Below are 72089 nucleotides of genomic sequence, written 5' to 3'. Positions count from 1 at the left end.
TATTGTCATACGCACATCATGACACTTCAATTGATATATTGAAGGGAGGGTTCAAATGTCTAAATTTGTTAATTTTTTAATAACAATAATTATAAAATTTATATATTAAAATAAAGTCGTTAGATGTGATCTATATTGTTTTTTTGATATGCATATAATAAAATTATCACTTTTAAATTTTGTTTTTATGTGAATTAAATTAATACGATGAAAAAATAATGTTTAGAAATTATCCGCATTAATGTATTTTAACAAACTCTTGATAACAAGCAAAATAAAATTGAAGTATAATAATTTTTTACATATGCATATAAAAAATAATTTAAATCATATCTAACGGTTTTATTTTAATTTCAAATTTCAAATTTTGAGTTATTAAAATTTAAAAATAAAAACATAATAGATGCAAAAAAAAAATGTATTTGAACCCTAGTCAACATTATTTATCATGTTTGAAACATATATTCCGAGATTTTTTGCGCCACTAAAATTCAAAGCGGGCCCAGGACCCAGGTCTTAATTGCTGCACAAAATAAGTGTGCATTCAATGGACAGACTTGAAGTAATCAATAGCATGTACAGTCAGTCAAGGTAAATTGTCGTCATTAACAAAATCAATTTTGCAATAGGAAACGTGATCTTAGCCTTTTTTTTCTTCTAATTGATGGATATCTTTTCTTTTGTCTGATTGTTTGATGCTTAGCTTGTTTTGCTAACCGTCACAATAAAAGTCCAAATGCAATAAACTTACATAATTATGTGTGGGTTATATTTGTACAGGTTACTTTGTCTAAGGCAATGAATCATAGCAAGCTTTAATTGCTGATAGAGTGATAGGGAATCTTAATCTTATACCTGCATAGTTGGATTCTTATTTCCTTGCTAAAAGTAAACTATACTACTTTTGACAATTGGTGCTAAAATTGATTGACAGATCTGCTCCCACCAAGGAACAATCCTTTAGACTAGTCTAAATTGGTCTAAATTAACCCCCTCTCTAGATAGTTTCATTTTGTTTGGATATGAAATCTAACTTATCATTATTTTTATTATTTTCAATCACTTTTAAAAAAAAGGTAAAATAAGTAATTAATTGTATTTTCATTTAAGCATTGGAGAATAATAATACCAATTAACATCATTTCATTGAACAATAAAATATAAATAAAATATATATCACAAGAAAAAATATTAATTTATTGTTTTTGAACATGAACCCAAATTATTATTATTATTATTATTATTTTAGAAAAGAGGTGTTTTTTCTGTTAAACAAGCTATGCGAGGCAGGGGCGGAACTTGGTACAGCAAAGGGGGGCCAGGTACCCCCCAATGCGGTTGTTCTTTTGTCTTTCGGCGACTCCCCCCCCATATTCAAATCCTGATTCCACCCCTCATGCGAGGCATCATTAAATTGTGCAAACAATTTTCTTTTACAAATAATACAAGTTATTCGTTTTAATACCTCTTTGATCCAAGCTAATTATTTTGTCATTATTCTTAATCCAATGTAATGGTGGTGGTTTAACTAATGTAGGGTGAAACTTATAACTTTATCAATTATAAGAATCAACAACTTAAAATGACCTAACTTTGTAAATTAACCAAATATGCAATCTACAAAATTATTAAATAAAATATTTTTTTGGAATTGTACTATGAATAAATAATTTATTTGTTCAACAATCCAACATATTTCTGACAAAATAAATTTATATACACATAAGTTTAATTAAACAAAATTTATTAAATGTAATGTGCATCTCTAAGATATAGAATTAATTTGTACATAACTCATTTTTTTGTGCAATATATTTCAATCAAAATGAATAAAAAGTACGAAGAATAATTTTATTATTGATATTACAAATTTCATAAGACAAAATAATTTGTAATATCAAATCATGACTTAAGACATCAAATTCTTATCAAATAAGAAATAACCTGAGTCAAGGTATAACTTTAAACATCAATCAAACATGAATAATTTAGATCGGTCTAATTTGAATCCACAACCAAATACGACCTATAAGGATAAGAGGTATGTCACAACACTTGTAACATAACATCTATACTCGTCAATATCCTATTCAATAAAATTGTATCATATTTTTGTATGAATAGGATACTGACGAGTATAGATGTTATGTTATAAGCGTTGTGACGCATCATGTTATTAGTAATTAATATAAGCTAGTTGTGACTTGCAACGGGTGGGTGCAGTTGTCTTTAATTACATGTACAAACAAAGGAGCAGTCCCAAGAGATGAGGAATGAGTATCCTCTGACATTAACTCAAAAGGAAATATTTTGAGTTAATGAATTTTAATTGTCTAATTTTAAACGGAGTCAATCCAATTCTTGCTTATAATTTAGAGGCTCTTTAATATTAGTGTGGATCTAATATGTACAAATCTTAAATCAGATCAAATGGTTGAAATTCATTAACTCAAAAGATTTCCTTTTGAGTTAATGCATAGTGAATTCAGAGATGAGGAGATGAGGTAAGTCAGACAGTAGTGCCTATATGCAAGCTTGAGTTTGGAAAAGAAATCAATGGAGCCAGCCTTTTTTTCTTTTTCAATTTAGGATAATTTACTTGGTTTTTGTTTGTTTGTTTTTTATGGTTGGAAGCTCTTGAGCTCCAACAGATTGATGGACAAATGAAAGAGTTTTACAAGATCCTAGCTAAAAGGTTGGAGAATTTACTTAGTTGTTGTATTGTTGATGTTTTCATGAATTCTCCCTGGGTTGTTATAAATAATAAAATTTGACGTTGACACAATTTTATTATGAAAATAAAGAAAAAATGGTTCGAAACGGTTCAGATTTAAAATTTAAAATTTAAAATATACATAAAATACGATATTGTGATATTTTCTGGCATAAGAATTTTGTGGCATTGAAACCTTATCTTGTTTTGTTTGAATTGTTAGATTTGCTTTAGAACGAGAGGATGGTGAAAGCTTCTAGAGGCATGGTTTAAGCAAATACTTATCCTGAACATTGAAAATTTGAGTCCGTACTCAATAGACTGGTCTCTGGTAAAAGTATCTGTTCGCTTTTTCTCAGTCCAACATCCGGGGACCAGCACCACTGGTAGGAATTCGTATCTTCTGCATTAACTCAAAAGAGAATCTTTTGGTTAATGTATTACAATCATTCGATCTGTTTTAAAATTCGTGCATACTAGATCTACACTAATATTAAAGGACTCCTATGTTATATGTCAGAATCGAATTTGCTCCGTTTAAAATTAGACGGTTGAGATTCATTAGCTCAAAAAATTCCCTTTTGAGTTAACGTTGAGGATACGCATTCGGCTGGCAGCCTGGTAGGCCATTTCTGATGGAGACGGAATAATATTTTACGAAGACTTGCTTGACTTCAATTTAGGCCATGAAAATTTATACTACACGTGAATCATCGCACTGGCCCACGCGGTTCTACCAAATTTTTTTTAATTAACACCTCAATTATAATCAAAATTAAACAAACACTATCCAAAACTCTAAATTTCAATTTTATCACTCATGCTTCTTCATAAAACGCGCATCAAATTTTTTGATGCGCGTCCTAAAAAGCGCACCAAATTGATTTTTTTTATTGTTTTTTATTTTTAGGTGCGCACTCTCAGAAAGCGCACCAATTTTTTTCTTTTAATTATGTTCTAAATTGTTTGAAATTTTTTGACTAATCTTTTTTTTTTTCTGTTATATTCTATTTTGTTTTGTGGTATTTATAATTATATATACACATCAAATTTGACGGTAAAATTGTAGAAAATAAAACGCACTTGTTTAACAAATAAAATTTTGAACTAAATTTGAACTAAAAATTACTACAATAAATTATACGCACAATCTGAGCAGCGTTTTGTACTAAGTAAGTTGGTGCACAAATTGCTACAAATTATACGCACAATTTGATCAACAAATTATACACATAACAAAAGCAAAATTTATTCCAAAAATTTCAAACAATTCAGAACAAAACTAAAAAAAAAATTGATGCTCTTCCTGAGAGTGACCATCAAAAAATAAAAAAAACCAAAAAATAATAATACAAAAATCAATTTGGTGCGCATCCCCAGAATGCACACCAAAAAAATTTGATATGCGCCCTAAGGAAGCGTGGGTGTAAAATTATTATTATTTTTTTTTTTGGCAACCAAAGCCCGTAGGCATATCATTTTATTGATAAACAAGTATCTAAACTGGATATCAGTTACAGTGTAATATAATTGCTCAGGGTACATGATAAAGCAAAAACAAGATTAGGAACTAGCTTCTAAGAAAACAGGGTATGTGTGACCTGGATAATCCCAACCTTCAATTCTACCTTTTTTTTTTGATAAAATTTGAAATTTAGAGTTTTGAGTAGTATTTGTTTAATTTCAAATTATTGGAGTGCTAACTAAAAAATTTTCGGGAGATTCTATAACTTTTTGTTCAATTTTAAAGTGTGCTGTCAATATCTTAATTCTTCCAATTTAAAATAATTCAAATGGACCAAGGGGATATATAGTCTTGATAATTATCTCGCTCTATTTTGAACGCTTTTTTTAATATACACAGTACGTTCATGCTTATGCAATTCTTCAAGTTTATACAGTCCAAATATTGCATTATTGACTGCATATTGTGAGCTCTATTGAGAAGTTCGGATTGACTATTTGAACTTTGAAATTAAAGATATGAGCTCAAATTAAAACACCAATTTTAATTTGCAAAGCATAGTAGCCTTACTCACAAAATAATATAATATTCTCTCTTTTATTAAATTATTATGATATCAAAACATGAATAATAATGGAATAATGTAAATGTCTATTTCTGACATTATGCCTCCAATCTACTTTCTCTATCAACTCTTTTGATAAAAAAAAAAAAAATGTTTTTCAACGGTAAAAAAAAAAATATAATTCTTGTTTTAAAATTGACCCTTTAATTACGATCTCTTAAGGATAGGCGGTGAACACAATCAGGCCTGTAATTTTGCTTTGAAGGATCATTATAGCTTCAGAAATCCGAACTTGTCAAAGGTAAGCTGATATTATTTAGGGTGTGTTTGGATGAAGACTTAGGATAGTGAGAATAGTGAGCTAATTTAAATTTGAGAAAGTGAACTAATTCAACTTTTAATTTAGTAGAATAACATGCTAACCCACAAAAGACAAACAAAAAATAGTCTATTTTTGCTAACTCGAACACATCTAAACGTAAAATAGTAGTTTAGAATAGTAACTAACACGGATTAGCACTATTATTTGCCTCATCCAAATGCACCCTTGATAAAAAAAATATTCTGTTTTGTAACTAATTAAAAAGAATGAAGGTTTAGTGGTTCGCAGCTGGTTTAAAGGAACAAAAGATTGCCTATGTAAAACAGTACCTACCGTTAAACATGCACAGCCACATTTCAAATGCCACCGTCGATTTAGATTTGAAGTTTTCTTGCGTTGAATTGACTAGTTGAACGCTCTTGTCCTGCTCGACCTGATTTTGCTAATAAAGCAATCCCCATTGGATTATTATGTGTAGTAGGAGAGACGGGAACAGGGTAGAAGAGATCAGAATGAATAATATTATCTCATTGTCACTGTTCAGAATACATAAAACCTAACAGTTCTATTAATTAGCAATACTCTATTTTGAAGCACTATGTCAAGTTCTTAAATTTAATTGCAATTATGTTTTAGGAGCTCTTTTCTGGTCCTGACTTGTTGATATCTTCATCTTTTCTTTATCTCTGTTTTTCTTAAAACAGGGCATATAAAATTGCTAAGTCCTATTTGTTGCAACAAAGGCTTGGCCACCAGCGCGTTTGTGATCGGAAAAACAATTGCTTACTAGATATTGAATTCACAATCCCTAAACCCTAAACTTGTGTGAAGTTTGAAAAACTCTATGAGGATTCTTAATTACACTTGTGGTGTACCGGATCCACTCCACAATCGTGGCTCACACACCAGATCCGAAACATTCATATAAAAATATGTGGTACACTGGAGATAACTCTTATTTCAAAATCTCTCTCATTTTACTTCATGATGTCAAGGACCTCTCAGACCAACTCTTGGCAGAGGAGGAGGCAGTCTCCAGCTCATTACACTGTCAGAGATGGAGGGAGGGATTCCATAGGATGTTGCTGCCACCCAGGTCCCTGTCGAAACAGAAGACCCAGCCATTCCTATGTCTGGAGATGACTTCATAAATTGGAGTGATTTTGATTAAATTTAGGTTTTGTGCAGAAAACAATTAGTTGTTTTTGGTTCTTGTTATGTTTAAGTTGTTCTTATATACAGTTTATTTTTGTGATGAACAGTTGTAAACCTTTTGTGAGACTTGTTTCAGGTTTCCATTTTGGGTACTTCTGAACAAGTGTTCTTTATAATTTCTAAGAAATCGATATTATTCACTACTTTTCAAAAAAAATAAAAATATATGTGATACACTGTATGAATGCTATATTTCTTCTTCTTCAAAATCTTTATTCCTAAACAAGTTGGAATAGGCTAGAAATGAAACCCAATCGAAATCAGCAACACTAGGACTTCTCAGGAGGTCACCTATCCTAGCACTACTCCTACCCAATTCGTGAGGATTTCATTTCCATAAAGAGACTGTTTTTTACCGCTGGCTCGCCAAGCCTATCACGAATCCTCCTCCTTTTTCTTGACTTGAGACAGGCTGTGTAGAAACTACACAGGCGAAGTTATGAATACTATATTTCTATGTTTGTAAATCTAAAGGTTCAGATCAAATTAGGAGCAGGAATATACCGGAAGTAGGTGATGTAAGTTGGTCAACCAACTTAGCTATCTCATGAATTATATTATATGAAAAATTAATTTAACTCATCATATTGTTATCTATATACGAAATTTTTATTAATATCCAAAATAAATAAATTAATTTCAAAAATTACCTTCTAATTAATTTGCTGGATTTCGAAATCTGTTCAAACCAAAAATATTTTTACCAGTTTCAAGCGAACTTTCCAATAATAAAAATCCCGATATCTAAACTTGGTGATAATTTTACCTTTCTAAAACCGGTAATAAAAACACCGTGTCGTCTGAAAGAAAACAAAAAAAAAGTCTGAAAGCAGTGCACGTGTCATTTGAAAGCAAAGTAATGATGTAAAATATATATATATATATTCCTTCGTATTCCTCCAAAATAAATCTGCGACGATCCTAAGAAGACTGTAGGGTCCTGTTAATCTAAATCCAACCTTTTATTTGTTTTGAGATTCACGTATAAAATATAACTTTTATAGGAATTTGTACAACTCAAAAAATAAAGGTTGAATTTAGAATAACACGATCCTACAATTTCCTTAGAATCGTAGCATATTTATGAAATAAATCTGCTGTGATTCTCAAAAGAATCACATGACCCTACTTTTTCAAATCCATCCGTCTATTTTTTTTAAATGCACAAATCTCAAAATCTGTTGTTTTATATGCACAAATTTCAAAACAAATGAATGGGTAGATTTAAAAAAGCAGGTTCCTGTAATTCTCAAGAATCACAGCAGATTTGTTTCCATAGGTTTGCAGTACACGTGTACTTCATATTTCTTCAATTCTGCTTCTCTTGAAAGTAAAGTAATGATGTGTAAATTATCACCGGTGTTTTTATTACCGATTATAGAAACCGGTAAAATTATCACTGGTTTTGAATGGTTTGAAATCGAAATTTTTATTATCGGAAAATTAACTTGAAACCGATAAAAATATTACTAGTTTGGATAGATTTTGAAATCTAGCTAATTGGGAAAGAGGAGGGTTCAAATGCCTCCATTTTTTGTGCCTCCATCATGCCTCCATTTTTAAAAACTTTAATAACTCAAAATTTAAATCTTAAAATTCAAAATAAAACCGTTGGATATAAACTATATCATTTTATTTATGCACATGTAAAAAATTATGGCATTTCAACTTTGTTTTGATTGTCATCTTGAGCTTGTAAAAATGTATACAAATGTGGATAATTTCTAGACGTTGATTTTTCAACTTATTGATTCATATAAAAGCAAAATCAAAATGTGATAATTTTTTATGAACACATAGAGAAAATAACATAGATTACATCTAACGGTTTTATTTTGACGTTTAAGTTTTAAACTTTGAGTTATTTATGTTTTTAAAAATAGAGGCATGATGGAGGCACAAAAAATGGAGGCATTTGAACCCTCCTCATTGGGAAATAGTTTTTGAAATTAAGTAATTTTTTGGATATTAATAAAAATTTCGGTATCTTTATAGTGACTGAACTAAATCTTTAAATGTAACAAGTACAATTGACATCCATTTCTCTTAGACATCTTTTAGTTTACCAAACAAATATATATCGTGGGATGTTTTCTTTTCATTAATTATATATGCACATTTTTTTTTTAAGGTTGGTGATCAAACTACCAAATTATTTAATATCTATAAACGAGTCTCTCATCTATATTTCGAACTTATAATCTCCCATACAAAAAACATTACATTTGCCACTAAATTAAAGACTGATTCTCTATAAGTACAAACTTTAAATATTTCTTTACCAGAAAATAATTTTGCACGATTTTGGAGCAGTATTACACAGATAATGCAAGTTGAGTGGTAAAAAAAATTGCAAGCAAAATACAGTTTCATTAAGAATACATAATTGCAGTTTCATTTAAACAAACACACCACATTTAACATGCTTATGCAATTTTTCAAGTTTATACAGTCCAAATATTGCATTATGGACTGCTTATTGTGAGTTAGTTAACATTAAATACATTCATTGAAATTAAACCAATTATTAGTTTACAAATAATGTGTTTTCAACAACGGCGTGATAAAGATATTAGTGGGTGTACATTATAAGAGATAATTAATTAAAGATATTAGTGGTGGTTTAACTAATGTACGGTGAAACTTATAACTTTATTAATTATAAGAATCAACATTCTTTTTAAATAGCATTACTAAATGTAATGTGCATTTGTGAGATATAGAATTAATTTGTACATAACTCATTTTCTTGTACAATTTCTTTCAATCAAAATGAATAAAAATGAAGAATAATTTTATTGTTGATATTACAAATTTTGTAAGACAATAATTGTAATATCAAATCATACCTTAAGACATTAAATTCTTATCAAATAAGGAATAACTTAAGTCAAGGTATAACTTTAGGCAGAAACCAAACATAAATAATTTAGATCAGCCTAAGTTAGAATAACCAAATTAGATCTGGTTTTAATCCACAACCAAATACCACCTATAAGAGTGCGTATCCTCTGAGATATCTCAACTTTTGTGTGACCAGTGGTGTAGCCAGGATTTGAATCAGGGGTGGGCAGAAATCGAATTCAGTTATTTTTTTTAACGGGTTTAGATTTGAATCACCTCAATAATTCTCTTTCCATTCCCACCCGCCTACCAAATTACATCTTTGCCTATTGAATTGGTTGTAATTTTTAATAAATTACTAATTGATACCAAAACTACTAAAACAATTACTTGTAATTTCTAAAACAATTGATATTAATTGAGCGGAGGGAAATCACTACTACGAATTGAATCAAGATTTAAAAATATCTTTCTTTCCTAATAGATTAAACGACTCACAAACCATCTCTGAAGTCTGAACTGACAATTACTATTCCGAATTGAATTCAGAGGTAGACATAATCAAATCCAGGGATAGGTAGCTGCCTACCCCTGGGACACTGTGGCTACGCCACTGTGTGTAACGGACGTGTATGTTGCTCAGGATAGCGCATGGGCCAGTATTATTTGTTTTTTGAGATTCGTGCCAAACGTACTTGAATGGTTGAGATTTTAGAAAAAAAAAAAATTATATCTCAGAGGATATGGATTCGTGCTATAATGTACCTACGTACCGATCAACCGTACAAACTACTATTGTCACGGATAATACAAAACTGAACAACGAGTATTTCTTTTCAGGAAACTAAGAAAAAATAATTCAATAAAATTGCGTCATATTTTTGTACGAATAGGATATTGACGAGTATAGATGTTATGTTATAAGCGTTGTGACGTATCATGTTATTAGTAATTAATAGAAGCTAGTTATGCCTTGCAACGGGTACAGTTGGTCTTTAGTTACATGTACAAACAAAGCAGTCCCAGAGAGATGAGGAGACAGACAGCATCAAAGGCGGATCTACACTATGCTCATAAAGTGCTAAATCATCGTATAATTTTGAAACTTTTAATTAAGCATGTTGAAATTTAATTATATTTTTTATCTTTTTGAGGTTTTTATATAATTCAGTCTCTTTTATAAAATGTTAGATGTGTATTTGTAGTATAGTAGTTAAGACTTTATTTTATGCAAGCTTGAGTTTGGAAGAGAAATCAATGGAGCCAGATTTTTTTTTTCAATTTAGGAGAATTTACTTAGTTGTTGTGTTGTTTGATGTTTTCATGAATTCTTCTGAGTTGTTATGTTGTTGATATTTTATGAACCGAAATTTGTTTACTTAGTATCTCAAAAAATCGTAATTAAATGATTACCACCCTAATCAATATATTTCAAACATACCACCTACGCCAACTGAAGTCCGCGCACCAAATTGGATTGGTGCGCCGACTGGGGATGCGCACTGATTTGGTGTGCATACTGAGTTGGTGCACTAAATTGGCTACTGCTGCCCAGTATGCGCATAAAAAGCACCAATTTGGTGCACCAACTCAGTATGCGCACCAAATCGTTGTGCATCCCCAGTCTGCGCACCAGTCCAATTTGATGCACGGATTGAATTGGCGTGAGTGGTATGTTTTGAAATATGTTGATTAGGGTAATTACAATTTATTAGGGTGCTAAGTAAAAATATTTCGGTTTTTATAAATCCAGCCTTTTTTCTTGAATGTTTACTGTTTTAGTACTGCAAAATGTAACAAAATTTTAGTAACATGAATTGAAATTTAGAAATAATAAAATTTTACGTTGACACATTTTTATTGTGAAAATAAAGAAGAAACGGTTCAGATTTAAAATTTAAAATATAAATAAAATACGATATTGTGATATTTTCTGACATAAGAATTTTGTGGTCGAACCCAGAATTTTTGTCAAAGGAGGCAAAAAAATATCAAATCGAGTTTAAATAGCTTATAATTTATGATGCTTTAACTTATAATTCTAATTACCAATTATAATTCAAGAAATTTATTTTGATTTTAACACTAAATTTAATCCGAATTATAAATCAAACATCCAGAGAAAGACAACATTTTTTTCAAAGAGGAGCAAAGTCGATCGACACTGATAGATCACCACAAAAACTCGAAATCTAGGAAGAGGCGGCTCCCCCTGGTCTACTCTAGGTCCGCCCTGTTTGTGGCATTGACACCTTATCTTGTTTGAATTGTTAGATTTGCTTTAGAATGAGAGGATGGTGAAGCTTCTAGAGACATAGTTTAAGCAATAATTATCATGAACATTGAAAAAATGAGTACTCAATAGACTAGTGTCTGGTAAAAAAAATCAGTCCAACATCCTGGGACTAGTCTATTGAGTACTCATTTTTTCAATGTTAATGACAAGTATTGCTTAAACTGGTAGCCTGGTAGTGGTAGACTGGTAGGCCATCTTTTAATGGAGATGGAATAATATTTTACGAAGACCTTGACTTCAATTTAGGCCATGGAAATTTATACCACGTAACATCATCGCACTGGCCGACGCGGTTCTATAACTTTTTGTTCAATTTTACGGTGTGGTGTCAATATCTTAATTCTTTCAAATTAGAATTAATTTAAATGGATCAAGATTCAAAGGGATATATAGTCGATCTTGATAATTATCTCGCTCTGTTTTGAACGCTTTTTTAATATACACAGTACGTTCATGCTTCTGCAATTCTTCAAGTTTATACAGTCCAAATATTGCATTATTGACTGCATATTGTGAGCTCTGTTGAGAAATTCGGATTGACTATTTGAACTTTGAAACTAAAGATATGAGCACAAATTAAAACACCAATTTTAATTTGCAAAGTATAGTAGCCTTACTCAAAAAATAATATAATATTCTCTCTTTTATTAAATTATTATGATATCAGAACATGAATAATAATGGAATAATGTATATGTCTATTTCAGACATTTTGCCTCCAATTTACTTTCTTGATGTATCAACTCTTTTGATAAAAAATAAAAATAAAAGTAATGTTGTTCAACGGTATAAAATATAATTCTTGTTTTAAAATTGATCCTTTAATTACGATCTCTTAAGGCTAGATGGTGAACACAATATATCTGTTTTGTAACTAATTAAAAAAAAAATGAAACTTTCGTGGTTCGCAGCTGGTTTAAAGGAACAAAAGATTGCAATTTTGAAGCCGTCACAGTACCAAGTATGCACCTACCTACGTAACACAATACCTACCGTTAAACATGGATTGCCACATTTCAACTGCAACCGGGATTTAGATTCGAAGTTTTCTTTCGTTGAATTGACTAGTTGAACACTCTTGTCCTGCTCGACCTGATTATGATAATAAAACAATCCCCATTGGATTTTTTTTTTATGTGCAGTAGGAAAGACAGGAACAGGGTAGAAGAGATCAGAATGAATGATCTTATCTCATTGTCACTGTTCGGAATACATAAAACCTAACAGCTCTATTAATTAGCAAAACTATATTTTGAATTTAAATTTTGCAATTATGTTTTAGGAGCTCTTTTCTGGTCGAGTTGTTGATATCTTCATCTTATCTCTGTTTTTCTTAAAACAGGGCATAGAAAATTGCTAAGTTCTATTTGTTGCAACAAAGGCTTGGCCACCGGCGCGCATTTGTGATCAGAAAAACAATTGCTTACTGGATATTGAATTTACCTGTACCTGTGTGAAGTTTGAAAGACTCTATGAGAATTCTTAATTACAGTTGCGGTGTACAGGATTCGCTCCACAATTGCGGCTCACACATTGGATCCGAAACATTCGAATAAAAATATGTGGTACATTGTATGAATGCTATATTTCTATGTTTGTAAATCTAAAGATTCGGATCAAATTAGGAACAGAGAATATACCGGAAGTAGGTGATGTAAGTGGTCAATCAACCTAGCTCATGAATTATATTATATGAAAAATAAACTCATCATGTTGTTATCTTTATAGTGACTGAACCAAATCTTTAAATGTAACAAATACAATTGACATCCGTTTTTCTTAGACGTCTTTCAGTTTACCAAACAAATATATATCGTAGAATATTTTCTTTTCATTAGTTTTATACGCACAATTTTTTTTTTTAGGGTCAAACCACCCAACTATTTAATATCTGTAAACAAGTCCCCATTTGGATTTCGAACCTGTAATCTCTCACACAGAGGGCATTGCATTTGCCACTAAACTAAAGATTGGTTCTCTATGAGCACAAACTTTAAATATTTCTTTACCAGAGAATAGTTTTGCACAGTTATGGAGCAGTATTATACAGATAATGCAAGTTGAGTGTTAAAATAAAAACAAAAATTGCAAGCAAAATACAGTTTCATTAAGAATACATTATTACAGTTTCATTTAAACAAACACACCACATTCACACACGTTAACGGCTAGTGCGATGGATGGTAGACTATTTGTAGTACGCCATAACAGAAAACAGAGTTTGAAAAAAAGTTAAGAGCAAAAGCACAATAGCGGCAATAAACGATATAATTGACCACGGGTTGCTGAAATAATCTCGGTGCAACTTTGCTCTGTGCTTCTTCCATGGAGAGTCGCAATAGTTCTTCACTTTTTTGAAGAGCTCTGCCAGGTGGTGCTTGTCATAATCAAGGTAAGAGCAATACCTGAGCTGGTTGAAAAATTCAGCGGCTGCCTTTTCATTCGCCAACTTATTCTCTATTATTCCATTCTGTTGTAGTATCAACACATCCCTTGGCGTGTTCACGATGCAATCCATGAACACCGCGTAGCTCGTCAGCGGCTTGTGCTGCTTGCCATTGCATTGCTCGAAAGCTATGAGGTTCATTATCTGTGGCCTTCTCGCATCCTCGATCGAACAGTAAGGGATCCTGAGCACACCATGAGAGAAGTGTACACTGAAGATGCTCTCCAATTCAGCCTTCTTGAAAGTTATCCCTGCCTCTTGAAGTTCGGTTGCGCAGGGAATCATTCGCGGTTTACGCTTCGTAATCATGGGAAGACGCTTGCTCATTGTTAATTTTTTAAAAGAGGAAATTAGGGGGAACACCTTTATTTTTGGCTTGAGAATTTCAAATGGAGTGAGGAATTTCTTCCTTGGTGTCGTGGGGATTCCTTGTGTGCGCATGTAGCACTGGTAGTAGAAATCGAGCAAATGGTCATAAGTGTTGTCTCCTTCTGGTACCAAGAAGGTCTCGGTCCCGTGCTTTAGGAAATCAACTAAGCAATCAAACAGAGATGCTTTCTCAGGCTCACTATCTTCACTCAAAGATTCCATATCGAACTCGGTACCTGCAGTCATGGAATCATCACTGGAAGGAGAAATCAAGTTAGAGGTATCGTTGTCTCTGCTCGAGTAAAGTTCGAACACACGCTGCAACACAAAGAAAGGGATCTGGTTCTCAAGCATCAAGAGGTCGCTCTTTATGAGAGGAATATTCCAACTGATACCGAAAAGAATATCAGAATCTGGAAAACTCCAATTCACAATCAGTTGAATTATAAAACATGCATCATACAGGAGCATCTCGACAAACTCATTAGAGTCCATCTTCTCGACGCTCTCATAGTAGCATCTTCGTGCTGCCGGTTCCCACTTTCTTAACACCTCCACATAATTGTCCAGGGTCACGTCAGAATTTTCACAGAGCATTTTCCGTACATACCACAATTTTTCGTGTTCCATACATTTTAGGTCTTCATGCCCCCTATGGTATGGACCGATTGAGACCATCCGTGGCTCATAGAAGTTCTTGCTCCTCTCTCTAATGTGAGAAGGCATGCGAAAAATCGTGATCTGTTCCCTTGTTGTTGTTGATTGATAAGGTACTTTCTCAAGTTTTCTCTTGATAGATAAAGCCAAAGGATCATCGGATATTATTTGGATAGCTATGTACTGATGTTGTGCCATCTCTGAATCTTCCTAAACCCTAAACCCTGTAGGGTATTTTGTTTGTTATGCTTCCCTTTATTAACAAAGTTATTTTATATCTAATCGCCCCGCTAATTCGAAAATCATCGTAAATGTGCGAAAGCAACTCTTTCCTGAAAAAAAAAATGAGCAAAAAGGAACTCAGTACTTCTATTTTAGATTATTGTAACTATAATTACTGTTTTTTTGCATCTCTGTGCATGCTTTGATCGTAGTATCAAAGAAATTAATTCTACATGATAACAGTTCAAGGAAAATTTATTTGTTTTTAATTCCACCACTACCAAGCTACTAAGACTTTGTTCATTCTATGTTTGAATTACAGCATGCAAAAGGTAGCTTTTCTGCACTGTCAAGAAGACAAGAAGCCACTTCTTTCTAATTTGGAAAAAAGAAAAAAAAGAGTTATGGCCCCAATCACTGATGCTACACAATAACACTAATAATATTTAGGCATGAAATTACACCAGAATTCCTGGCGGTTTCTACAGTGTTTTAGGCAAAGAGGAAGTGAAAAACCTAACATGAAAAAAAATCTGAACTTCAAATCCAGTAATTATTTATAGAGAAGGGTTCAAATGCCTCCATATTTTTGTGCCTCTATCATACCTCCATCTCTCTCCATTATTTTCAAAGTTCAAACAGTCGATCCGAACCGCTCAACCTAACCTCCATACTAAAATATGTTTGGAGACCAAATTTTATATTTTTAGGAATTTTTTTACTATTTTCTTAGATAGGTACAAAATCAGTAAATCTGAACCATCTAAAAACAGTATTTTTTTTACCTATCTAAAAAAATAGTAAAAAAATTCCTAAAAATATAAAATTTGGTCTCCAAACATATTTTAGTATGGAGGTTAGGTTAAGCGGTTCGGATCGACTGTTTGAACTTTGAAAATGATGGAGAGGGATGGAGGCATGATGGAGACACAAAAACATGGAGGCATTTGAACCCTCTTATTTATATGGACATCACTTTTTTTTAACACTGTAGCAACTGTTGAGAATTTTGGTAGTTCTCTTGCTACAATAGTCAGAAATTCTGGCGGTTGAGACATGTTTAAAAAAAAAAAAAAATTCAGGGCATTTGTGTAATTATTTTTATTGAGGATACTAATAAAAATTTCGGTTTATTTTATGTTAATTTAGTTGAAGGCAGAAAGTAGAACTCTTATTTAGAAAAAAAAAAATGTACATATCACGTTTACAAGACAAAAGTGTTGGATTTAATTTATCCTTTCTTAATTTGTTTTTTATGATTTAACTTGTTACTATATAAAATAATATTTTCATGAAATATGAAAAAATGGAACAATTAAATTCATATTTATTAATTTAAAATTAAATTTTTATAATTAAAAAAAATCAAAGCATAACTTGCTGAAAAGTTCTCAAACAAATAAAACAATATTTCTCATCTCTTGGTCTTATGTGTAATTAATCATGTTGAAGAGAAGGTAGGATTTTATCATTTTCCAAACTTGAGAGGATGATTTCCAAATAACATAAAAAATTTAGGAGTTGTGTGTGTAGTCCGGATCCTCTGAGGTAACTCAAATTCTGAGTTTAGATCCAGGCTGTCCGATCAAAATCCGGACCCATGCAATCCGAGGTGGAATGCACGGGGCGCCTTTAATATTCGTGTCAAAGCAGATCCAACGGTCTGGATTGAAACTCGAAATTTGAGTTAGCTAGGTGATAGAAACTCCCCAGAGCTTGGATCTGATCTTGCTGTTGCATTCATTTTTGCAAGGAGCCTCTTGAATCAGTTAAACAACGGTCCATTCCAATAGTGGTTAAAGGAAAAAAAATTAAGGGAGAAATTGAAAAAGTAGTTTCTAGAAACAGGGGGGTGTACAGACTCTAGAGTGGAAAAGAATTCAGTTCTATTTTTGCGATTTATAACAGAATCTCAACCAACATCTAATTCAAGATAGCAAGTACTTCACTGAAAACTAGAAGAAACAGGAAACTAGAAACAGAAGCAAGCAAATTATAACTTAGGAAATAATATATAGTAGGGAACCTGTACTTTAGGATTTAGAGTTTGAACTCGCCCGGGGAAATCTTGGGCGCTCGATTCTTTCTCCTCATCTCCTCTCTCTCTCTCTCTCTTTATTTTCTAAAAAAAAACATCGCGTGGAATAATTGAACTCTCCAACTTTGAGTACAACCGTCCTAGGATTTTTTTCTTAGCTATCTCCCCTTTCTCTTCTCTCTCTCTCTCTCTTTTCTTTGAAAAAATTGACAGTGGCTGCCAAAAAATCTCTCTCCCTCTCTCAGTCTCACTAACGCTCGCTCTATTTGAATAGTCAAAGACTCAAAAGCTCAATAATAGTTATGTGCGGTAAAGTGACCTTTGTGCACAGCACTAGAGAACTGCCGTAATTAATTTAATTGCAAATCATTATTATATCGGAGTCTTATGTGGCGTGGGTCTTACAGTAGACTATTATCATTTGTACAATTTGCAAATTAAAACACTGAAAAGGGCCCAGAATAAGCGCGTGCATTCGTTCTGCATGTGAACTGAATGGTCTTAACTATCTGTTTTGTTTAAATTAATGGTTAGGTAACTTAGGTTTACAAGTGCACTCTGAAAATCAATGGTCTTAACTATCTGTTTTGTTTAATTGATGGGACCGCATGTTAGCGTGCTAATAGATAATTATACTGTAAAGCAGTTCGGCCTGGACGGGATCATGGGCTGAGCCGATATAATAATGATTTAATTGAGTACGTGTAGGTATACTTTTTATTTAAAAGGGTGCTGGTTTGGATTTTCCGAGCTGGACGGGATCATGGGCTGAGCCGAGTCAAGTGTTCAAATAAACCGAGCCCATCCGAACTGTTTTTTTCTTTTCTTTTCTTTTAAAACCCAGCCGAGCCTGAATCTGAGCTGCTATGAATTTCTCATTGAGTTGAGCCGGGCCAAGCCCATTAGCAGGAGTGGGGCATGTCTGGACTCTGGACACTGGTTTGGTGCTTGTCATGTGTATGCCATGTTTTTTGCTGTCTTGACAAATGAACACTAAACTATATGCTTAACGCAAAAGATCCATTGAGAAGATATTAAAACAAGATTTATTTTATTTTATTTTATTTTTGAACCATGCAACAAAAGCTCCCTGTTATTAATAGACTAATAGTGGCAAGGGAATTTTGCAAGGTCTGATTTTCATTTTTTTTTTTTGCCAAATTAAAGAGTGTTAACCTATCATTATCATTTTTTTATTGAGAATCATTAGGTGATCCTGAGATGAACTCATATAGGGATAGCGGGTGGTTTTATCCATTGACTAGTCACTGTGTATAGTCTGGAGATGTATTGATGTACCCTGTAACAATGTTTTTTCTTTAATCGGTAAATATAAACAACCGGCAGCCACTGCCTAGTTTTTGATTAAAAAAAAAAAGAGATGAACTCATATAGGTCACTGCACCTTTTTTTTATCTCTGTCCTTTTTGCTTATATGCCCTTTTATTTATTTTATTTGCAAAGAACAATATTTTTTACTAGAAGCGAGGGAGTTTGTTCTGCTATTTTAACTGGAGAGGAGGAACCAAATCATATTTTCCGAGCATTTGAGAACTAGGACCCCTCTACCTGATTTTGGTCCATTAAATCTGATTCCGTCCAATGATCAAACAATTCTGAAACGCCAGATCTTAATCACGCAGTTTATAAACATGCTACGGTCGGGGTCGAAATCAGAATTTTGATCAGTAGGCACAAAATATAGATAAGAGCATTTTTTTTTCCTAACAAATCAGAGCATAACCAGATACGTCCCGGCATGATATGATTCTGCCACAAAACATGTGACGGTTACGTGATGTGACTCGCGTGTCCTGTGTTGACTATCTTTCGAAAATTTGGTACGAATGACACATCACGCAAAAGATTTGGTCACGACACGGCACATGCGGTCACGTGTAATTAGAACTATTAGATCTCGATCAAATGGTGAATCATGAATAAAATAGTTAAATATGACCACATATGACCAGTCACGTTTGAACATTCATGTGTGGTCACAGTGTAATTAACATATTCGAGCATTCACGTGCTGTGGCCATCTTTCCAAATTTAATCACAGTATGGCACGATACGTGATCCAACTCACGATATATATTTATATCCTTAGTAGTTGACATTTCTTTTCTCTTGATAAACCAACGATTCTTCTAATTCTAAGTAGAGTAATGAATCAGACTGCATTTTTTTTCTTTAACGCGAATTAGTCTGGACTGAATTCAGAAATAGACACAAGTATCAAATACCATTGAGTTGAAAAAAAAAAATTGAATTGAAAGATAAGCAAAACATCTGATACCATTTGAATCCGATGACTACGGCCACCGTTTATTCCATATACAATGGTAGAATCTACGAACAGGTGTAAATATATGACGCGGATCTATTTTCTGGATTCTTTGTTACGATTGTTGTATAATCTTCCGTGTACGAATTATATAGAACTGCTTTTAAGTATAGTGACAAATGAAAAATTCGGGTTTAATTTGGCGGGTTCAAAAATTCGTAATTCGAATATAATTCGGGTATAATTCGGAAATGATTCGGTATTTTTTGAATTTTTTTAATAAAATTTGGAGGAAATTTTTTTTTTGAGAAAGTGCTCAAATATTTAGAATTATATATATAATATTATTTTTCTTCCTTTGACATTCAAAATTCTGAAATAAAAAAAAATTGATTCAAAGTGGTTTGGGACTTTGGGCCTTGAAATGGAAGTATATTCTCTCCTGTAGTCCTATACCACGTGGTGGAGTCCACATTTTATTCAAAATTCAAAAAGCTTTTAGTCTCAGTCTCACCCACATGGCCACGTGGTGCCTCAGTCTCATCTCAAAAGCACGGACTACAGAGCACGATATTATAACGTGCAACGAGTTTTTCGAATAAAATGCAATTAATTAGTAAAAAACATATTATTCGCGTTTTAATTGCGAATAAATCGGTAAAAGTACGGTCAAGTGTTTTATACGCCGTTCGGTTCAGTTACCTCTTAAAAACGTTTTATTCGTGAATAAAACGCGAATCATGTTAATAATGCTTTTAAGTTTTTTTTTTTGAGGATAAGCCCTTAAGTTTTTTTTTAAGTAAAGAGCAACTATCTCAATTCTGAGGTAGTGCAGTGGCACCCATGATCGACAGCTAACAAAGGGCCCAAAAGGACCAAGGATTGGGGATTAAATTGAAAAAAGAGGCTAACTCAGTAATTAAATTAAGGCCACACAAACAGCAGCAGAGAGTCAGAGACTACGGACCGAAACGGTACAAACGGAGCGACCAGAATTGGATTCTAGCGGGCAGCGGGCTAACAACCCGAGACCGGAGGTTTTGATTTCTAATAAACAAAAAATGTCATGCATGTTCTGACAACACAATTAGAATTAAATTTTAATCCACACTAAGAAATTAATATTTAATTTTTTTTAATTTTTGAATGAAAGCTAAAGAAGCTAAAAAAATAGTAGAGGTGCCTTAAGTACAGAGAATTAAGATTCGGACAAAAAAAACTAAAGAAGGTGATCTTAATCTACTCTAATAAATCGGTGTTTGACATAATTAAACGGCTAAAGAAGCTAAAGGAAGCTAAATGAAGCTTTTTTTAGTTAAGGTTGGAGATCAAACTACTCAACTATTCAATATCCATAAGGAATTGCTCCTTTTGGATTTCAAACTTACGATCTTTCACACGGACGGAAAACATTGTCTTTTCTTTCTTACCAAACAACACCCATCTACTTTAGGGTTTTTTTCATAAACCATAATTAATAAAACATTTTTTACGGAACCAATATGATTGATTTTTTTTTTTTCAAAAACCATAAGGACCGTGGGGTTCCCACGGTCTCAACTTCTTCTTTTTTTTTTTTTTTTTTTAAATAGATTTTTTTCCCAGACCGTGGGGTTCCCACGGTCTCATTTTTTTTTTTTATAAAACATAATTTTTTTAAATTTTTAAATTTTTTGTATTAAAATATTAGAAATGTTGAATATATTTCTTTGAAAATAGATGAAATATAATATAATTTGATTTATTAGAAAGACTGCAATAAATAACCCGGATCAATATTTTTCAGGTCGGATTTTTCGCGGCTGTAAGAAAAATTAATATATTTCTTTATGTGTTATTAGAAAAAAAATAAAAATGTTTAGATTCTGAGTTATTGATCCCGGTTCAAAAGTCACTTCTAGGTAATCCAAAAAATATTGTGATCCTTCTAGGACATTTAATTTATAAAAAGTTATATCTATTTTGAGAATTCTTTTTGAATAACAATCATTAAATAACTTAAAAGTTTTTGTTTTTTTCAAAAATAGATACAACTTTTCATAAATTAAATGTACTAGAAGGATCACAATATTTTCTGGATTACCTAGAAGTGACTTTTGAACCGGGATCAATAACTCAGAATCTAAACATTTTTATTTTTTTCTAATAACACATAAAGAAATATATTAATTTTTCTTACAGCCGCGAAAAATCCGACCTGAAAAATATTGATCCAGGTTATTTATTGCAGTCTTTCTAATAAATTAAATTATATTATATTTCATCTATTTTCAAAGAAATATATTCAACATTTCTAATATTTTAATACAAAAAATTTAAAAATTAAAAAAAATTCTGTTTTATAAAAAAAAAAAAAAATGAGACCGTGGGAACCCCACGGTCCTTATGGTTTTTGAAAAAAAAAAATCAATCATATTGGTTCCATAAAAAACGTTTTATTAATTATGATTTATGAAAAAAACCCTCTACTTTAAGTCCGGGAGTGGCGACAATTTGAAATGTTTGATAGATATCAAATCAAATTCAATCCGATATTTAATTAGAATTGTTTGATTCTTACCAAAATTTACAGCCACTTAATCTGTACAAATTTTAAAGTCATTCCTGTTAAACAATACCAATTAAATATCTGATCAAAATTAATCTGATGCTCACTGGACCGCACCAATTCCTGCAAGTTTGGAACGGAAAAATTATTTAAAAACAAAAAACATAAAACTTCTTCTGGACTTTTAGTCCGCCTTCTATTTTTCTTTTGTCCCTGTCGAAAAAAATAAGTGGAACAAAATTAATGCGTTAGAATGTATAATTTTAATGTTCTAAATAGCGATTATCGAATTATCATGAATTTTTTTTTGAAAAAAAAAGCTATCGCGTATAACATAGTTATAGCTAAAACTATTGTATATAGATTATTTTTTCTTTTCCAAAATTGTATTATATATTTTATTATTTCTACTAATTATTAACATTGAAAAATTGAGGTAACAATCAAATAATAACTAATCTAAATTTATATTTTTTTCAATCATGCAAATAAGAAAAAAAAATCTACAAGGTAATATTTTTTAATAATTCATACTTCATATTATTACAGATTATAATAAATGAAAAACAATTAACGAAATAAGTGAAATGAAGTAAGTACCTATTTGATCATTTTACATATTATAATAATCAAAATCAGCTTTCAATTAAAACAAATGATAATAATTTTACAAGTGAATACTAGACGAAGAGCAAACAAAATGAAGAATTAATATTAAAATATTTTCCTGTATAGAAGGATAGACTAAATCACAAATAGGAATAACACGGTGTTCGGTTTAAAATATCTAATATAGCGAATCATGTAGCATCACAAATAGGAACAAAAACACATGTAAATTGCAAAAAAATAAATAAAAAGAAGCATAGCGGTATGCAATAGTGCGTAGCTGTAATAGCCGTCCACTATTATAGCTATGGAGATCGTAACTGAATTAACAAGCTTTTATCCCATAGATTAATTAGTTATTATGGTCAAAAAAAACTATAAATAGCTATTTAGGAGCTAGAACCCTTATAGTCTTTTTTATTATTTAAATATGTTTTGTAACTTAAAAAAAAGTTAAATTTTGAAACAAAATATTATTAAGTAAAAGATTTTAGCATTACCACGCATGAAATTAATATTCAAATTTCACAAAAGTTTTTATTTCTAGTAATATAATCTTTTAGTAATTTTCTTCTAGTGAACTCCGGGTGTTATTTATCTAATTTTGCTTTGTAAAATTTTCTTAATACGCTAATCCAATGCAATCATTTCATACATCATTTGAAATGGACGCAAGAAATACTTGACTTTTAGTTTGTTTTTATAACCTCCCCTTAATTAAATTGCGTACATAAATAAATATCTGCCATTCTTATGTCAGTATATATCTTATTATTTGTAAGATATATATGGTTGTTTAGAAGATAATCGCATTTACTTTTTATGCTTTACTGTAATAAAATAATTTTCATTTCAAACCATTTCCAATGATGGTATCGAGATTTGTGAATTATTCGTTTTCATATCTTCCTAGATGATTTCGACGAATTAAACAGATTTTCAAAAAAAAATTCCCTAGTTTTTCTGAATTATTCATTAATTTAATAAATTTTATGAATTATTCTCCAATTCTTAAAAATTTAGTGTTTTGATTTATTTATACACGTTATGAAAAAAAATGAACTATTTCCAAATTATATCCATATTATATCTTAATCACAAATCTTAGAGCTCCTCAATTTTTTTCTAAATCTCAAATTTAGGATTTGATTTTAGAAATTTAAAAATCAAATTTTTGAAAAACTGATTGATTTTATTTTACTTTTAAAAAATAGATGGAACTCCGCCAATAGTGTGGTCCTAATAGTTTTTGTACAAATTTGCAATCAAGATGGAGTCTAACGTCTGAAAAATAACATAACAACTCCCACTAGTGTGTGGTCCCAGAAACTTGCATTATTAGTGCGATTCCAAAAACCTACACCTGATGGAATTGGAACCGAACCAGTAGTTCCATCTATTTTTTTTTTATAAAATAGCACAATTCTATCTATTTAAAAAAGAAAGAAAAGAACAATCATTCTCTTTTCTAAAGAATTATATTTTTAATTTCTAAAAAAAATCCAAATTTAGCATTGTCCTTCCAACTGCTAATATGAACCTGTGAATTGTATTTGATGCTATGTAGCAAAGACAGATATTCACAAACAGAGATGATGCAGTTATACTCCAAACTTTTGTGACAAACAGTTCCTAGTTCCTAGTTTATTTTTCGTAGGATGTTCAATTTCTAGCCGTATGAGCAACGCCACATAACATTCTTGACCATCCGTCATAAGTTTTTCTACCACCCGTCAATTCTTGACCATCTGTCATAGGTTTTTCTATGAGCAACGCCACATAACATTCTTTACCATCCGTCATAAGTTTTTCTACCACATGTCAATTCTTACAAATTTTCAAACTCTTTCCTCGGTTGGAAATTGAAAAGATGTTCAAAGTATTCTCACAAATTTTCAAACTTTTCTCCCCTGTTGGAAATTGAAAAGAGGTTCAAGTATTCTTACATTTGGGAGTGTTGAGATGTGTCCGACACTCATCATACTCGGATACGGCTGATTTATAAACGTGTCCTTGCCAGAGTTTATTTCTGATATCCTTTTAGTTTTTTTTTTTTTTTTTTAAGTTAGTGGCTTTAAATACCTACTAACAATTTCATTGATAAAAAAAAAAAAATTACAATGAGTCAAATGACTCTCATTCTTAGATCTAAACTCATTTATTCTCATGAAATCTCGTAAATTGCTCTAACCACTTAATCCTACATATCTACTCGTAAACACTCTATTACCTCTTTCTCCATCTTTTTCCACGACCGGATCCGCTTTCATCCGATTGCCGTCGTGCTCTGACGGCCGAATTTGTTCACCGCTGTGCTTCAATTGAGATGGAGGTACCGCGCTCTCGGCTCCGGTCAGCTCCGCTCGGCTTCCTCCCCTCTCCCTCATTCTTCTTTCCGTTCAAGGTAATAAAGACAAGAGAGAGGGGAATGTATCACTATATCGAAGGTGGGAACTAGAAGAAGTGAAAGAGACGAGATGAAGAGGTGTAAAAGAGTGAAGGGGAACAATGGCGACGGCTAGGATTTTTTTCCTCCTCTTTTTGTCGCTTGGGAGGAGATTAGAACCTTTCAAAGGTGTATATATGTTTGAAATTCCTCATCTTTGATTTTCTTTTAGTTGCCATCAGTGTTCTTGATAGCACTATAACAGCACAATAGCGACGCTATAGTGTTTTTGAACCTTAAAAACTAAGTTATAGAATAAAAATATGCTAATTTAGCTACAACTACTAAAGTGGTAATAGCAGTCAATCAGTAATAGCGTGTAGCGCAAATAGCGGACGTTATGCCTTGTAGGCTTTTATTTGAAGGTCCAAACTGAAAGTTTCTTTAATGTACCAAATTTTTTTAAGGTTCAGATTATTTTTCATTTTAAACAGAAAAAGTTAGATATTTTATGTCATGCTTAAATTAATTTGATTAAAAAATAGATGATTTATGTCATGATACTTAAGTTATTTAGAATTATAAAAAAAAAGAGTTTATGATATTGTTAAGAATATTTTGAATAACAATTCAGACTTTGTATTGATTCAATATAAATATTATAATTTTTTAATTAATTTAATATTACTTATTGTTCCATAAAAATTTAAATAATATTGATAATTAGTAAAAATATTAAATTTATTTTTTTTGAAAAAAATATAAAATAATTTTTATTATAACTACGCAATTTGAAATAGTTATTAGTTTTTCCGTGATAACACAACAATCGTAGAACCTTACTGCAGTACATGTGGATAAGCTACGGTCTGAGTATGGATACCCGCGGTATTAATACGATTCCGCGACTCACTGCTGTAGTTTTGCTTGCGCGATCACACCGAGTTAATAATTATGTGATAGCGAATCGAGACCGATGCCTGAATGGACTGGGTCAAAAAGGGCTCCTTTGTTTTTAAACTTTTGCTTTGAAGCCCACCGGAAACGGCATTCAGAAGTGGACTACGAGTAACTATGGAAATATCGTTTACTTTTGCACATTAATATTTTATTAAGCTAGAAACCACGCTTATTATTTTTTCTTTTTGTCTTTTGCTGGTTTTAATAGTTTGCTGCTTGTAAGCATGTTGGCAGAGGATAGGATCATAGGATAGGATCATAGGATAGGATTTTTGAACAAATTACTTGGATAAATTATTTTATAATGACAAATATAATATTTTTTATGTGACATGTCACATGTTCAAATCTCGGTTAGAGAAATCTGTGTGACTACTAAATAATTGGATAGCTTAATCTTTAATTTTTATTCTAAACAATTATATTCAGAAGTGCAAATATTTGTAAGTTTAGATTTACATAACCATTTAAATTTATCAAATTATAAACTTCTGTGATTGGGTTTCTGATTAACATAACCATTTTATGATTGTGATTGAATTTTATTTCTAGTCTATCTCAATTTGTTTGGGACTAAAAACTTTGTTATTGTTGTTGTTGTTATAAATTTTTGTTTGCACGTATTTGGATGAAGATTTTACTTTAGATAAAATTTGTTAAAACCCTTTAAAAAAATCGAATTCCGTTGGCAGAAATAACACGTAGTTTTTATTTCCTCCTTTGAATGAATGAAATTCAATTTGGGTTCCCCCTATAAACAGTCCCTATCCTTCACATATACACCCAAGCAAAATAACATCACAAATGAATATTTACGCTTGCTCACAATCCACAACCGTGGATGATCTTCCTTCTGATGTAATCCTGAACATATTTGAGCGACTGCCGGATTCGGCTGATCTAGCTAACTGTCGCGTCACCTCACACAGATTCCTTTCCCTGTCGTACCGAACCTCATCAATCTCTCTCAAACCTCACCAGAAGCACTATCCAATCCCCTTTAAAACCCGAGTGATAAACCTCATCTCGCTACTCGCTGCATCTCTGATGTCCATTTCCATCTCAGGCAAAGGCTCGGGAGTCGTTGACACGGATGAAGTGGATGATCTCACTGACGCCAGCTTCCTCTCTGCTTGGCTTCCCCTGGTTGGTAGACAGCTTGGCACACTCAGCATTGTTAATGCTCCGAACAAGTCCCCTGTTGGGTTTTCGTGCGCACTTGCCGTCATCTCTGATACATGTCAGTTCTCATCTTTTATACATGTCTCTCTGTTTTAGATGTCCATAAACAATTTGTTCATCACCCCTGAATGTTCCTTCCCCTATTCTATAAAGAATTTATGCTGTTTTAGTTCGTACTTATTAGATTTGATGCTAAATTATGGGTTGTCCTTTTCAAATTGTTAAATTTCTTAAAAAATATTAATTAAACTTCTCTACTAACTAGAACTTTAATTATATGCACAGGCAAGAACCTCGACAGTTTGGTCATAAGAAACGCATGGCTATCTATCAATGGTATAGAGGTAATGTCAAAACTTACAAATCTAACCCTTAAATTTGTGAGGATTGACGATGAACACCTTGCAAACTTCAGTGCTTACTTTCCTTCTCTCAAGATCCTCAATTTGATCCACATAACAGGGCTGAAAGAACCCAAAATCCATCTCATGCAATTGCGAATCTGCCGCTTCACTGGTTACCCTCAATCGATCACTATACAGGCACCCAATTTGGAGGAACTGAAGCTGAGATGCATGCAACCTTGCTTTGTCATCTTGGATTGTTCTTCGATTCGCAATCTCAGCATGTCACTTGCAAAAGCTAGTGGAATTAGTATGATTACAATGCCTCAAAACCTGAGAAAACTTATAATCAAGTCCCTCGATGTTCCTCGACTCTTGCCATTTTTCAGAGGAACCAAAGGTTTGAAAACCTTAGAGCTCGAGGTGTCTCCTATTATGAGTTGGTTCGATTCATACTCTGTTTTTTCAATAACTGATGCATTCGAGATATTTGAAAACGTAGATGAAGTCATAATCGGTCCAGTGGTTTGGTACCTGTGGCACCAATCTATTCCTTCTTGTCTCACCGCATCAAAACCGATTTCGTTATCAAGACTTATAGTGAATCTACCTCCAGAAGATTTCAATGGAACTGATCTTATGTCCATCATTTTGAAAATATGCGCTCCAAGTGAGGTGGAGCTTCGTTTCTTTAGCGACATTGAAGACATGGAGAAGAAAGATGCTGTCGCAAATTTTTCGAATGCTTTCTCCGGTGTTAGATGGAGTTGGAGTACTTCTGAGAAATCAAGCTCAGAATTCTTCAGTCGATTGTGGCGAGGGGTAGGAATTTAAAAATTTCCTTTTTAATTTCAGAAACTGGAATTGCTGATGTAATTGTTTTGTAAAATTTCTTTTATCTATTGAAATTGTTGGTCGGCAATCGCCGACCAATTATCAAAATAAATAAACAAATAGATAAAATGATATGCCGAAATCATTACATTTGTTTTATGAAATGTTATGTTTTTATTTTAGGGCTTTGCACTGCAAATTTGTGTAATTATACTTTTCTTAATCAATATATTTGTTAGTGGCAACCTTTGCCGCTAACCATAAAAAAAAGAAATGTTATGTTGAATATTTTTAATTGAAATTGTGTTTTGCGGTATTTACTGATACACTATGGTTTCAATAGGCATGCGAATATGCGATACAGCAAAAGCAAGAAAATTATAAAATACATAAAAAATGAAAGGCTACACATTTTTAATATTGATAATCTTGCTTTGCAAATCACAGTTTTAATTAAACATACTAAGTTTTGTGGAAAAATCGAACTTACCTTAAGTTTCATATTTTGGATTGTGTCATACTAGAAATCACATTCAAATAAGTCCTCAATTAATCTGAATCCTCTCAAACAATGTCGCAACCTCTCGAGCATTGTGCAGCCTATTGAGAACACGCTTGGCTTCACAGTTGGGGAAGTTACTCAGGTCATAGTAATGTGAAGCCATGTCTATTAGCCTGTAACAAATATTTTAATCTTAATTATCATCAAAATAAACACATCTCCTATTAAATTTTGCTAATGAAAAAAAAAGTGTAGATAATCAGTGTTTTAATATTCGGTTTATATGTAGCATGCAGAAAGCCACTGCATATACGGTATGCGGCCGTATATGCGGATTTTAAATGAGAATTTTTATATATAAAAATAAGTATACGCCTATACGGTAATATGTGGTATAAACTATTGTTAATATACTCTAAACCGATATTTTTATCACTATTAATATACTCTAAACCACATAACATACCACTCTCCCTTAATATTGGTCACAGTATGGATGAACCCGTCAACATTAAATTTTGCTGGTGAGTACATATTCACTGTCTCTAAAGTTTTTAAACTCACATCCTTAAAATTAATTTTATAGTTTCTATTAATTAACGTCAACAATAAATTAAAAAAGAAAATTAATTTGAACCAATCAATTTACTAGCGTGAAGTTTATAAATAATTTCTTAATAATAATATTTTTTGCATAATTTCTAAATAAAAAAAAAATCTCACATATCTAAAATTGTATTAGAAACTGTCACTTCATATTAGAAACTCTAATAATATCAGAGATATAGATGTTTTAACTACCTTTGCAATGTTTCGAGGCATATGAAATTGCGTGCTACTTTTATATTTTAAATTTTAAAATGCTACAAATAAAAAAACCGAAAAATGTAGTCCTGTTGCATCGTCTGATAAAAAAAAAAAAAAAAAAACAAACTAAACAAATTAATATGCATTATATTTTTGTATGCATTTGTTAAGACTTGTTTGATGTAACAGCCTGTTAGAGACCAACCAATTCTTTGTTGAGAAATGATATTATTGTCTTTGTTTATATAATTTTTGGTTTATTATTCCTTTTAATTCTTTATGTTTTCCTAGCTTTGGATTTGGAATACTTGCGAAACAGTCACTCTCCAGTAGTGTGGAAATTAATTGGGAGTCAAAAAGAATTATTGTAAACCACACTAGTGGAGAGTATTCACTGTTTCAACCAATCAGAATTTTCACGACGTGTTAATCACGGTGTGAAACGGCATGGTACGTTTTTCCACTCTACTTTCAAGAAATAAAAAGAGGTTAAAAGTGGTATTTTATTTTTTTTATTATTATTTTTATATGGAAGTAAAGGTGAAATTCGAAATAGTTATAAGACGACCTCAAAATTAATTTGAGCACATGTAATTTTGGTTTATATTTTGGAAGCAGCTAACAGTCCTCCAACTCCAGTCCCCCAAAAATTCTCGAATATTTTCAACTAATTTTGTAAACATCAATACTAAATCCTGTAAACTAATTCAACAAATCATGTAAACATAAAAACGCGTGAAAGATGTTAAAAACGCGTGACAGCTGTTGAAAACGTGTGACATCTGTTGGGGACCACCTTCTGTGAACATACACATAATATCCTGTAAACATACACATATTATCCTATAAACAAACACATATAATTCTGTAAACATACATATTGTACTTGAAATTATAGCAGTTGAAATTATGGCAGTTGTGGCAGTTAAAAACGCGTCAGAACTAAGCTATAAAGGGAAGGCTTTTATACACGGGAATTTTTGGGGGATTGTAGCCCGGGGGACATTACATTTTCTCTTATATTTTAACTAGTCTATTATGAGTAGGACTATGCCAAGAGAGTTTTTAATGAATCAAATTGAATTACAGAATGATCCGAATCCAGATCTCCTAAACCAACTCAAAATTTGAGTTTGTGGATCCGAACCGACTCATCGAAATTTGGACCAATTTAGTCGGTATAATTCAAAAGACTTTCTTAATATCAGTATTTTAAAATGTGATTTTGTTCATGCATGCGGAAGACCACTGCATACTGCATATGCGGCATGCAGCCGTATATGCAGATTTGTATGCGGATGTGCATATGCGGTTTTGTTATGCTTTGTTAAAGAAATATAGATAAAATAAAATTAATTTATATCTACAGACTTGTTTAGTCTAGTGGTTTGTGCTATTTATTATGTTATAAAGATTATAGATTCTAATCTTCTCCACCGCAAAATAGTTTTTAGGTTTTTTTTAAGTTCACATGGACTGTGTATGTGTCCGTATATTCAAAATCGCATCATGAGCTTGACTGCATAAGATTTTGTATGCGGAAAACCACTGTATAAGCATATGCAGCCGCATTTTAAAATACTGCTCAATATCATGAAAATTCTGATTCAACGGTCCGAATTTAATTGGGAGTCAAAATGTGAAATCATGATCATATACATTAACTAAACCCATAGGTATATATTTTCATTAATCAGGACAAACCAGTTACACATAGTTTTGTACCAGTACATACAACATTAGTAGCCGTATATAACATATTACAATTGAACCCCTTTACAAAAGTAAACAAGAAAAATCAGAAAATAAAAGCAGAACCAAGGGTTTCTACGCTCAGATTGGTAGATATATATTGAGCCTGCAGGATTTTCTATGCTTATGCTCGAATTAGTATATTGTGAGCCTGCATAATTTCTTGTCGTTAGCACAAACAGTGCTGTTGTAATCAAAGTGAGACAGGGGTATCCAAGAGAGCCTTCGTGCTCAGATGAGGTTTGTGCCTGAATTATTTAAAAGGAATCGATAAAAGATACAAAGAAGGAAGGAGTAGAAGAAAGAGAGGAGGAGGAAGGGGATCAGCGACAGTGCATCATCATTAACCATAAACATACCTTATTAATACGTAGATATAATAAATATTACGGTAGAGGTAGAGAGAATTCACAACACCCCCGTCCGAATCCAGAGAGTCATGGCGAAGCAAAGGTTAGTGGCTAGAGAGCGATGGCTAGATCTGTCAGACGGAAACACCTGCTCAGATAGAGTGAGCGGCGAGTAGTGACCAGATTCGTTAAACAGAAGCATCTGTTCAGCTAGAAATGAGATGAACCGGACGGAAGGGGGTGGGGGCGGGGTGGAGGAGAAGGAGTCGAAAGAAAGTAGCGACTCTCAAAACAGCTGCTGAGTTTTCAATAAAAGAAGTGAAATTGAGAGAGAGGAGCGGAGTTCACAAGAAAATTGTTAAATCGTATTTTCAATCGCCAGAGCTGTTCAGCGGAGTTCACGAGGAAGTTGTTGAATTGATTTTTGTCCCTAATCATATACAGTAATACCAGATCATACGAGAAAGGGGAGGTAGCACAATTGGCTAGGAAAATGTCCTAGAGTTGTTATACCCAAAGGTCGAGAGTTCGATTCCCCCTCACGAACCTTGGTAGCTACTACCAAGTTTTCAAAAAAAAAATAACAGATCATACTCTTTAAAGCACAAATATTAATTATTGTAAAGACTGAAGCCCATCGATCAAGATCAGGATCAAACAGGTTCAGGCCCTGTTCGGCAGTATGTTCCTACACGAAATTGATGGGATTATAGTCAAATATTCAATTAAATTCTCATACCTGTTTGGAATAGACATAATTTTTTCAATCATTCCTATTTGTATTCTCATATTTCTATATCAGTGCAAATAAAACCTCACTAGTAATTGTGCCCGTGCACAGCAACGAGAGCAAATTATGTAGTAGAAAACATTAAGCTCCTTAATAAGGAGGAGAGATAATTTAAATCAAATTTGTAGAGAAAAATAGTTAAATGCTATATTTATCTACAAGATAACACATGTGAACTCTAGTGTAGTGGTAAGAATTTTGGCACCAACAGAACCCAACTGGGTTAGTTGGGTTCGAATCCCGCCTTCAGCAAAAAAAAGAAAAGAAAAAAGGTGCGCGGTGCATAGGCTCGGTCCGCAGGTGTCGTGCGTGGTTCAGAGGCGCGGTCTATGGGCACTGAGATCATATGCGACGCGACCAATGCATACTTAAGTGTTGAAGCTCATAATTTCAAAAATTCATCTATGTGCGATCTGGAAATTCAACGGCTGAGCATCATTCCGAAAAAAAAAAACAGTAAGTCAGAACCCTTGCAAGATCTAGACATTAAGCTCCTTAATAAGGAGGAGAGATACCTGTTTGGAATAGTTGCCATATCTTCAATCATTCCTATTTGCATTCCCATATTCCTGTATCAGTGCAAATAAAACGTGCATTCCCATATTCCTATATCAGTGCAAATAAAACGTAAGTCAGAGTAAATTTGTTTTTTCTCATTCTCTAAATTAGAGCACAATTAAAACTCAACGTCCTTGTCTCTCTCCTCCAGTGCTTTGCATCTGTTTGATGAGGAGTATTATATAAGCACCCTCTCTCTCCTATAACTTTAAATGTGGGACTAAAGATCAATGCTGATTCGGACAAAAATACACCCGGACATCATCAAATATTTCCTATTGGCGCTCTCTCTCTACTCTATTCATTGTATAATGCGGATATTAAAAATTAAATCATGATAATGCTGAACTAAGTAATAAGAAGAAACCAAGTATTATACTCATTAAATACACCTTATTTAATTATAAAAAAATAACATTTGTATTTCATAAAATAATCAAATAATGATTATTGATATGTTATGATCCAAGTTATTTAATTAATTAGAATAATTATATAATATCAAATATTTTTAAAAGAAAAATGTGATTTGTTTTCATCTAAAATAATGTTTGTTCGGTTCTATTTCAGACCAAAGTGATTATGATGAAGGTTTTTTTTTATTTGAGATACGGTTTAAGCATCAGATAAGATGCAAAAAATTTTAACAATTTTATCCAACTCATTAATAAACGCAACAACTAAAAAATCTAATTTATAAATACACGATTAGATTATCCCTCTCATTAAATAAAATTTATTTAATTATAAATATAAATACTTATTTTTTATGAAACAATAATTAATAAATGTTATTATATAATTATTTAATCTAATTTATTTAATTATAATATTATTATTAATAATAAGTATAAATGAATAATATCAAGCATTTTATAAAGAAAAATATATTTTCCCGTACAACTGAACACTCATTTCACTACATTCCCTTAATCAATCCCGCGCGTAACTTTATTCATGGGTTCCCACATTTTCAAAAGTGGATTCCCGTCAAATCCCATCCTGTGTAATCCCATGACAAACAAATAGGTCCTCAATTTGCAGTAGCAAAAAAGTTATTACTTGTCCTATTTTTTTTTAACACAAATTAATACAGTGAGGATGAAGGAAGGTTGTCCCTGAATGTCTGAGAACAGGTATTAGCCTTCCTTCATTCTCACTGTATTGGTAGTTTTTCTAAATAATATAGCTTCTAACTACTAAGGAGGCAGAAAGGAAAGCAAATTGACTACCTTTCGTTGCCCCTGAATGTCTGAGAACAGATATTATTCTTCCTTCATCCTCACTGTATTGGTCTTTCTTCTCCTTGCATTGTAGACTTTCATTCGTCAGTGTTTTAGGCTCTTGGGGAAAAATTGACCCTTAACCAACTCTTGCTTTCTAGTTATGCTAATTGATTGCTAATTTGTTTTTTTTATTAACCAATTCTTACTTGTACTGCTCCGTCTAGGTTAATTGACATTATAATGTTTATATTGGATTATTGGTATGAACCTGGAGGATAGGGATGAACCTAGAAGCATCTTGGACTCTTGGTTATATTGGATTATTGGTATTATAATTTTTTTTTTGTCCATCTAGGTTATATTGGTAACTGTATTATAATGTTCAGTTTAAATTTCTATTATACTGATAACTTGTAATTTGTTTATTATAAATGTTTTTCTTTGTATATTGAAATTTCTGGGTCCAATGTTTAATTTCTATTAAATAATTAATCCGAGTTTGAACGAGAGACTAATTTAAAGGACAAAAAATCAAGAGAGAGCACTTAAAAATAGCAAATTATGTGATACTAAACAACAAGTCATTCTCGCGCGTGTACCAATTGGTACCGTTGGTACCATGGATACTAAACTTACAGCAAATGTCTATCTTTGGTACCAATTGGGACCGTTGTCATGGGATTGGTCTCATAAATTTGGAAAATGAAGATTTTGCAAAGCTGAGTGGTCAGATAAAAATACAGTTACTGTTAGATATATGTACTAACAGGTCAGAATATTTTAGGCCTTAATTAATAGTGGATTAGGTCTTTTTGGGCTGCATCAAACATGGGCCCGAAATAATCTGATTTTCTGATATGATCTGATCAGATATGATTGGATATGCATATTTGAATAGGTGTGAATTGAATGGATAAGATCTTCTGAATAGGTTTGATCAAGAGATACGATCAACAGATGTATTGTATTATTTATATATACAATACATATCTATTTTCGGGACTGATCTCTCTCTCTCTATTTTTCGGAATAGGACTCTCTCACCCTAATCTGTTTTGTTTTCGGACAAAAAAGATACAGACAAAACCGAAAATAGGACATATTTTCGAACAAGAATAGAGAAGAGATTTTGGATAAGAAAAGAGACTGAAAATAGATGAATGGGATTTTCAGATTTATTAGATGAAACCGAAAATCTGATCTGTCTAATTCGCGCTTAGTCAGAAATTGAAAAGGAAAACAGAAAGACAAGAAGGGGACTGCAAGTTGGCGCTAGCACTTTGACTTGCAGTTGTTCGCCAACTTGTTCGTGTGGATACTGATAGAGGCGTGACTGCTAGGCTGTTACGTGAATCTGACACGGAACGAAAGGAGAAGAAGGAAAGAAGAAGAAGGCTACCGCTAGACTAGATTTGAAGTTTCCGCTGCGCGTCTAGTGGTAAAATCTGTTTTAATCCTAGAATTAGTTTTTATACTTGAATTCTGGTTTTCAGGTAGTGAACAAATCTTGAACTGTTTCGAATTGTTGCACTATAACCTACCCGAAATCCCAACAGTTACAACACACTCTATAGCTGTTTTGGTGAAAATTAATTATTAATAAAAAAAAATTATGTGACATAAAAGCATCATGAACCATATTTTATGGAAAAAATAACATAAGGGTCGTTTTGGTCTTTTATAATCTTTATCCTAATAAGACATTTTTTAATTGTATTGATCTAACTTTCTTAATCCTCACATCTTACTGAACAACTGCTCCTTAGCCAAGATTAAAATTTTAACCCTGCCTCCCTTAAGGAGGGTTGCTGAACACCCCTAAGGAGTGGGGGAGGCCTCCTTAACTAAGAAGATCGTTAATCTTAACTAAGGCAAACCTGTTCGATAGGATTATGAAAGGAAGCCTAAGGAAGCTTAAGTCATCATGCCGAACAGGTACACTGAGTTAATAATTAAGTGATAGCGAATCGAGACCAATGCCTGTAATGGATTGGGTCAAAAAGGGCTCCTTTTAAAAAAAAAAAAAAACTTTTGCTTTAAAGCCCACCGAAAACGACATTCAGAAGTGACTACGAGTAACCATAATGGATCCAGGGGTAGACACTTGTCTATCCCTGGATTCGATTTTTTTTTTGTAAACGCAGTGGTATTTTATACTTGTGCCTACCCCTAAATAGATGTAGTGTCTATTCTTGAATTTAATTCACAGTCTAGTAGAAAAAAAATTGCACGGAAAAGAAAGTTAGTCCATATAGATTCGTGTAAAAGAAAGAAAGAAAAACAAAGACACAGTCTGATACGCTACTCCACTTAGAAGAATCGTTGATTTGTTAGGAGAAAAAAGAGATCAACTACTAAGTATATAAATATGTACCGTGAATTGAATCACGTGTCGTGTCGTACTGTGACTAAATTTGGAAGAATGACCATGACATGTGAATCATCATAGCACGTTAATCACATCAGGACGTGATCACGTGTCCAAATGTGACCTACCATGTTTGATTATGTTCAACTTTTTTTTTCATAATTTAGATTAGTTTATTTAAGATTTATCATTCGATTAAAATCTAACGATCCTAATTATACATGACCACACGTGCTGTGTTGTGACTAAATCTTTTACGTGATGTGCCTTCTTGTGTCAAATTTCAAAAGGTGATAATGCACAGGACATGCGAGTCATAGCACATAACCGGCACATGTGCCCTGACAGAACCGTGTTGTTCCATGACTTGTTTAGATTCTTATATACTACTTTGCTCTGATTCATTAAAAAAAATTATACTCTTGTTAATATTTTGTATCTACTCTGATCAAAATTCTGAGTCCGCCCTGCGTAACTCTCAGGATATATCGTTTACTTTTGCACATGAATATTTTATTCAGCTAGAAACCACGCTTAATTTTTTATTTTTATTTTTATTTTTTGTCTTTTGCTGGTTTTAATAGTTTGCGGCTTGTAAGCCTGTTGACAGAGGATAGGGTTTTGAGTGAGTCTATGGTAATATGTATATCACGATTTGGCACCGTGCTACGGCTCTATATTTGAGTTTTCAAATCCTAACGGTCGATCCGAACCATTCATCTTGTTCTCCATATTAATATGTGTTTGGAGACCAAATTTTACATTTTTTGAAATATTTTTACTATTTTTTTAGATTTATTGAAAATCACTGTTTTTGGATGGTCCAGAATTTTCAGATCAAGTGATTTTCTAAATATCTAAAAAAATAGTAAAAAAATTTCAAAAAATGTAAAATTTGGTATCCAAACACATATTAATATGGAGAACAAGATGAACGGTTCGGATCGACCGTTAGGATTTGAAAACTCTAATATAGAGCCGTAGCACGGTAACAACCCGTGATATGCATAGTACCATAGACTCAGTTTTTGTATAAATTACTTCTGACAAAATTTTATCTAGTTGCGTATGAGAAATTACAGGTTCAAATTTGAATAAGAGAATTTATTTATGGATACTAAATAGTTGAGTAGCATAATTTTTATTCTAACACATAATAATTAGAAGTGCGAATATTTGCAAGTTTAGATTTACATAACCATTAAAATTTGAGAAATTTGGATATATACCCATCACAACTTCTTTAATTAGATATTTATCCATCTAAAATTGAAAATTAGATATTTTCCCATCTAAACAAGACCTATTTATTAATATACCTATTTCAATTTTTTGTCACTAAAAAATGTATATCAATATCAATAAAATATTTAAGAGACTATTTTGCCCTTCAAAGAATACTCAGAGATTAAACTGTTCTTTGATTGAATGGTTAGGATTTAACCTCCAATGCTCACATGCCTCTCAGGATATCAAACAATCGAAGCGCTCTTAACCCCTCCGCGCTTGTCATTAACTAATACTAAGGTCTGATTGCATGTTCTACTTCCTTCTTGTTGTTTTCTCAGTTTCTTTTGTCATCTGATAATGTCATTAGAATGGTTAATGGAGCCATTTTGAATAGAGAATACAAGACTTGTTACATTAGAACCTAATAAAATGAATGTTATAAGGACCTGTTTGTAAATAGTTTTAATATTGTGCTTGTCAGTACCGTGAATTTAGTCTCTTTTCACGAAAATGATATTGATACTTTGGTTTGAATGAAAAAAAGCAAAAATACCATGTTCCAGTATTTGACCCAAACCAAAACAAATAATTATTGGTTGGAACTTCAGAAAAAAAACAAAGAAGAAGATGTGTAGAGTATAAGTCCATATATTCCTGAACGAATCAAATCCAAAGAAGCCACGACTGGTACGAAGACAGATACCAGTCTTCAATAGACTTGTTGACTTGATATACAGGAGAGCAGTAAAAGATACTCATAGGTAGCGGAGAGGGAGGAGACAACGGACATTTGCGGAGGGATTAAGAGCGCTTCAATTGTTTGATATCCTGAGAGGCATGTGAGCAATGGAGGTTAAATCCTAACCATTCAATCAAAGAACTGTTTGATCTCTGAGTATTCTTTGAAGGGCAAAATATTATTTAAATATTTTATGAATATTGATTTACAGTTTTTAGTGAAAAAAAAAATAGAAATGGGTATATTAATAAATAGGTCATGTTTAGATGAGAAAATATCTAATTTTTAATTTTTAATGGATAAATATCTAATTTTACAAGTTGTGATGGGTATATATCCAAATTTCTCTTAAAATTTATTAAATTATAAATTTCTGTTTGCACGTATTTTGATGCAGATTTGACTTTGGATAAAATTTGTTAAAACCCTTAAAAAAAATCTAATTCCTTTGGCAGAATTGACACGTAGTCTTCATTCCCTCTTTTGAATGAATGAAATCCAATTTGGATTCCCTATAAACAGTCCCTATCCTTCACATATGCTCCCAAGCAAAATAACATCACAAATGAATATTTATGCTTGCTCACAATCCACAACCATGGATGATCTTCCTTCTGATGTAATCCTGAACATATTCGAGCGACTGCCGGATTCGACTGATCTAGCGAACTGTCGCCTTACCTCACACAGATTCCTTTCCCTGTCGTACCGCACCTCATCAATCTCTCTCAAACCTCATCAGAAGCACCATCCAGTCCCTTTTAAGACCCGAGTGATAAATCTCATCTCGCTACTCGCTGCATCTCTGGTGTCCGTTTCCATCTCAGGCAAAGGCTCGGGAGTCGTTGACACTGATGAAGTGGATGACCTCACTGACGTCAGCTTCCTCTCTGCATGGCTTCCCCTGGTTGGTAGACAGCTAGGCACACTCAGCATTGTTAATGCTCCGAACAAGTCCCCTGTCGGATTTTCATGCGCCCTTGCCGTCATCTCTGATACATGTCAGTTCTCATCTTTTATACATGTCTCTCTGTTTTAGATGCCCATAAACAATTTGTTCATCACCCCTGAATATTCCTTCCCCCCTATTATTTAATAAAGAATTTAAACTGTATCAGATTTGAGCTGATTGGAAAATTATTTAGGTTTTTATCAAATGACATGAAACTTTCAGTGACTGAGTTTTATCAGATTTTTAGCGAAAGATACCAAAATAAATTGTACAACAATAGACATACTTCCCATCATATAAATGACGAAAACACATTTACAATTTTATTTTTTTTATTTTAACAATTCCATCAATATTTTATGCCGAAGATATTTATTAATGGTACTATATATGTACATAAAAGAAAGATATATCAAGAAGTCCTAAGTTTAATACACAATTCCAAATATATCCTCACTTAATAAAAAAATATTAATGTTAGAATCAAACAAAGTGTAAATTTTTTAGTATAGTATAATAGGTACAAATATATAATTTTTTTAAAATAATTTTTCCGGGGCAGATGTTGTGGTTTGAAAAAGATTATTTCTTGATAAGGGATGTGCTCTCAAGTTATAAACAAATGTGCAAATTCAAAGAAATCACGGTTTAATGCACAATTTTAATAATGGAAGATGTTTTAACTTTTAACGGTCATAGTTTCGATTGAGAAATTTTATAGTTGCGCTCTAAAAACTTTACAAGAGGTGTGCAAAATTCAAAACTATTAACAACCGTCAAAATAGATTTTTGACTTGATAAATTATGTATGATGAATAACAACATTTATTTTAAACACAAAAAAAGACAATTGTACATATAAAATAAACAAATTTGTATATGTAGTAGTTAATTATGTATTGTGGTAATTAAATATGTATTTTAAAATACTTAAAAATCATATGAAATTATTAGGGAGGTGGATCATGGGTTGGTCATTTGACCCGTTCGATCATTTCAACTTTCAAGGTCACGTCAACAGAAAGAGTGTATTTGTTTGACGGGACTAAACTTTATTTGGAGTTGAATTACTTGCTAAATTATGGTTGTCATTTTCAAATTGTTAAATTTCTTAAATTTTTCCAATTAAACTTCTCTACTAACTTGAACTTTAATTATATGCACAGGCAAGAACCTCGACAGTTTGGTCATAAGAAACGCATGGCTATCTATCAACGGTATAATGCTCATGTCAAAACTTACAAATCTAACCCTTAAATTTGTGAGGATTGACGATGAACACCTTGCAAACTTCAGCGCTTACTTTCCTTCTCTCAAGATCCTCAATTTGATCCACATAACAGGGCTGAAGGAACCCAAAATCCATCTCATGCAATTGCAAATCTGTCGCTTCACCGGTTACCCTCAATCGATCACTATACAGGCACCCAATTTGGAGGAACTGAAGCTGAGATGCATGCAACCTTGCTTTGTCATCTTGGATTGTTCTTCGATTCACAATCTCAGCATCTCACTTGCAAAAGCTAGTGGAATTAGTATGATTACAATGCCCCAAAACCTGAGAAAACTTATAATCAAGTCCCTCGATGTTCCTCGACTCTTGCCATTTTTCAGAGGAACCAAAGGTTTGAAAACCTTAGAGCTCGAGGTGTCTCCTATTATGAGTTGGTTCGATTCGTACTCTGTTTTTTCGATAACGGATGCATTCGAGATATTTGAAAACATAGATGAACTCATAATTGGTCCAGTGGTTTGGTACCTGTGGCACCAATCTATTCCTTCTTGTTTCACTGCATCAGAACCGATTTCGTTATCAAGACTTGTAGTGAATCTACCTCCAGAGGATTTCAATGAAACTAATCTTATGTCCATCATTTTGAAAATATGCGCTCCAAGTGAGGTGGAGCTTCGTTTCTTTAGCGACATTGAAGACATGGAGAAGAAAGATGCTGTTGCAAATTTTTCGAATGCTTTCTCCGGCGTTAGATGGAGTTGGAGTACTTCTGAGAAATCAAGCTCAGAATTCTTCAGTCGATTGTGGCGAGGGCTAGGAATTTAAAAACTTCCTCTTTAATTTCAGAATTGCTGATGTAATTGTTTTGTAAAATTTCTTTTATCTATTGAAATTGTTGGTCGTAATCGCCGACCAATTATCAAAATAAATAAACAAATAGATAAAATGATATGCCGAAATCATTACATTTGTTTTATGAAATGTTATGTTGAATATTTTTAATTGAAATTGTGTTTTGCGGTATTTACTGATGCACTATGGTTTCAATAGGCATGCGAATATGCGATACAGCAAAATCAAGAAAATTACAAAATACATAAAAATCAAAGGCCACACATTTTTAATATTGATAATCTAGCTTTGCAAATCACAGTTTTAATTAAACATCTAAGTTTTGTGGAAAAATCGAACTTACCTTAAGTTTCATATTTTGGATTGTGTCATACTAGAAATGACATTCAATTAAGTCCTCAATTAATCTGAATCCTCTCAAACAATGTCGCAACCTCTCGAGCATTGTACAGACAGTCCATGAACAAACGGGTCGAACAGTTATCAAATTACAATTGAACGGGTTATGATCTGAACAAGGCCCAAAGTTCCATTCATGTTCAAATTAATTATTACATACGAACTGGAAATGAACAAATATTGGACAGCCCGTTGAACATTTTATTTCCTTGTCCAGTGAACAACTCGTTCGATGTTCAGTGAACAGTCCGTTTGAAGCCCGTTTGAGCCCATCTTGGTTACGGCTCTCTCTCTCGTGCCTTCGCCGCCGCCGATCTCTCTCTCGTGCCTTTGCCGTCATCAGTCTCAGACTCTCAGTTTGCCTCTCTCTCGCCGGCGCCACCTCTCCTCCGTCGCATCACCTTTACTCAGTCGCGCCGCCTCTTTGCGTCTCTTAGCCGCTGCGCCTTTTTCACATTTTCAGGTGCCGTTTCGCATTTTCAAGTGTACAAGTGAATTCATTTTGGGCTTCGTTCAATTTAAGGTTTTGGGTCTTTAACGTTGTGTGATTTGGTGAGATAATATTTTCAAAGTTGTCAATTTTGCTAGAATCTGAAATTATAGCAAGACCAATTAGCACAATCAGCTTATAAGAGAACTCAATTGCTACTGCATTAAAAATCAAGCAGACCTTTGAAGCATCTTGAATCGCTGAATTGAAGAATAATACTGATAAAAAGTCTTTTGTTGCATAAGCACATATTGGTTGATAAGTAAAATTGATACTGTAACTGATAAAATCTGGTAAGTTTAAATTGAATCAGAGAGAGAGAGGCTGCAATAAATCCTTAGCCTGATCTGAGTTCAGAAAGAGCGAAAGACAGTTCTAAAATTAGATAAATACAATTGTTATAAATCTGTAAGCATTGTATATAATTTCAAAGGGAACTGTTTGCTTAGTTGACCTAAAGGCCTGTGTATGTACAGTATACATGCTGGCAAACAAGTAACATCGTGTTACTATTAGAAAGTTAATGTGTTCAATATACATATTTAATTGGTGCAGTTTTATTTTGTATGATGGTATTTGATATTGACCTCTATTAGCCCTTTTGGTTTCTTTCATTTCTTTTTTTGTTCTTTTTTCCTGTAATGGAAATTATCACTGGAACCAAGCATGACTGGTAGAAATTCAATGCAGACCTTAGTCTCTAGTTGCAACTTGCAAGTTTAAAAATTTAGTCTGTCGTGTGCATTCATTACACCAGAAAGTACAAATTATACATATGTTACTCACTGCTTCCTTAGAGCTCCTTTAGCCTTGATCTTTCTTAAGTCAGCCGAACGGTTGTTCCTTAGACTGGATTAAAACACTTTCTTAGCTTAACTGCTTAAGCCAACCCCAACCCTTCCTTAGCCGAGCAGCCTCCTTAGGGACTCCTTAGCTTGTTATTTTGGACAATTATACCCTCCAAAAGGTGAGCTCCTTAGAGCATCCTTTAGCTTTTATTATTTTGTATTTGTTTCTTCTCTTTAGCTGGCACAAGAACCTAGGTACGGGGAAGAAAATCGTCTCCTCTTTCCGGCCCTGATCGTCGGTTCTCCGCCGACCAGCTCGAAAATCTGATGCCAAAAATGGCTTCCTCTTGAAATTCCCTCTCCTCTATAGACATCCAATTTGTTGGTATTACTGCGATATAGGCATTTATCTTCAGCCATTGATGGATGAATGGCAAGACCTTCACGGCTGGTGATACCCTTGGTATCTCTCTATTCGATCCAAAGAGGAACCTGAGGCTGATCAAGGCAACTTCCAGTCTCGCCGTTGTACTAATTGTTGTAATTGTACTTCAGTTTCTTCCTATTTGTGTGATTCATTTGTGTGGGCTGCCATCTATGGTAGTTGTTCTAGTTTTTATCCAAATCTGACATCACCGGGCATTTTGATACTTCCAATCTAGACTCTTTTGTGATTGATGGAGATGAGTTGATTATTTTCGTTTTTTTAATCACCTTTCATGACTAAGTTTCTTCTAATTAAGTATTGATGAGGTCTCAGTCCAAGTTGCTAGATTGATGATAAAAAAAAAGCGATTTCATGGCTCCTTTGATAATTTGTAATGTACCAATTTTGGAGATGAGGAAGGTAACAACGGATGTCACTTTATTTTAGCCATTTGTTTTGAGTTCCCTTTCATATGCAAAGCCAATTGTTTTGAGGTCCTAATTTTCACATTTTTCTTATGAAGGTTGTAAGTTGTAACAGCGGTACCCCATTTGTATTTAGGGGAATGGTACCAGTGGTAACACCTCATACATTAATGGATCATAAAATCTCAACTTGAATTGAAGTTTTAATTATTCTCATATATTAATGGGTCTCTGTAATTGAAACATTATAAAAAATACAAAATCTATTAAATAGTTATTTTAATTTCTACTGCGAATTACTTGAGACTGGTGCTACTTTCTTTTTCTTTTTTTGTATAATCTGTAACTTATCCGATTATGTTTCTTTCCAAGGAAATTTGAAGTATTCGCATGTATGATTTACATGTGATACTTGTATGGACTTAATTTGTGTAATTAGCTGGAATGGATTATACTTTATCCAACAAAATTTACTAAAGTTTAATGCATGTACATGACAAAAATGATGTTGAGGGTAATTTTGTCTTTATGTGTATTCTCATAAAGTAAAATATTTTTTATTCACTCATCCTGGATTCTTAATCCGTTTGTATTGCCGAACATGGATTCCTTAGTGAAGCTTAATTTCTTAAGCCTCCATCTCTTAATCCATAGTGCCGAACAACACCAATGTTTTTTTATAATGCTATAGGTAATGTTGCAATCCGAGAGCCAAAATGTCTTACTTGATGTTAGTGTTCAGTTCGAGAGTGGTTCGGTCATAGTAAGGCGAACTAATTCACGAAGGAAATCAGAAGCGTGGAATCATTTTGATAATTTGGAAACAAAAGCCGTGTGCAGGCATTGTAAGATTGAGTTTGCTATTGGTCCTAATTAAGTTGGGAACAACACAATTACTTTGTCATCATATCAAAGATGCTTGTGAAAAAATCAGTGAAAAAGAAAGGCAAAAGTTTGGATTGGATAAAGATGGTGATATGTTTGATACATCCAATTATAAATTTAATTCTGAAGTGATCTAATGCTTTTTATCGATGCCAAGATGCCATTTTCCGTCATTGAGAACCGATTTTGGAAAGTCACGATGAGATCACTTACACCCGAATATAGAGCCATTGGGCGACAAATATTTATAGCCCACTCAATGTCGTCAGATTGCAATTTAATTGTTTTTTTGCTCAGTAACTGACAGTCAGCACGTATATCATATTTTATGGAAAAACCATGATAAACTGAATTTTACAATGTCTATGAACCCGTAACATTCTCATGAGGTGTAAATTCAAATCTATGGCTTCAAACAAGTGAAACTAGAACAAATTGGAGTCAGCTCAAGTTTGGCTTGGGCTTAAAATCTATTTAACAGAGATAATATCGCGGTGTTATTTTAAAACATCATGGGCTGAATGCTGAACTCCAGCTTAGCTCGTCGCTGCTTCAAGCCAGCTCGGTGCACTTCAGACGTAAGAGAATGGTCGCCTAGAAATTTATTTGACAGGATGAGTCGGGCTTCACTTGCTAATAAACCTAATGATGGTTCGAAACTTGGGTTTAATTAGGACTACGAATATATGTTATGGGTTTTTGTCTACAGAGTTCAAATTAAAATGCAGCAGCTCACAAAGAGCTCAAATAAAAATCCACCCTGCTGGTTGCTGGGCATGACCCTGGTAATTCTTTCTTTTCTTTTTTTAAAAAAAAAAAAATCCATCCTGATTGAGTTCTGCTAAATTTTGCACTGAGCTTTACCATCTTGGTTTGATTTTGGCTCAAAATTCAACCGCGGATAATAAGATATATATTCAAATCCAATCGACCATTTTCTAGCATAGTATCTCCCTACAGTCTCAACTGTTGAGTTAATTAGTTATTGTTGTAAAGATCTATTTGTAAGAGGGACCTCTCCATGAAAGAAACTTAACTCTAATTTTATTCCCAAATTCACTAAATTTCATGTTGATTGGATCATAGACTTAGGTGTATTCAGTGTTGTAAAAAACGTACGTTTAGGCTGACTAATCGGCCGATTAGTTGTTGGTGGTAACCAAACCGTCATAATTTTTTTCAACACTGGGTGTATCTCAACATATCACAGGATCCACTAAATAGTTTATTTTGATAAAATTTATTAATTTGTAGGCCAAACAAATTCAACAAAAAAAATATAAATGAAAATTCAAACTTCAAATAGACAACTTTTGACAGGAGAATCTCAATTTTATTATGACCACAATCTAAAATATCGCAAAAAGATAGGCTTTAGGTTGAAGTTTCTGATTCTCGACAACTTGTTTTGAAATAATATTGCATGTCACTATGAACGAATGACAAACACTAGTACGTATTTTTTTTTTTCAATTACAACGATACTCTTGAGTGCAATGCATACTAAATATGTGTTTTCGTTGGAGTTAAATAATTAATTAAACTTTTTTATCAATATAACTATCGGTTGGCAATTGCCACCGACTATAAAAAAAAAGATGTGTTTTTGTTAAAATCTGACATTTCTCCAACGGCCAACTATTTTCTGAATTTTATTATTTTAAAATGCTACAATTAAAAGGTTCAACAAATAGTCGTAGTAGATAAGAAATAACTTTTTCATATACAAATTTTCTGTTTTGTAGTCAGAGCCTTTATGTAATATTCAAATATTTCTTATTTCTCCATATTATTATTTTTATATATTTTTTCATATGTTCATTAAGTCTGAAAATTTTAATTAATCATTTAGTACAAAGATATTGTTGAATGATTATATTATCAAGTGAATCTTTTCAGATTTCAGCTTAGTATATATTATCAACAATGGTTCATAAATACATGATATTTAAATATAGCTAAAGGATTCATCATATTTAAATGTTTCAGATTTAATGAACATAAGAGCATCTATATCCATGAAATTAAACTGAGTTTCTAACTAACTGTTAATCACTTTTTAGAAATTAAGGTCTCTAAAATTTCCAACTCTTATATCCCTGAAATTAATTTTAGAGTTTATGTTAAGCCACGTCAGCAACAAATTAAAAAGGAAAAATAATTTGAGCCAATTATTTGGTCAGCATGGAGTTTATAAACGGTTTCTTAATAAGAAACTTTACTGTATAGTTTCTAAATAAGAAGCTCTCTGACATCTGTAAAACTATATTAGAAACTGTCACATCAGATCAGAAACTCTAATAGTTTCTAGAATGTAGATGCTCTAAGGAAAAATATTTTAATTTATACTGGAAAAATAAGAAATTTAGTATTTTGATGAGAAAATAAGAAAAATATTTTAATTTAAAATGGGAAGACAAGGAATTTTACTGTTTTTGATAGGAAAATAAACAATTTATAATATTTCAATGGATATATCAACAATTCTCCCTTTCATTTTTCAACATCTTTTGATTTCTACACACAAAATAAGTTTTGAAGAATTGTCACAGATTTAAATATCCCTAAAGACGATAATTGTCACGAGGCCGTTTGAAGAAGGGAGGTTTAATCCTTGAGTACATGTTCGGCGTTTCTTCCTTAGCCTTCCTTAGAGCTTAATCTCACTTAATTCAGGCGAACAATAATTCCTTTGATCGGCTTAAAGCATATCCTTTACTTAATTTCTTAAGTCAAGTCTGCTGCCTCCTTAGCACATTTCCCTCCTTTGTAGCTCCTTAGGCCCAATTTGCGGACAGAAATACCCTGAAAAAGTACAGCTCCTTAGTACCTCCTTTCTCTTTGAAATTTTATATTCATTTCTCCTTCTCAGTCCAGCGCATGTCCCTATGCACAGAGAAAAAAACCACCTCCTCTTTCCAGCCATGATTGCCAACTCTCCGGCGACCAAATCTCAAATCTAATGCCACAAACAGCTTCCTCTTGAGATGACCTCTTCGTCGACATCCAACAGACTACTTCATCGACATCCAACAACTAGGTTCTACGCATGCACTGTTCTCCTCCATGGACAGCTTGTTACTTGCTCGTTTTTTTTGAGCTCATGTTGAATTTGACGATTTTGCTCAGGATCTCAATTTCGTCTACGTTCTTGCGTAACTGTGAATTGAAATCTTAGACTTAACAATTTTGCATGCGGGCTGGTTTATTTGGTGTCATGTTGATTTTGGGAGCAAATGCAAAATATGTTTCAATCGGTACTGGTACAGTGCCTAAAATTGGAACTGGTACAGAACACTATTGGATACGATTTTGTTTGTATTAATTTTGTTTCAAGCCTTTATTGAATTAGAATTAATTTTATATGGTGACCTTATTGATTTTGTTAATATGTTAATAAAGGAAGGAGTTGAAGCTGGTACAGTATGGTGCTTAAAATTGAAGCAGTAGATATTTTTTTGGCTTTGTTGTTTCTTCTTCTTGTGTTGACTATAGGAACAAATGAAGTGGCTAATTAGCTGTGCGAGAGTCCGGTCATGAGTGCATTAGTTTGATTTTATTAGGTACTTAGTTTGGTAACATGTGTGATTAATATTCCAATTATTTTATGGTTCAAATTTGAATCACAAACTTACAACATGCACTTAGTCTATTTTTTTCCTTGCTTACTCAGTTCATAATTTACTTCTCAATCTTAATTTTTTGTTGCTATGTTTTTAATAAAATTTATTTAATACGTTAAATGTTGGTTTTATTAACTTAATCAAAATTAATATAATCATATATACAAACCATGTTGTAACATCTTAGCTTTCACAATTACATTTATTGCATAACAAACATACGGGGTAATTTGGTATTTACACACTATTGCATATATTTTATTCATATCAAGACTTCATTCTTAATCCTACCATCTCACCGAACATATCCTCCTTATCAAAGATTAAATTTTTAATCCCTATCTCTTAAGGAGGCTTGCCGAACATGGCTAATGCTTAATTCATATTGATTATGCTAATATGAGATTTTTAGCACGATTTAAGTCTGTAATATTTTTTAGATTATAGTTCGTAGGCTTTACCCACTCACACACATAACACATTTCAGGAGGACTAATGCCTATACGCAATGGCAAGTCTCTGATATTAATTGTCATTACCTTCTTAGCTAAGACATACATAGTTTCATTTTTGTGACAGAGAAGTATCCCAGATATCTGATTATATTTTATTGTAAGGAAAAATTAACAACGAAGCGTCTGTAGTCCAACGGTTAGGATAATTGCCTTCCAAGCAATAGACCCGGGTTCGACTCCCGGCAGACGCAATTTTGTATTTTAATTCTTTTTTTTAAAATGAACTCCTGCCATTATTTTTTGAGTAAAATATTAAATTGTAGAGGTTAAAGCTTCTAGATTTTATTGATAAAAGACACCAGTAGTGTTAATTTTACAAAAGAAAACATAAAAGTCTAAAACATTAATGAGAAAAGAAAACGAAAAAAATAAAGGGGAAGAGGAGAAATGAGAAAGGAAAAATAATGCTGTAAAATAAAAAACAACCAGAAAGGAAATTTGCAGCTAATTCCTAATCCTGGTTTGACTGAAACCATCTTCCAAATTCCGAGATTATCTCTGCTATCAGCTGTGTGATTGTCGTTTGCCCATTATATTTGAAGTCATCTTGTCGCCCATAAGTAATTTCATTCCGCAAATTTTAGATATATTTTAGGAAGCGTCTAATTGTTCACAGCTTGTTGTTCACAGTTTGTTCAAAAAAAATTATCATTTGACTTGCGTCAATCAAGTAAAATTACTAATTCCATGCTGTAACTTGTATAACAAATCTTATAAAAAACACACTTTAAATTTCTAACATTTAGCGGGACCACTTTGTGTACTTGCAATTTGCACTTGCCAAACTAACTGTACTTGATGCGGGACCACTTAATGTACTTCTCTAATTTACAGTTAATGACAATTTTAAAATCATCTAGAACATTTTAAAACTGAACCACTTCTCAAACTTGCAGTTTTTTCAAAATAATCTCAAAAATTAAAAAAAATTAATTTTTTTTAAATCAAATTTTCTTTTTCAAAATTAAAATTAATTTTAATTTTTTTTGAAAAAAAAATCATAATTTTTTTCTTCAATTATTAATATTTATAGATGCATCTATATCCTATAAATTAAAACTACACATACTGTAAAACATAAAGATGCAAACTATAGAAGTTCAATACTATAAAATTTCTAAATGTAAACTATAAAACTAACAGATGCAAACTATAAAACTGTAAATTTGAAACCTAAAACACTATAAAACTGAGATAAACACACTACAAAATTCAATATTATAAATTTAAAAGATATAAACAGTAAAACTAACAGATGCAAACTATAAATCATCAATACATCAAATATTCATAACCACATTGTTAAACATTAGTAACTGTTCACAATATTAATACTGTAAAATTACAAGATTAATACTGTAAAATTAACAGGGTGAATACTATAAAATGACAAGATCAATACTCCATGTCGCATCTCTATCATCTCTTTCCTCCAGATTTCCACAAGATGAATACTGTAAAATTAACAGGGAGAATACTGTAAAATTAACATATCAATACTCCATATCACCTCTCTGTTAGTTTGTAATAATCTAGAAGTCAATAATACGATAAATTATCATAAAGCTTTGTTCATGAATTGGATGATTAATATCATTTTGTTGCCTTGAGTATTATTGCATTTATGGATCATTTCGAGTTCATGACTGAAATTGTGAAACTCCATAATATAGATGATATATACTCTTAAAAGGTTACTGACCAAGGTAATTAGCAGGAACACTAATTACCGCTGTAAGGTTAGTATGTGGATTAAATGATGGTCAAGTTTTACAGACCATAGACAAGGAGTTGTCATTTTAATCACATAGATATATGTTCCAGGAACATGATATCTGACAGACCCCGAATGAAACATTATACGGAATTGTGTTCGTGTCATTAATGCTTTCATTCAGTGTTAAGTTCTAAAGTATGAGGTATTCATCTTTCCTACTAAGAAATGTATATGTGTGATTGTTATCAAACGCTGTCGGTAAAATGCAGTTATAACGGTAGCTCTTCGGTATACATGGCTTAGCTGAGGTAGTGATGGTTTACCAAAAGTACTATTGTCCCTCGTATCTCTATACGAGCTATAGCATCACTGGGCCCCTTGATAGAGTAAGATTATCAACGCGCGGTATGATTACAAGAGTAATCATATTTGTTAATCTGCTCAAGATCAAGAAAAGATTAAGTTTACAAGGATGACACACACCTACCTTGAAACTAATATGATAGCTATGTGACAAAAGAACTGACACAAGTAAATTGTTTACTGGATCGTGATATTGTACTGTACAGCATCATCTGTGTAATTGGATGGTCAAGATGTGTTGCCAGATGCCGCTCATGATTATAGAAGTTAAAACAGTTTTAACTCTATTTATCAACATAACACAGATCCTATTGGGTCACACCATATAGGAGTTAATCGGAGAATCTTATTGTGATTGATTATAAATTGGTTATGATCAATAGTAAGATGGTTATAATTAATTATACGTGTTATAATTAAATTATAAATGTTATGTAAAAATAACAAGCAAAAATATTGGTTAATTTATAAACGTGTGTCACACGTTGTATAAAAGTTAACCGGTTAATTTATAAATGTGCAGGACACGTTGTATAAATTACCGAAACAACAACCGCAAGAAAAATATATATAATTGTTCAGAATAATTATACGAATATTATTTGTATTCGGGTCGAGGGCATTCGGGTCTTTTCAGATTCGTCTTATCCGCATGACATGTCATCGATCCTATCCAGATGACACGTCATCGATACCGAAACAAACAACCGCAGAAAAATATATATAATTGTTCAGAATAATTATACAAACATTATTTGTGTTCGGGCCGAGGGCATTCGGGTCTTTTCAGATTCGTGCTTATCCGCATGATGTGTCATCGATCCTATCCAGATGACACGTCATCAATCTTATCCACATGTCATCATCCTTATCCATTCGATGGCATATCTTGTAAATAGGCCGAACTTGGAGGGCATTTTGGTCATTTGGCAACCGACCCTAAACCCTATAAATAGGGGTGGAGGGGTAGAGAGAAAAATCACTAATTCACTTGTATCGTTTCGTGCAGAATCGAATCAGTATTTTCTCTCTTTCTCGGTTTCTCTCCCAAATAGTATTTCGGTTGAGAAAAGAAAGTTATACATAGTTGACGTATAATCTTGAGGGTTGTTGTGGAGAATATTTACGGGATTGATGAATAGTGTTTTACCGAATTTCGCGGTATGTCAGTTTTGCATATTGATGAAACTGAGCAACCGAAAATTCGTGTTTACGGGTTTTCGTCTTTTCCCTGTGAATAGTGTTTTTGCAGAATTCCACGGTTTACGGTATTTCTGGCAAAAGAAATAAACTGCTCTCTGGTTAGTCCTGGTGGATAACCGATAGAGGTATCACACGTGTGATACTCCGAGTCGATTCCTTCCCTGGTGAGGCTCTACTCGCTCGGTCTGCATTCCAACTATGATTTGGAAACAAGGTATAAATATGTTATATTAATCTATTTAATTGGTAAGTAGATTAAAGTTTTAGAAATCAATCATGGAGTAGATCTGTAAAAGGATTAAATTGGGTTTTGATGCCAAAGGAATACTGAAGGTGGACCGCCTTGGAAAGTTTCCTGACATACCCCGTTTAATCCTGAGCTTAAGTTGGCTGTAGAAATTTTTGTTCTACGGTCATTCCGCACCTTAAGCCTAAACGGGTTTTGGTTACAGCACCGCCGAAACCCCAACACTCTCTATCATCTTTTTCCTTCAGATATCCACAAATAAATACTGTAAAATTACAAAATGAATACTGTAAAATTAACAGGGAAAATAATGTCAAATTAACATATCAATACTCCATATCACCTCTCTATCATATCTTTCCTCCAAATTTCTACAAGATGAATACTGTAAAATTACAAGATGAATATTGTAAAATTAACAGGAGAAATACTGTAAAATTAACATATCAATACTCCATATCGCCCCTCTATCATCTCTTTCCTCCAGATTTTTACAAGATGAATACTGTAAAATTAATAGATCAATACTCCGCTGGAGAGATGACATCAACAGTTATCGCTGCCAAATTCAATGTGCGATATCCTGTAAAATGTGACATATATCTTGTAATTCAGATATATATGTACTGTAAAAAACGGAGAATACAAAATCAAATGAAATTACAACATACGAATAATATTCAAATAAAATTTCTGTTAAAATGCTAGATCTGTTACTGCATACAATGAAAACAACAAATTCAACAGAAAAATCTTACTAGATTTGAAATCTACTCCTGAAGGTTCCGTCGCAATAATGTTTAAACAACGAGATCGAGTCAGTAATCTAAAAAAAAATCATCATTGCAAAGGAAAAATGAATGAGATAAGAAAAATACAAAAAAAGCAAAAATCACGATTTCGTTTGAATGAAAGTCAATACCGATGAAATGGCGACTAGCTTGAATCAACTCGCGAAGAACTAGAGAAGAGAAATCCAAAAGAAGAAACAAATCGCGAATAGTTTGAATGAGATTCACGCCTGAATCTTCCGTCGTGATGAAAGAGGAAGGAAATCGCGGAGCAGATCTGATCGGAAATGGAAGATTCAGAAATGAAATTCAAAAAAGAAAGGTACAGTGTCGCATTAAATAGGAGGAGACAGGATTCGTTAGAAGGTGGAGACCATCGAAAGTTTAAACAGTTGAACTCAGGATTAAATAAGGTTGTGGACAGTTAGTGGACAAAGGTCTGTGGACCAGGACCTTTTCTCTATATTTTATTCACTTAAATCATCGTATCCAAGCGCGGCCCTTAACTAGTTTAATAGAAAAAAAAATTGTCTACCTTCCATTTTTAACGTTTATATCCAAATTTTTAAGTTATGTTTATAATATTTTACAATGTTACTTGCAAGCATTTAAATTCTAAATATGTGTAGTTTAAACTCCTAACTACTTTTATCTTCAAGCCAAAAAAAAAAAGATTTATTTTATCCACTCTTTTATTATTTTTTTTCTTTGATCATTCTCGTTCATTTTCTCGACGATTTGTGATGAATTTTACGAATATAAAAATACAAACGTTTTCTACTTGATTTTCTCTTTCAAATTAGATCCGTGAAGAAATATTGTTGAGTTATTTTCAAGTCCCTTTTTTTAGCTTGAAGAAAAATTCATCACGAATTGTTGCGAAAATGGACGAGAATAATCGTAGGAAAACAAAAAGAGTGGATAAAAGAAATCTTTCATTTTTTAGCTTGAAGAAAAAATTAGAAATTAAAACTACCCAGTTTTATGATTTAAATATTTGCAGACAGAGATTTAAATGCTTGTGAGTAGTATTGTAAAAGATTATAAACAAAACTTTAAATATTTAGATATGGACGCTAAAAATAGAAGTTAGACATTAAATACTTGAAGAAGCGCTCCGGAATTTATTTAGAGGCAATTATCAGACTCCTACTTTTTAAATTAAAATTTGTAAAGGCTAATTAATGATATAAAAGTTCATGCGTTAAAATTTGACATTCATTTTTTAAATTATCTCTTCATTCTTTGATTAATTTCAACGGTATATAATTTATTTTTAGCTGGAACTTTACTCTAAAAAATTCATGCTTTTTAAGTCTTTATTAATTCTTTCTTTTTTTGAAAACTTTTACAGAAACTGCAAAATTGCGAAGAAGAATCAAACTATTAACCTTTAAATAACTAACAATTTTAAAACTTTTTTCTAACCAATTGTACTACCTATCATTTCTCAATCTTTACTAATTCTTTCAGATTTCAAATCAAATTAGTCCAGGCCAGAACTACTCACAAAAATACACAGAAATTTGTCAACGTCAATTACTTACTGAGTGATGCTTCTGTGCATACAAGGACCTATTTGTAAAATGAACATATTTTTATTTTCAAAGTTCAAACAGTCGATCCGAACCGTTCATCTTGTTCTCCATATTAATATGTGCTTGGAGACCAAATTTTACATTTTTCTGAAATTTTTTACTATTTATTAAGATGAGTACAAAAAATATCAAATTCAGACCATTGAATTTTGTACCCATCTTAATAAATAGTAAAAAAATTCAGAAAAATGTAAAATTTGGTCTCCAAGCACATATTAATATGGAGAACAAGTTGAACGGTTCGGATCGACTGTTTGAACTTTGAAAATAAAAATATGTTCATTTTACAAATAGGTCCTTGTATGCACAGAAGCATTTGCCTTACTTAATTTGTTTCCCGCTTTAAATGTTCTCATTTTCCTCTCAATCTGCACACGACACACGAGTGGGAAGCATGAATACACGATCTTAAAAAAATTATATATATACAGCTAAAATACAACGAGGCTTCAGCTCACAAATCACAAGTGTACAGTCACGTGTTACACGTCCAAGTCTCATTACGTTGCCAATGGGCCTGGGCCCTGGGGGTCCATAGAACCCAAAATAGTGATAATGAAGTATTTAAAGTGTACTAATTAGAGACAAAAAAAAAAAAAAAATTGTTTGCATTAGAGACAGAATTGCAAAGCAACCTCTGGAAGAGGGTCCCACCCACAGTCAATTTAATTTTGCCAGAAAATTCTATATCAGTCTCTATCTTTCCCTTTCCTCACATGCGTACAATTAATAACCGAGACCTTCAATGCTTTTACTCTTCTCCTAACGCTCCATTGATATATAGAGAAAGAAATACAGATAGATCAGAGGAGAGAGAGAGAGAGATGTTAGAATATATGGGGAGGCGTTTCTCTTCCTTTTTCCGATGGCCAGAGCTGATTAGCCTCCCAAGCCTGAGAAGCATCGTGCCGAGTTCATCCCCTTTTCGCCGGTTGCCGGGAATGGACTTGTCGGCACTTCGAAGAGCGGTATCTCAGTTTCCAGAACTCGACTTCTCGATTCTAGACAGCGTTATGTGGAGCATCGTCGTGGCGTTCGAATCTGTTGCCTTGGTAGCCATGATGGGTTTCTTCTTTCTCTTTTGCGGATGCACCTTGTAAATTGTAATGTGATCTTCAATCGGGTTTTTTTTTTGCCATTTTGTTTTTCTCTTTGCTTTGATTGGTAGGTCTGACTTGTGGTTTGGAAAGATTAGAAATTAAATGTTTGCTGTCGACTTGTAGGATTTCAATTTCGATCGAGGGCCTTGGAGCATTAATTAGATAATTAATTTTATTCTTTTCTTTTATTCAGATTAATTAAGTTGTTGATATTTTCATATAAATTTGGTTAATTATCAAGTTACAACAAGGGGAATAGTTAGCTAGGTATTCTTTTTCTTTCCTTTTTAATGGCTTTTAAAGAGATCCAAAAAATACGCCAGTTTTTTTTTTTTTTTTAATGAAGCTGCGTGGTGAGCACAAAGTGAACTATTCTTTCGCTTAAGAAAAATGTGAACCTTATAACTTTACATTTTATTTGGACAATATTTACATTAATTTTATAGGGAGTATATTGCTAGGGAGCGGGCCTTCAGTTCATATTAACATTAATAAATTTTATATAGAGTACATACAAACGATTGTTAGGAGGCATTTAGTTCTTATTTTGTTTTAACATAATAAATTTATTATTTTCTTTCATTCAGACTAAGTTGTTTAACTTGATAAATTTTAATTTTGGTTCGTTATCAAGTTTAACAACGGGAGTAGAGTAGTTCTTGGCAGATTTTTTGGGGGTATATTATTGCTATACTCAGATAGAGCTGGTTAAAAAAAAAAAGCTCGTAGCTCGTGGATTGATTACGACTCGTATCTGATCGCTACAGCTTGTTCGTTAGTGACCTGAGTTATTAAAGAGCCAGCTCGCTGCTTGCCTCTAGCTAGATTCAGAATTAACTAAGCAAAACTTACACAATATTCAATTTTCTGATTAATTATTGCGATACTATCAAAACGTTTAAATTATCTAATTTATATCTGTTACATTCCGAAATTTTAAAACATGATTAAATTTCTAAATCGATCATTTGGCTTAAATAAAAATTTTAATTAACTTAACGATCGTTCAGAAATTTTCTGACCGACTAAAATGAAACTAAAATTTCGTAATATAAATAATGTATGAAATTATGTATAATAAAATTTAGAGATTTAAAAATAAAATAAAATATAGCACTAGGAATAAAATTATAATTATTCGGTAAATTAGAAACTTAGAAAATCCGTTACAATTCCTTTGAATTTTTAGGAAAGAAGAAATTGATTTAATTAGATTCGTGTGAATAAATAAGTAATTGAATTCCAAATAAGAGTATAATGATACGAAATTATTCGTACAAATAAATTATATAAATTATAATACTCGTTCATTTAGAATTTTTAGAGAACTAATTGAATATATATAATTATATAAAAGGAGAACGAGTTATTCGAATCTCAAATTGAGAGATAAATACACAAATTATGTACAAATATAGTTACAAAATTTTATGAACTTTCGATTTGAATTTATGAAAGAAACGGAATTTAAACCAATTAAAATGAGACCATAATGAAATTCTGAATTGTTTGGATCGTCCGATTAAATCTAACACGGATCTTAAATGTTGTAATGTAAATTTTGGAATTATATCAAACACTCATCTCATCCAGCACGAATCTTAAAGCAATCCATTTAATATCCCCACCCTCTCCCTTCTCTCTTTCTCTCCTCTCCCTCTACCCATGACAGAACCCCCCCCCAGCCCGTCCCCTTCCTCTCTTCAGCGCCAAAACCAGGGGGCTCCGCCCCCTCCCCTCTCCCGTCGCCGGTGAACCCACCAAACCGCCCCACTCTCTCCTCTCTTTCCTTCTCGGTCCGACCCACCAGACCCGCCAAAACCCCACCCCCTCTCACTCTTTCCCGCTTCTCCTTCCCTCCCATGAAACCCTAGAAATTAGGGTTCAGCTTGGTGCTGTCCCGGTGCTCTCTTGGTGCTGTGCTGGTGATGGTTTGGTGTTGTCTTGGTGCTTGCTTGGTGCCGTGCTGGTGTTGGCGTAGTGCTATCTTGGTGCTTGCTTGGTGCCGTGCTGGTGTTGGCTTTGTGCTGTCTCGGAGCTTGACTGGTGCTGTTTTGGTGCTTGGTTGGTGCTGAGCCGTGCTAAGTGCTGGTTGTTATTGCTCCGGTGTCGATTCCCCTTTCCCCTTTGCTCTCTCCATACCAGGCTAGCTCTAATCAGATAAATTATCGAGCCTCCTGTTCAATTGATTGTATTTTGTTGAGGGAATTGTAGTTAATTACACCTTTTTGCTCGGGTTGTTGATTTTCCCGGCAATTGGTGCTGACTTGAGGTTTGAGCCGTGTTGTTGATTTCTGGTGTGCCTGTTCTGATCTGACCTGGGGCTTGTTTCTGTTTTGCTGGTCTCGATGGCTTGTTTTCCTGTGTGTACTTGGTTGCCTTGTTCTGTCTTCATGTTTTGCTGTTGCTTGTTGATGCCTTGTTGAGGCTATTTTGACCTGTGCTGAGGTGTTGTTGTGCTGACTTGCGAAGTGCTGGTACCAGTAGTACCAGCCTAGTATACTACCGGTATGGCGCTGATTTTGTGTGTATACCAGCCTTTGAACTGACAGGGACCATTTTGTGAAATGTTAAAAGTTTAGGGGTTGTTATGCAAATTATCCCTAGATGGTGTAAATAATTTAAGTGAAGGGGACAAAGTGTAAATTGGTGAAATTTATATACATGGTCGGCCATATGTGAATTGAAATAATTGTAAAGAGGTCTTAAATTGAAATGTTGGTAGATAGGCTTTGAAATAGCTTGTTATGACCATATGTATGAATTTATGTGAGATTGTATAAATGTTAAGTAATAAAGAGGAATAAAAAGGATTGACACCAAAAATATATGAATTTCGTTGAGGAAAGTATAAAGAAAATAATATCACTCAAGTAAGCAGATAAATCGTCGAACAATGATTTAAATTAAGTATACATGTAATATAGGCGTAGACTCGGTCGAACAAGACCTTGCGAGACACTTCGAGACGTCTGATCCTTAATTAAGCGGTACGCTCGTCGTAATCAGGTGCGGGATTCTTAGACTTGTTTGATACTTTATTTTCAGGAATTAAACTGTGTATTCGTTTGTCCTGTTGAATATCATTGATTGCATCATTGAATTGTGTAAAGCATTTGAATAGCCCAATCAAATTAAACTCGAATTGATGTGAGTTGAGTGATTTGCATGCTGGTATGGTTGTAGGTTGTGTCGATCTATTATGATCTGATTTGATTGAAAGTCACCACGATTTGATATGTATGTGAATGGATTTACGAAGTTAAGCACTTGGATCCAATGAATTTGCAAAGTCAGGCTGTATGCTGACTTTGATTCCCATGATCCTAATGGCCTTAGGTGAACGGCCCTCAATGTTTCCCAGTACCGGTTGGGACGAGGGAGGGTGATTATGTTATGATGTGTGAATTGGAATCGTGGGTGACTAGTGTGTAACGTCTGTGGCTCGGTGGCATTCTGTCACACCCCGGAACTAGGGGTCGTGCAGTTACGCCGTGAATATATAGATGACTATACATTCACAAGGCAATTACGGTGTAAACCTAACATAATATCGGTTTACAACATCACCACTTATCATTTAATTCGATTTAAAATCATGTTTATACAAATACATTTATAGATTATCAAAATATACTCAATAGTATATATAAATTCGTGCAATAACTATATAATTGAAAGATTAAACAATCCCAAATCAATTCCCATTAACATTCTATACACAGTTTAAAACATAATAAAAATTCATATTAAACCACAGTAAACGTTTAATATACAATTAGGTTTACAAAACCACTCGACACGGTCCGATAACATGGTTATACACAAATACCATACCAAAACCCTATCGACATCAAAATGGACTCAATGTGAGGCATACCCTATCGCTATGCGGCTTAAACCTCACTGGTCGAGCACTCGAATCCCTTCTATTCGCGTTTACCTGCAAACACATACAAAAGAATAAAGTTCCCCGAGGGGATAGGGGGTGAGAAAACTTGTCAACCGTTTTCTCAGTGCGGAATTTAGTCAGGGCTACTGGATTTGTAAGAAATCCATTACCGGAACTAAATAAACCCGCAACGAGTTTCAATTCAACAATTCGATAAAAGAAATGCATATGCAACATATATAGAAGCAATTGAAATCCAACTCACATCACAATCAAATGAAATCGAAGAATTCATAGAATGGTTTGGTATAACAGATACAATTGCTAAGTCCGGTTACAATTGATAGATATCGACTATCCATCTCATTTGGCTTAATATTTCTCTGGTCTGGTTTATAGTCAAACATCCATATCAATTCGTCAATTTCCAATTTAGGATTGCATATCTCCCGATCATGCAACGGGTTGTCACTCTTCCAAAGAGAGACCAATAACAATCAATTATCCACAGTTTCAATCCTCCTGCTATACTCTACCTTTTTGGTATCAGTTAACCTAGCTCTGTCTTTCTCCTTGGTTACCGATACCCTCCACAATTAGGGTTATTCACCGTATGCGCATATGGGCCCTGAGACAAAGTCTAGTAGCTAGCTAGACATTGTCCCTACAATTCACTCATTTCATTCACAATTAACTTATCCTCTGCCCTCTTCACATTTCAGTACTGGGGTTCCATTCAATTATCAAGACGATAGAACAATCAATCGAATAACAATACCAACATGCTAGATCAACAATATCATATCAATTCAATTATATCATTACTTATTTTCATGCAATGCTGCAAATAATGCTAACAATATAGAGATCCAACATGAGGTCATGCATAATAAGTCAATTAACAATTCAATCGGTATATATATATAAGCACATATATATATATATATATATACATGTACCGTTATTTAATTCTAAGTAATAGAATCCAAAACAGATCCCGTGAACCCCCGCACCTGATCAAGTAGGGCACTTGGGTAGGATCCGGTATCGCTAAACTCGACGACCTCGTCTAATCCGCTAATCCTCGGTCAATCGGGTCTATGCCTAAATTACATGGCATAGCAAGTCAATTTCAATATAATTCATAATTCCTATACCCAATCGCATTCTAATACTCGTAAACGGTCAATTCAACAAATTCGGACGTTTTACCATCTTACCCTTGCAATTCACCCTTTTTTTTAGGGTTTAAGTCACATTTCTTCTCAATTGGGGTTTATATCGAATAGATAGCAATACGGAAGTCTCAATTCACTCAAACTCGTAATCACGGTCATTTACAATTCAATTCGTTCGAAAGTTGGTTCAAAACCCTAATCAATTTGGGATAATCTCACCATTCGGGTTTTAGTTGGAATTGAGACATGAAATCAATCAAATAACGCTCAAGAAGCAACAAAGACATTGATTCTCGAGTTTGGTTCAATTTGGTCGGGTTTCACCGAAACCCTAAAAATCAAGGGACGAGAAAATAGAGCAAACGAGAAGAGGGATTACCAAACCAAGTGGAGGAAGGGGCGAGATTTGAGCTCCTCTACGATTTTCTCAAGTTTCGGCCAATTCCGCGGGAAATCAAACTCTCTCGCTCACTCTCTATCTCTCTCTCGTGTCTCTCTGTTGGGGCAGCCAAAGAGAAAAAGAGTAAGGGAGGGATGGCGCAGGAAAGGAAAGGAAAGGAAAGGAAAGGAGGGGAAGAAAAGAATGACAAGGGGCCCCACTTGTAAGTGGTATTTTTGCAAAATAAACCCTCACTTTGTCGGATAAAACGTTATAACGTTTTGGTAAATCGTTGTAACGATTCAGCTAGTGAAAAACGCAGGAAATAGTGTATAAAATGCATAATTTAATGTATAAAACGTTATAACGTTTTGGTAAATCGTTATAACGATTCAATTGGTGAGAAACGCCCTTAATTTAGTCTATAAAACGTTATAACGTTTTCTGAAAACGTTATAACGGTTTAATTGAATCCAGCCTTCATAAAATTGCCATTTTTATCAAGTTTTACAGTGGAAAACGTTACATAACGTTTTAAAAACGTTATAACGTTTTAGGAAATTTTTTTTTTTTTTTTTTTTTTTTTTTCACGGTGTTACACATTCTCCTACGTGTTAATGCATTTGGACGGTCAATTGACTATTACGAACATTGGAATGATTCCAAAGAGGATTTTCTTTATGTGACTTGAACCAGACCATAATAATTGTTAAGCCAAGCGATTACAGATGGGTGTCAGATAAAGGGTCCAGCTCGGTTGGCCATCTGTAGGTGTCAGTAACCCTACAGATGTGGGTTTGATAAAGGGTCCAGCTCGAAAGAACATCTGTAATTGCTACAAGCCCTAATGAATTGAGTTAAGCCAAAATATCTGTTGTGTTTGAAATTCATCTTAGAAATTCCGTTAACTGTGATTCATCTGATTAATTGTTGTCGAGCATATGCATTCCTTTTTATTATGAATATGAATTGATTTGAATTGCTATTGTTGTATGGTTTCATTTTTTAATATGGAGTTTGATTGCAAGTCCAATAATCTAAACTGTGGCAAATTTCGCACTGAGAATTTATTCTCACCCCCACCTTTTGGGTTATTTTCAGGTTTATTTCATGGATACAACAGATGAGGATATTGGTAATGCATATAAAAGATCCACTGCCTTGCGTGTATATGTGACATTTAATAAATATACGCGGCAGGCTGTCAGACCCGGGATTTGGGGTGTGACAATATCTAATTTTCCAATCAAAACTCTTTGCAATGTTTATTTTAAATTATCGTTAGTATTTTATTTAGAAGAAAAAGGACTCATATACTCTTTTCTTCAAATATAATATAATTATTCTCTCAAACAGAGGCGAAACCAGACATTCAGACTATAGGGGGTCAAATATGAATGGAAATCAAGTATATACAATTTTTATATTGCGAATGAGAGTCAATTTTATGCTAATTTACTCTAAAATATATAGAAAATAAGACACTAAAAATAAAGTTATTTGATATTAAATTATATTACCTTAGCTGTGGAATTGTTGAGTTGCAAACTCACAATTGAAATAGAGGGTTAAAATGCCTCTATTCTTTGTGTTTTTATTATATCTTTATTTTTAAAATTTTAACAGTTCAAAATTTAAATCACAAATGTCAAAATAAAACCGTTAAATGTAATTCATGTTATTTTCTCTATGTGCTCATACAAAAAATATTATATTTCGATTTTATTTTTATGTGAATCAATAAGTTGAAAAATCAACGTCTAAAATTTATCCATATTAGTACATTTTTACAAGCTCTTGATGACAATCAAAACAAAGTTGAAATGTCATAATTTTTTACAAGTGGGTATATAAAATAATGTAGATCACATTCAACGGTTTTATTTTAACTTTTAAAGTTTAAATTTTGAGTTATTAAAGGTTTTAAAAATAAAGACGTGATGGAGACACAAAAAATGGAGGCATTTAAATTCTCCTCATTGAAATATTATCAAGAATAATTTACTTATATTGAATTATTAATTTACATCATTTTGAATTATTCTTAAATTGAATGAATTATAAGAACAACGTGATATTTATTTTATTAATTTGTAAAATTTACGAATAATTTATTATTCAATGTTTTGATATATTATTTACCCCAACAAATTTGTGGAATTAGTTATTTTCCTCATTAAAGTTTGAAATTTTGATTTTTTTTCTTTTTCCCATTATTCCAAATCAGATTTCTTATAACACCCTCAATTTTAAACTCAAGCACTTTCCAGTACAGATTAATATTAATTTTAAAAAAAAAAATTGACTTAATTGCCCTTTTCTTTAATTAAATGATAAAAAAATGGGGCGCTGATATTAGCACAATAATTTTTTATATTAACTCAACAACTTTAAATTTTCAAATTTTATGGACAATTTTGTCCTCCATATATATTTCTCTCAAATACTAATTTTGATCCCGTGATTATGTAATCTTTAGCATGAGGACCATTTATTAGTTACTATATATTCTTCATTGTTAGATCTCCATCTAATTTGAAATAACAACAAAAAAGGAATATTAACCCATAAATCTCTAGTTGTATTGTACATCAATTATTTGAACTTTTTAAATATATTTCGGTTTATTTTGTTTCAATATATTTAGTTGGTATGAAAAATATTAAAATAAATTTTACTACATGATATATCATTTTTCGTTTAACAAATTCAAATTGCTATTTTTAATAACTGCATATACAAATTCAAAATAACACACCACTTAAAAAGCTGCAATAAAGGCATAAAATTATTACTGCTAAGCAAATCTTATGCTTTAATAACATAGCAAGAAAAAATTATAATTTATGCTTTAATAACATAGCAAGAAAAAATTATAATTTATGCTTTCTTCAACTCAACAATGGAGCTTATATTTAAAATAATGTTAATACAAGTAGTAGGATGAACTCTTTAATTCATTAATTTAACGTTGTGGTAAAAAAATAATTATTTCTAGTATTAATTCAAATTTAATTAATTTGATGTATTCATTTATATTACCATGAAGCATTAATTTATGTTCAAATAATTTTTTGAAACCTATTATTTTTTTTAATATGGTATATATTCTCTGTCGTCGTGTAATTTAATAATAGATTTTAGTTTTGTCTCTCAAAATGAAGACAAATAATAAATTAATATCATAAATGAAAATATTTAGATTAATTTAAATCCAATACAAAATCACATTAAATACAAATTTCTTTTAATAAACTAAGCATGCGAGGAAATAAAGACAAGCACTTATTAAAGTAAGAAATTGTGGATGTAGATAGTAAAAAAGGATCAAATTGTATACAGATAGTTAACCAATAAAATACACATTTATTTCTTCATATTAATGGCTATTTGTTATTTGTTTTATTTTAATAACTGAAACTTACCCCTAAAACATTTTGATTTCAAAAAATTGGAAATAATAAATTAAAAAACTCATTCTTTACAAATGGAAAAATCATTCCATCAAACAACTTTGTTAGATAATATTTTGTGTTAGTGCGAAGTTTAATTTCAATTAATAGAGAGTTTCTGGTATCTTTTTTACTGAATCATGATAATATATCATGAATGTAGTTTGTATCATTTTTTTTTCTAAACTCAACAATGAAAAATTTGTACATACCACCTCATGCATGATATATAAATTAAAGTGAGAAAATTAAAATCGTGTGATGCAAGAAATGAAGCATTTAATGTTGCAAATTCTACTAAATCGACTAAAGTCACTAAAATGAAAACTTGTTTTTATCTATTTTTTACTATAAAAAATGATTGCTTAAATTTTTGTTGTTATACTTCTCAAATTTGAAAAATGAAACATTCCCTTTATAGAGTATTGGACGTTTAGTTATAGAAATAAAATAAATGATCAATGATCTTTAATATTAAAAAAGTTTTTCTTGAAAAAGATATGGTATCTCTAGATAATTGAAGTATTAAAGTAAGGGCATATTTGTTCATACAAATAAAAAAATTGAATTTGTTGTGTTAATAAAAAAAAATATTGTGTTAATATCATCACCCGATATGCTTTGCGCAGACATTCCTTTTTATATGGCATTGGTGCTGCAGTTAACGGTATTAAATGTGAGATTCTATATATGTTGATTGAATTTGATCCCGCCTGATTTTTCTTAAAAATAAATGGAATCATATTGAATTACTGATTACATCATAAGTTTACGTACATCTCTTTTGGGAAAAACGCTGAAAGGTTAAGATGCACTTCAAGAATTCACATCACCTAAGGTAACTCAATTTTTTAGTTTAGGTTCGAACCGTTGGATCTGCTTTGGCACGAATATTATAGAGGTTCGTGCATTCCATTTCAGTTAGATTGGCCCAAATTATAATCGGATGGTCCGAATCCAAACTCAAAGTTTGAGTAACTTTAGCGATCCGGTCTTCCAGACTTCATCTTGATGAAAATAAGCTTGAAGCAATTTTTTTGGTCAAAATTGCCCTCATCTTGCAACACAGCAAGAGCATATTATGAGTATCATTTTTTCCTTTTTGTTTATATTTCCTTTATATAAAGTCGGTATGTGTAGCTTTTGTACCGTCTGTCTCAAATTAGGAAAAATGAAAAGATTGTGATAGTCGTGACGAGCCAATATAAAAGACGATTTTTTTTATGAAAATGAAATATGTACTAGTTAGTTATCATTTCTAACCTATTTTAATTTGTTTGGAACAAAAAAACTTAATTGTTGTTGTTGCATGTTTTCTTTTTATATAATATGCCACATCTTTAATGGAATTGTAGGATATAAGTATATAACAATTTATTTGCAATAATTTTGCAGGATCAAATGGAGACTTGTTTGATATTTAAATATGGAGAGTGCAGAGGTGGATTCATTCACATAGTATGGGGATCAATTAACTTTCATTTTTTTTTTTAAATTTGTATTTATATATGGTTTTTAGTATGATTTAGAAAATGTTATGATCCCGTGATATTCACCCCTATTCATCACAGAAAAATTTAATATGATTGATTTTCATATGTATGTGACACCTATAGTTTGAAAGTCTGACTTCGTCCGCCTCTGAAAAAGTATACAAAGAGAAAATTACGGTTGAAGATATTGATAGCTTTGGCTTCATTATATGTTACATATAATGGATAAAAATTTCGGTCAAGTCGTGTGTTTATTTCCTTTTGGAAACAGACTTTTATCCACTTATGGGGATATTTCAAATATTGCATGATAAGCCCATCTCAAAAAAATCTGATATCAATGCATTTTGTATATCAATTCCAGTACTGACAAAATTGCCCCCGTCTTGCAAGAGCAATTTTGAATCTTTATTTTTTCGCCTATTACTGGATCACATCTATACGAAACCTCACCTTAAATATTAGTCAATAAATGACGGGAACTTGTCTGCTAATTCTACAAGTAATTAATACAAATCAACCTTTTCAGTAACGGATAAACTTCAATACCTTTTTTCCAATATAGAAATATCAAATATGTATGACTTTATCGATCCATGCGCATGAATATGCGATTCAATTACCTGTCCGTACGATAATTATTTTGGATGCTAATAACAAGTTTTCACATAATGTTCGTAGAGTAGGGTTAAAAAGCACCGTTAGTTCTGTGACTCAATCATATCTAATACCTTATATTTCTATCTCTGTTATTTAAAGTTAAAACAGTTGATTTGAATCGTTTAACATAATCTTCATACTAAAATATGCTTAGAAATTAAATTTTATATTTTTTTTGAAATTTTTTACTATTCTTTTATATATATACAAAATCATTGCTTCTCGACCATTCAAAAACAGTGATTTTGTACCTATCTAAAAAAAAGGAAATTTTTTTTAAAATATATAAAATCTGGTCTCTAAGCACATTTTAATATGAATATCATGTTGAGTGGTTCAGATCGACTGTTTGAACTTTGAGAATGGAGATACAGATGTGAGGTATGGTTGGGGCACTAAATCAATAGTGCATTATAATCCTATTCATGTTTGTATTATTTACAAATAATTACCATTTAATATCAATATTTATTGCATATTTTAACGTATTTTACATTTTTATATCCGCATCATTTGTAGTAACAGATAAGTAATTACTTTCCATTTATATCCGAATTATATTGAAATTTAAAAAATTAATTCCTGAAATTATTTGTAGAACTCCAAATCCGTTACTTTTTAGTTGAAATAATAAAGTAAGAACGAAAGAGTTATGATTTATTGAAACGATTTATCTTATCAATCTTATTAAAATTATGTAAAAAAATATATAGATAAGTTGTTCCCTGATGCCATTGAATAAAAACCGTTGTAAATTTTATATCAGTTTATGAACGGTGACACTGCATCAAAAAAATATTATTTTTATGTATGTGTAGAAAATTGGTCAAGATAGGGAGAAAAAAATAGATTCACCCCCATGTTTGGTTGTGGCCTAAATCTAAGGAGGCCTAAATTAATTATTCCAACTTAGGCCGGTCTAAATTATTAATATTTGGTTGAGATCTAAAGTTTAATCATAACTTAAACTATTCCTTTTTTGGTTAGAGTTAGTGGAGGACTAAAGTTTTGAAAGCCTAAATTGGTTAATTATTTATAATAAGATAATAATTATATAATATTAATATATTAATAATAACAGTAATATATTATATATTATTATAAAATTTATTTAATATATTAATAATATAAATTATTAATTACATATTAATAATAATTATTAATAATAAAATACAAATTATATAATTATAAATTAATAATAATTATTAATAAAAAGATACTAATTATATAATCTTATTAAAATGATTATTTAATAAATTAACAATATAAAATATTAATTATATATTAATAATAATTATTAATAATAAGATACTAATTATATAATATTAACATATCAATAACAACTATAATATATTATAATAATATTATAATAATGATTTACTATATTAACAATATTAATTATATAATTATAAATTAATAATAATTATTAATAATAAGATACAAATTATATAATATTAATATATTAATAGCAACTACAATATATTGTAACATTATTATAATAATTATTTAATATATTAACAATATAACATATTAATTATATAATTACATATTAATAATAATTATGAATAAGAAAATATTAATTATATAATATTAATGTATTATAATATTATTATAATAATTATTTAATATATTAACAATATAGAATATTAATTATATAATTATATATTAATAATAATTATTAATAATAAGATACTAATTATATAATATTAATATATTAATAATAACTATAAAATATTATAATATTATTATAATAATTATTTAATATATTAACAATACAACTTATTAATTATATAGTTACATATCGTTAATAAGATACTAATTACATAATATTAATATATTAATAATACTATAATATATTACAATATTATATAATAATTATTTATTAATAATAATTATTAATAAAATGATATTAATTATAAAATATTATTATAATAATTATTTAATATATTAACAACGTAAGATATTAATTATTAATTATATAATAATAATATACTAATTATATACAAATAAAATATTATTATAATCATTCAAGTTAGACTGCGAGGTGGAATAAAAATTAAACCACCATGTGATGTGGTTTAATTTAAGCCTACCTAAAGATCGGCTTATGTCATCTTAGTCCGGCTCAATTAAAGGCACGTTTGGTGGAATAACAAGGTCTAAACTTCTTATTCCACCCTTTAGGCCACAACCAAATATGGTGTCAGATTAAATTCAATTGAGTCTGTTCAATTCGTGTTGCATGAATCTTGAAACGACCACGCGAGTGATCAGACGGTTACGACCGGACAACGATTAGATCCGATGTTCATTAGACGTTTCCTTCTTTCAAAAAGAAAATATAATTAATAGGACAAGCACTCCTCCCGCTCACAAAAGTCAAAAATAAAATTCAAAGGTAGACAAATATTTTTTTCAAGAGTAGATAAAAGTCTGATAATACATGGATTCTATTTTTTTTTTCTTTTTGGAACTCACTATTTAAGTATAAAGTACAATTGTACCAAAAAAAAAAATGGACTATCAAGATTGTTAAATTAATCTAGGAGTGTTATCTGATTCCAAGAGATCATAAGCAAATTAAATCCGTTTCAATTTTAATAATTGAATACGGATTCGGATAGTTCAATATACGAATATGCCGATTTTTTTATTTATATTCAAAAATTAAATCAAATTACAAAAAATAACGGAAGCACCATTGAATTTCGAAAATTACCCAATCCGGTTACCCAGTAACCGGATTTTTTTTTTTTCCGGTTACCCAATTCTCGGAATTGGAAAAAATGTCCGGTTATTGGATAACCGGAAATATGGTTTTAGTCCGGTTATCCAATAACCAGTTTCTTTTTTTTTCTTTTTTTTATTTAAACTCATTTTTTTATAATCATATTGTCACACCCCAAATCCACCGGGTCTGACAGCCTGCCGCGTGTATAAATCAGGCGTCACATATACACGCAAGGCAGTGGATCTTTTATATGCATTACCAATATCCTCACTCGCTGCGTCCGCATAAAATAACCTGAAAATAAAGTATCAAACAAGTCCAAGAATCCCGCACCTGATTATGACGAGCGTACCGCTTAAGCTAAGGATCGGACGTCTCGTATTGTCTCGCAAGTTCTTGCTCGACCGAGCCTACACCTATATTATGCGTATACTTGGTTTAACATTGGTTCAGGATCGAGAGGTTTATTCGAGTTACTTCTAGGGCTTATACCTTCTCTAATCAATTCCTATGTTTTTGGTATCAATTCGTTCGGTTCATTATTTCTTACCAAAATCCTCTAAAACCACACAAAATCTCATCTAGGCCCTCTAGCCTTATACTATTTCACTTTGGTAACCATCAATCACTGTTTCACTACTTTGGTTCTCGGATCAATTCAATTCACCGTTTGGTTAACCCTAATTTGGTCAAAATCTCAAATCAGCCGTTAAATGTTCTAAAAATTCATGATCAGGAGGCAACCCTACCGATTACAAGTCTAATTGGTCGGGTTAAGCAAATCAAATCACGATTATGCCAACTTTCAATTTTGGCACGAAACCCTAGAAATCAGATTTCATAAATCGGAAGAAATCGGGAAAAAGAATGACAAACAAACTAGTAAGAAGTGTAGAGGAACTAGTCCTCGAGCAATTCGAGCACAAATCTCGGGTTTAAAACGAGAATCCGAGAAATCGAGAAAATTCGAGGTTTCGAAAGCAAAAAGGAGAGAAAGAAATACCAAATAGAAGGGTTCTGAGAGATCCTCGGCTGCTTTCTCGGTTCCAAACTCGATTTCTCGCAACAATCGGGAGTCTGAACGAAACGGAAACTCACGGGATCTTTTCCTTCTCTCTTGGACGAATTTCACTTAGAAATGGGGAATGGTGGAAGAGAGAGAGAGAGAAGGTTTAATTTGGGTTTTAGGGTTAAAATTACCCTGAATGCGGATTAGCCAATCCGCACTGCGGGTTACCTAATCCGCACTCGAGACTTAGTCGGTTGTCAGCCGAATCCAGGAAAAGTCCGAGCCTACTGCGGATGAACCTGATCCGCACTGCGGTTCAACCTCATCCGCACTCACTACTTAGCCGATTTCAGGAAAATTCAGTGCAATACAGAAATTCATGAGTGCGGCTAAACTAATCCGCACTGCGGATCCCTCACCCGCACTCACTACTTAGTCGATTTCAGGAAAATTCAGTGCAATACAGAAATTCATGAGTGCGGCTAAACTAATCCGCACTGCGGATCCCTCACCCGCACTCACTACTTAGTCATATTTTTGTCAAAATTCCAGAAAAATCCTGAGCCACTGCGGATGAGGTTGATCCACACTGCGGTCAATCTAATCCGCACTGAGCCCATAAGGTTCCGAAATCTCGAAATTTCGACGCGGTTTCAATTCACAATTAACTTACTTATTTAGGGAAACCTTAATTAAGGTTTAAACTTCCATTTTATTAACACAATTTATCGGTTCTTCCTTTTAAATCATTTCAATTTAATTGTAAAAATTTCGTAACGTAACACATATTTATATGTAGGGTCTGTCTAAATAGCTGCTGGCAGCATTTCGGCAGAGGTGCTGCCGGGGCTATATTTAGCCGTGTGATGTCCAAACAACAAATCCAAACCGTTAGATGTTTAATCTATATTATAATCTACTTGGAGACCAAATTTTACATTTTTTGGAATTTTTTTACTATATATTAAGCTGGTTTGAAAACCGCTGATTTCAGTAAATTTCTGCAGCATTGAAATCAGCGGTTTTCAAACCAGCTTAATATATAGTAAAAAAATTCCAAAA

General features: G+C 32.4%; 3 protein-coding genes and 1 non-coding gene across 5 annotated transcripts; 3 read left to right on the top strand and 1 right to left on the bottom strand.

The window, feature by feature from the left end:
* Window positions 1-13505: 13505 nt before the first annotated feature.
* LOC144555987 (UPF0481 protein At3g47200-like) lies at window positions 13506-17403 on the bottom strand. Of its 2 annotated transcripts, none has more exons than XM_078304451.1 (2): window positions 17141-17403; window positions 13506-15224 (listed from the first exon to the last, which is right to left on the bottom strand). In XM_078304451.1, the coding sequence occupies exon 2, from the start codon at window positions 15088-15090 to the stop codon at window positions 13609-13611; it is 1482 nt and encodes a 493-aa protein (XP_078160577.1). In that variant the 5' UTR covers window positions 15091-15224; window positions 17141-17403; the 3' UTR covers window positions 13506-13608. The 2 variants fall into 2 exon arrangements, with proteins under 2 accessions (XP_078160577.1, XP_078160578.1); XM_078304452.1 differs by having other exon boundaries at window positions 17147-17403.
* A 10209-nt stretch (window positions 17404-27612) lies between these two features.
* On the top strand, window positions 27613-28302 carry LOC144555323 (F-box/LRR-repeat protein At4g29420-like). Its single transcript, XM_078303613.1, has one exon. It carries the CDS (start codon window positions 27613-27615, stop codon window positions 28300-28302), a length of 690 nt encoding a protein of 229 aa, XP_078159739.1.
* Window positions 28303-39181: 10879 nt separating this feature from the next.
* LOC144555893 (F-box/LRR-repeat protein At4g29420-like) lies at window positions 39182-41635 on the top strand. Its single transcript, XM_078304330.1, has 2 exons — window positions 39182-39625; window positions 40743-41635. Exons 1-2 carry the CDS (start codon window positions 39190-39192, stop codon window positions 41633-41635), a joined length of 1329 nt encoding a protein of 442 aa, XP_078160456.1. The 5' UTR covers window positions 39182-39189.
* Window positions 41636-49333: 7698 nt separating this feature from the next.
* TRNAG-UCC (transfer RNA glycine (anticodon UCC)) lies at window positions 49334-49405 on the top strand. Its single transcript has one exon. It is a non-coding gene; the product is annotated as a tRNA-Gly (tRNA).
* The last annotated feature ends 22684 nt before the right edge of the window (window positions 49406-72089 follow it).

The sequence above is a fragment of the Carex rostrata genome, chromosome 6, assembly GCF_964058835.1.
Source record: "Carex rostrata chromosome 6, lpCarRost1.2, whole genome shotgun sequence".
Classification (NCBI taxonomy): domain Eukaryota; kingdom Viridiplantae; phylum Streptophyta; class Magnoliopsida; order Poales; family Cyperaceae; genus Carex; species Carex rostrata.
Note: the sequence above shows the minus strand (reverse complement) of the source record. Positions and strands in the feature narration are given on the sequence as shown.

Coding starts and splice junctions, on each gene's coding strand:
- LOC144555987 (XM_078304451.1), bottom strand. CDS start 15,090: ATGGCACAACATCAGTACATAGCTATCCAAATAATATCCGATGATCCT.
- LOC144555323 (XM_078303613.1), top strand. CDS start 27,613: ATGCAATTGCGAATCTGCCGCTTCACTGGTTACCCTCAATCGATCACT.
- LOC144555893 (XM_078304330.1), top strand. CDS start 39,190: ATGAATATTTATGCTTGCTCACAATCCACAACCATGGATGATCTTCCT. Junction 39,626..40,742: donor TGCCGTCATCTCTGATACAT/GTCAGTTCTCAT, acceptor TTATATGCACAG/GCAAGAACCTCGACAGTTTG.